This window comes from Mytilus trossulus, chromosome 9 (assembly GCF_036588685.1).
Source record: "Mytilus trossulus isolate FHL-02 chromosome 9, PNRI_Mtr1.1.1.hap1, whole genome shotgun sequence".
Taxonomy (NCBI): domain Eukaryota; kingdom Metazoa; phylum Mollusca; class Bivalvia; order Mytilida; family Mytilidae; genus Mytilus; species Mytilus trossulus.
In genome coordinates, this window is record NC_086381.1 from 77,095,189 (window position 1) to 77,167,277 (window position 72,089).

Genomic DNA, 72,089 nt, shown 5'->3' on the forward strand with positions numbered 1-72,089 from the left:
TATGCCTTTTAGGCCAGGACTAAGAAAAGGACATATTTTCAATCCATCATAACAGAAAAAAAAATCCTCTGCAACTCGTATATACTATAACTTTGTCTCAATAATTGCAGGCAAGATATAAATTGGCCTAACCTAAACCTAAAATTTTATAAGCATAATAGAGAATACAAATTTCCTTTCATTTTATTTTTGATACAATTTTCATGGTTGGAGCTGCAATTTTGGCAAATCTTTCTCTACTTCAATTTTTATATGCAACTACTCTAATGGTTAGTGACTGTTTCTTGTACTGAGATTTTATTTTACGTCCAGAGAATGCTAAGGAATGCCAGGAAATATTTCCTTGTTCAAAAATTGAGTGTTGTAAAATTTTTAACCCTTAGCAAACAGGAAGTGGATAGACAGCAGATGTAAAAATTGCTAAATCTCTACAACTCAAGTTGAGTCTCAATAATATCAATTAAGCTGCAAACCAAGGTTTAACTCATTCTATTAAAAAGATACAGAAGAGAAAGTTTGATGAAATGTACATGTAGTTGGTCTCATTGAGGTCTAAAAGGGATTGCCAATTTTTTGTAAGCGTGACACGTGAAAGTCATATTATTGTGTCGTGAAAACGGGAAATGAGGCCTTGTGGGACCCGGGAAATGACAAAACAAGAATGTGTCCATAATTTTCCATATTTAGTGGACCGTGAAATTGGGGTCAAAACTCTAATGTGGAATTAAAATTAGAAAGATCATATCATAGGGAACATGTGTATTGAAGTTTCAAGTTGATGTGACTTTAACTTCATCAAAAACCACCTTGACTAAAAACTTTAACCTGAACTTCTCACTATCATTTTCTATGTTCAGTGGACCATGAAATTGGGGTCAAGACTATAATTTGGCATTAAAATTATCATGGGGAACATGTGTAATAAGTTTCAAGTTGATTGGACTTCAACTTCATCAAAAACTAACTTGACCAAAAACTTTAACCTGAAGCGGGACGAACGAACGGATGAACAAACGGACGAACGAACAGACAAACGAACAAACCGAAGCACAGACTAGAAAACATAATGCCCCTCTACTATCGTAGGTGGGGCATAAACATGAGAATTGCTTACTTACATAGTGTAAGCGGGATACAGGAATCGGACAAAACCGTAAGCAGAATCCGGGATCGGACCCCCCCTCCAATGAGACCACCCATGTATAATGTCGGTGTTATTATCAGCAAACAATCACAGATCTCTTTCAGACAGACAGACAGACAGACAGAGGCTGAGTCAATTAAGCAGACAGACAGACTCTGAGTTAATTAAGCAGACAGTCACTTTAGAAATCTAGGTAACGAACCCAACAGACATTTAAGATGATTCAATTACTCTGAAGGCCGTTGAGTACTGATATAAATACATACTTCTGATTATGAAATAATATACAGTAGAATGTGCCTGAAGTTATTTATTAGAATACAGTAAACATGGTAAATACTATTATATTCTAACCTGAACCAAACGATCTACCTGACCATGGTCTTGTTGATCTGCCATAGAACCAGGATAAATTGGACGTGGCTGACATTGGTCTGCTGCTTAACCTATAAAAACAGGCATACAATTTAATTTGTTGATTGTTGCCTAAGTTGTGTTAATCTACTTTTGGGCTATTTAGTAGCGGCCAGTTTTAATTGATAGATGAAGCCAGATTCCCAAGAGAAATTACTGACCCGCGCTTATTTTATAGTCAATCATAATTGGAGTCTAGTATATATATAGTATGCTATTTAAAAGACTGAACATTATCAATTGAATTTATAATGAATAATAATAACATTAGATGTAGGTTTCATTATGATACATTATTCCAAAGTTGTCAACACGAGAAGGTTATTTAAATGAGGGCAAAGATTAATTAAAAAAAAACTTGATAATTTTTGTGCTTCATACAAAATGTACTTCTGTTAATGCTTTTACACTCAAATGAAATTACATAAGATTTGCACATGTTTTTTTTAACTATAAAATTATGTAATGAAATCATGAAAAGAAAAGTAGTGGTGCTAAGCAGGCAAACTATCAACTAGCACTACATGGATAAAATCAGAGAATTCAAAATATCTGACTAACCATTTTTCTGTTGTTAACTTAAACTAAACATATGACAATGTAGGTGGATGATATTAATTTTCCTGCCTAACCTTCTTCTATCCATATTGTAAAACCCGACACCTCAGAGTGCATGATTTTCTTGCAGCATTAAAGACCCGTTGTTGACCATGCTTGCATGGGCCGTTTTTGTTCCTTGTTCGGATTGTTCTCTATTTGACACATTAACAGTTTCATTTATCAATTATATTTGTCATTTTCTCCTTCCTACCCAACCTATCCATTTCAATATAATAGTCATTAGTAAGACTACATCACATCTAAAATGATAATTTGTCCCCATTATCAAATCCTTGCAAGCAAAATTCAAAAATTACTACGATTTTATATTCAATTCTGAATGACAGAAATCAACAAGTAGGTGAAATCAATGTTTATTCTATATTTGACCGGCCAACAACATAATCATGTCTGGTATTTTAACTGAAGCTTTAGTCTGAAAATAAAATATGGTGCAGCTTTCCGCATGTTATGGCAAAAAGGTCATTTTCAATTGTGAGTAATGTACCAATAAAATGGCAATAAATTCTTATAATAATTACCCTTTATTTTTAGCTGGAGCACTTGCTGGACGATTTTTAATGTGTTGCCTTCTGGCAGTTATTGCTTGCTGCTTTTATTGTCATTCTCTCCCTAGGAGTAGACGGGTCCCAGAGATTGGGGTCTGCAATAAACTTGGCATCTATTTTTGGTTTGTTACCAGAAGGTGGTTTGGGTGGATATGTTGCTGACATAGGTCGTCTCTTGCTTTATTTATATTCTGTCGCTGAAGATACACGCTGAGCATAAGGTGATCTTGGGACACTGAAACAATTTTTTATAAAAATAAGTGAATCTTTCAAGAATCAAATATAGTTGACATACTTCTCCAAAGCATCTTGGAAATGGATCTCATCACTAAAAACTAAGTGTGACCAATGAACCATGAAAATAAGGTCATAATAATCAAGGAATATATCTTACATGTAAATCCATTTTTAATTAATTCATATAAGTGGTTCTCTTTTTTATATCGATTATACCATTGGTTTTCCTGTTTGATTGGTTTAAAACAAGTCATTTTTGGTGCCCTTTATAGTTTATTGGTCTGTGTGAGCCAAGGATCCATATTGAAGGTCATACTTTGACCTTAGGGTTCTCGCTAAGGATTTTTGAAGGCGAGTCCAGGGACTCGTCATTTTTGGCCATGGTGAGTCCAACAGCAAGAAAAAATATATTTTATTGCATTATAATGTAATATTTAATCCTCCATGGCCTACATGGCCTAACAGAGCAATGAAATGACATTAAATTCAGATTACTTTTTAAGCTTTTGCTATAAAATGATGATATTTGTGTTTAACTGTGTTCAGTTTATACAAATTTTAGTCTTGATGCATCTGTGGACTCACCAGATTTTGATGAGTTCAGGACTCATGGACTCACCTTAGCGAGAACCCTATAATGGTTAACTTTCAAAAAATATGACTTGGACAGAGAATTGTCTCATTGGCACTCATATTGCATCTTCTTATATATCTAACTACATTTAAGAAGACTGAAGTCTACTGTGAGTTGTCAAAAAATAAGATCACCACAACGTTTTGGTGTGGTTCATGTTGCTTAATCTTTAGTTTTCTTTGTTGTGTCTTGTGTACTATTATTTGTCTGTTTATCCTCTTTTTTTTAGCCATGGCGTTGTCAATTTATTTTTGAATCTATGAGTTTGAATGTCCCTCTGATATCTTTCATCCCTCTTTTATTAACATGTCCTTTATGGTTTAGGTTTTTTCATAACTATCATTACTTAAAGTATTTTGTAATTTATTAGGTAGTATGTGTGTATTTTGCCATCTTGGATTGTAGAAAACATAGATCCTTATATTATAAGGTCCAAAATTTGATGTAGGAATGCAGATAACTATATAATACTAATGTGGAGCATACATTTCTTGAGAGGCTAACAACACTTTCTTTGTTTTACCCCCCCCCCCCCCTTTCCCCCTTGACTTACTCTTTCTTCTTTCTCATCTCTCCTTCAGTTTTCTTTGTTTTTACACCCCCATGACTTTCTCTTTCTTCTTCCTCATTTCTCCTTACTTTTTTTTTGTTTTTACAACCCCCCATGATTTACTCTTTCTTTTTCCTCATTTCTCCTTTAGTTTTCTTTGTTTTTACACCCCCCATGACTTTCTCTTTCTTCTTTCTCATTTCTCCTTTAGTTCTCTTTGTTTTTACAACCCCCATGACTTTCTATTTCTTCTTTCTCATCTCTCCTTTAGTTTTTCTTTGTGTTTACACCCCCCATGACTTTCTCTTTCTTCTTTCTCATCTCTCCTTTAGTTTTTCTTTGTTTTTACACCCCCCCCCCTGACTTTCTCTTTCTTCTTCCTCATTTCTCCTTTAGTTTTTCTTTGTTTTTAAAACCCCTCATAACTTACTCTTTCTTCTTCCTCATCTCTCCTTTAGTTTTTCTTTGTTTTTACAAACCCTCGGCCTCATAACTTACTTTTTTTTCTTTCTCATTTCTCCTTTAGTTTTTCTTTGTTTTTACAACCCCCCATGACATTCTCTTTCTTCTTCCTCATTTCTCCTTTAGTTTTTCTTTGTTTTTACAACCCCCCATGACTTTCTCTTTCTTCTTTCTCATCTCTCCTTTAGTTTTTCTTTGTTTTTACACCCCCCATGACTTTCTCTTTCTTCTTTCTCATCTCTCCTTTAGTTTTTCTTTGTTTTTACACCCCCCCCTGACTTTCTCTTTCTTCTTCCTCATTTCTCCTTTAGTTTTTCTTTGTTTTTAAAACCCCTCATAACTTACTCTTTCTTCTTCCTCATCTCTCCTTTAGTTTTTCTTTGTTTTTACAAACCCTCGGCCTCATAACTTACTCTTTTTTCTTTCTCATTTCTCCTTTAGTTTTTCTTTCTCATTTCTCCTTTAGTTTTTCTTTGTTTTTACAACCCCCCATGACTTTCTCTTTCTTCTTCCTCATTTCTCCTTTAGTTTTTCTTTGTTTTTACACCCCCCCCCCCCCTGACTTTCTCTTTCTTCTTCCTCATTTCTCCTTTAGTTTTTCTTTGTTTTTAAAACCCCTCATAACTTACTCTTTCTTCTTCCTCATCTCTCCTTTAGTTTTTCTTTGTTTTTTACAAACCCTCGGCCTCATAACTTACTCTTTTTTCTTTCTCATCTCTCCTTTAGTTTTTCTCAGTTCCTCAAGATACTGATCAATCAATAGATCTTCATAACTGACCATGTCTGTATTAGTTCTACTAAACTGGACTGATTGTTCCTTTGGTAAATGGATCTTAGGTGGGTCTTCTTTCTTCTTCGACATTCTGTAACAGAAAAAAACAAGTCTTTTAATAGAAAAATGTCATTGTATTTGCTAGATATAATTAAAAGAATTTCAAGATTCAATGTTTTGCAAAATTTTATGCATTAACCAAAAACAGCTAATAATTTGTTATCAAGTTTTGGTCAGTGTATTGCTACATTTTTTTTTCTTCATTTCTTCTAAATAAAGTGAGATTCTGTAGGTTTTTTTTTTGTGTCATGGTAAGCATATTGTTATAAATATTTTTGACATTGTTTCTAGTAAATAAAGTGTGATTCTGACAACGTTTTCTTTGGTGTTAAATAAATGGTAAGCATGGTTAGTGTATTGCTATACTGTAAAAAAAATTTCTCTTCATTGTTTCTAAATATAGTGAGATTCAATAGCAATTTGGATTCTGACAATGTTTTGCTTTTTTGGTTGAATAATTCAAGTTTTTGGATAGTGTATTGCTATACAAATATCTATTAATTCATCTAAAATTCAAATAAAAATTGGGTGCAAACATGTAGGGTGGGAACAAACTTTTGGGGGAAACATGTGAGGTGCGAAAGTGTATTCAGCGCGTATGGACCAGATACCGGTAATTGTAGGGCAAACAAACATATTCTTTTAAATGGCCTGAATGTTGTACAAAGTAAACTAAAATTAAAAACCAATTGTTCAAAGAACAATTGAAGGTCTTTCCACTAGTAAAGATCTATTTTATTATCAAAATATTAAAAATCAATCTAAAATGTCAGTTCCTATGACTTTATAATGTATAAATATGAATTTAAAGCAAAGGTCAAAATCTAGAACGTCCTATTAACCTTTGACCTTGACCTCAATTTCAAGGTCACCAACCAAGGACCTCAAATAAAAAGACCATCAAATATGTATGGTTAATGAGTTATATCACTTTAGGCATGATTTTAAATATAAGATGGGCGAAAACTCTCATTTATTGTTTACACACTCTTGCAACCAAAATTTATAAGTTACAACATGTCGCAACTCACAATTTAGTAAAAATAATTTGTCAATATCTTTCACGGTTGTTGAAAATAAGAGAAAATAAGCCAAAATCAAAATTTAGAATATGACCTTGACCTTTGACCTTGACCTTCTTTTCATTTTTTTGGACCAAGGAACTTAAATCCAAAGACCCTAGGCCTATATCACTGATGGTTTACCAGTTAGAAACGCATATCACTTATATCAAATGCATAAGGGGAAATAACTCTCATATGGAGTCTCGGATAGCTTCGGTTCAAAGGAATATCCTAATCCTGAAGAAGTAACGAGCAAATTGGTTAAATAAATTTGTCGTAATCTTTTATAGTTGCGAAGGAGTAGTGGCCACAAGAAAAACAGTGTTTGGGGAGATAACTCTTACAACGTAAAGTATTTTGTTACGCAGTTGTAAATTTTTAAAGCGTATAAACTATACGACATCATATTCCAAATATCTAAGCGACATCTTTTGAAACATCAATACTACGCAAGAACAAAATTTAGGCGGAAGAAAAAAAAAAAAAAAAATAATAATCAGAACAAATTCAATAGGTCTTTCCACGGAAAAGTGGAAAGACCTAATAATAATAATAATAATTAAAAACCAATTGTTCAAAGAACAATTGAAGGTCTTTCCACAAGTAAAGGTCTATTTTATTATCAAAATATTAAAAATCAATCTAAAATGTCAGTTCCTATGACTTTATAATGTATAAATATGAATTTAAAGCAAAGGTCAAAATCTAGAACGTCCTTTTAACCTTTGACCTTGACCTCAATTTCAAGGTCACCAACCAAGGACCTCAAATAAAAAGACCTTAGGTGTGTTATATGTATGGTGAATGAGTTATATCACTTTAGGCATGATTTTAAATATAAGATGGGCGAAAACTCTCATTAATTGTTTACGCACACTTCCAACCAAAATTTATAAGTTACAACATGTCGCAACTCACAAATGAGTAAAAATAATTTGTCAATATCTTTCACGGTTGTTGAAAATAAGAGAAAATAAGCTAAAATCAAAATTTAGAATATGACCTTGACCTTTGACCTTGACCTTATTTTCATTTTTTTGGACCAAGGACCTCAAATCTAAAGACCCTAGGCCTATATCACTGATGGTTTACCAGTAAGAAACACATATCACTTATATCAAATGCATAAGGGGAAATAACTCTCATATGGAGTCTCCGGATAGCTTCGGTCCGAAAGAATAATCTAATCCTGAAGATGTAACGAGCAATTTGGTAAAATAAATTTGTCGTAATCTTTTACGGTTGCGAAGGAGTAGTGGCCACAAGAATAACAGTGTTTGGGGAGATAACTCTTACAACGTAAAGTATTTTGTTACGCAGTTGTAAATTTTTAAAGCGTATAAACTATACGACATCATATTCCAAATATCTAAGCGACATCTTTTGAAATATCAATACTACGCAAGAAAAAAATTTAGGCGGAAGAAAAAAAAAAAAAAAAATAATAATAATAATAATAATAATAATAATCAGAACAAATTCAATAGGTCTTTCCACGGAAAGGTGGAAAGACATAATAATCAAAAAGAAGGTCAGGGCTCCTTCACATTTTAAGAAGAAAGCAGGTTTTCTGTCTCAGGAGAGGAAATTCATCAGAAGTCATATCAACCAAAAATTACAAAATATAAGTGCAATTAAAGAAACCTGTATTGGGTGAACTTGGCTTGAAATAAAACTCCTTAAGCAAATATTTCTCTAGTAAAGTGTCTCTATAAATTTGTAAGATTTGGAAATATTATTAAATCATAACGCGACATGGCGCTGATCAGCAGAACGAGCACCTGCTAGAATAGAGCAGTACACTTGTTCAATTTCGGATATTTTTTCTTACTTACTCGGACTGTAAATTTTATGGTACCATGTAACAAATAAATTATAAGATATGTCGCACTTCTAAGGACAAAACTTCTTAAAACGATATTGTTTTGGCTTTATTTACACTTGGCTGCCATCTTGAAATATTTAGATATCACCAAGGTGACTACGTCACTAGAGTTGGATTATCGCCCCTGATTTTCTAACTTTATAAGCGATTTTTATAAAAAAATAAATTTAGATGTATCGTAAGAAGTAGAAATGTCTGAAGTTTAATTGTTTTCATGATCTGATGGGATGACCCCAGGCTAGCTTGTCATGTTTGTCAGAATTTCGGGGTGACAAGACATATCTGCACCCAAGTCCGAAGACATTTCGCACCCATTTTGGACATTTCGGTATCCGCACAAGTCGGCACCAAGACAATCCGGCACCTCGTTTTTAAAAATAAATTTATTATCAAAAATGAAAGAATTGTTGCATAGATATTATAATTTGCATATAAAATATGCATTACAAAAAGATTAATCATCATTTAATTAAGCTCTTAATGATTATGTATGTATGAATAAACATAATTTAATAAATCATAATTGATTGTTAGATATGTTGTTGATCGTTGTTGTTTGAATAAACCGTGATTATTAAATTGAATCATAATTAATTGTAGTTATGCATTAATCAGTATTTTATGTTACATCTAATAATTCCTCAATACAGATCAAAAGTGTATAGCTTGTGTTTAATTGCAGCTTGTGTTTAATTGCAGCTTGTGTTTAATTGCAGCTTGTGTTTAATAGCAGCTTGTGTTTAATTGCAGCTTGTGTTTAATTGCAGCTTGTGTTCTCGTTTGATCCTTACATCTGTTAAGACAACACGTACAATATTTATATTCAATTCTTTATTTACTTTAAACAATACAGTTTATCAGTATAATATGCATAAATATACAGTTAACAAGTTGTATAGCGTTAACATACACATAAATAACAAACGTCAGAAATATCAGATACATATTATACAGTTTGTGAGTTTCATACTACATATAATAAACATATAGATCTTTTATATTATTCCTGCACTTAAATGCATAGAGTAAGTACTTTCCTAAATTACAGAGTTCCTTAGTGTTTTCAACAGAAAGCAATTGTACTAATTTATAAGTTGACGGTCTAGTCCAATAATATTTCTTGATAAACTTTTTACGTATATCATTATAATTTGAACATTGTAAAATAAAATGAAATTCATCCTCTACTACATTTTTATCACTTGAAAACAATATTTTAAACATAAACATAACAGCGTGTGCAAGCCATCATGAGTAACAGGGGCGTAGTAGGTATTCAGCCAACTGAATGCACCAATCGGCAGGGGGTCTTGGGGCCGCTCAAGGCCCCCAGTAGGTCCAGGACAAAGGCCTGGTAGGTGGTTCAGGGGGGGGCGAAGCCCCCCGACGGAAAACAGTTTTCAGCATCTCGCCATATCGTGTCAAAAGCCTTTCGAAATCGACGAATGCACAAAATAGTTTTTTCTTTTTTAACTTTAAAATTTCAAACAATGTATGAATCACAAATCAATTATCGGTGGTTGAATAACCCTTTCTAAAACCACATTGGTTTTCGTTTAAAATCATGAATTCTTCAGAGAAAAGATTTAGTCTCTCGCATAAAATTGCGGTAAAAAGTTTCCCCATACAACTTAAAATGGTAATTGGTCTAAAATTTTTGGGGTCCAACTTGCTACCTTTATTTTTATAAACAGGCTTGAATGGTTTAACACTAGTTATTTTGGGGCCCTTTATAGCTTGTTGTTCGGTGTGAGCCAAGGCTCCGTGTTGAAGGCCGTACTTTAACCTATAATGGTTTAATTTTTAAATTGTTATTTGGATGGAGAGTTGTCTCATTGGCACTCACACCACATCTTCCTATATCTATTTTGGTAGTTACTGGACTACTAAATTTAATTACTTCGTTTAACACACTATAATACACTATCTGGACCACTTGCTTTTCCATTTTTTAAGTTTTTTAAAATACAATTAATTTCAGAGCAAGTAATAGGCCTGTCTGTTTCAGGGTTATAAGAAATAGTATCTTTAATATTTTTCAGCTTTTGCTCAATTTTGGTTTGAAAATCATTATTTATTTTTGAAAACTTTCCTTGATTTTGGAAATGTTTAATTGTGCTCTCACTTTCCTTAAACATTTCTTTTAAATCATCATCTCCATTTATATTTTTGTTTTCTAGTGATTTTAGTATTTTCCAGTATTCGAATCTGAAAGTTTATCAAAGATTTTCTTTTTATATTCTATTTTTTTCTGTTTTATTAACTTTCTAAATGATTTGAGTAAACAAAAATATTTATGTTTCAGTGAACAGTTAAAGGGATTTTGTCTTTATTCTTTTCCGACTGAATTTATTGACTTTTTATATTCATATACTTCATTATCTGACCATTTTTGTTTCTTTTTTTTTGTTTCTTTTAGAGTTTGGTATACCTCTTACATGTCTTAATGTACAAGATTTTTCTGTTAAGTTGCATAAAATTAAATCAAGCTCACTAGCTGCCTGATCTATCCCATTTTGATTTTCACTATATTTCTTTGTTTCAAAGTTTATAATTTCATTTATAAAATTTTCAGAAGATATAGTTTGAATTAATATATTTTTGGAGTTATCGTTCCACTTATAAGATTTCATTAGTTTCCATTTGTCTTCTGGAAACAGATACTGTTTTTCACTTATATTACATTTAAGAAATATTTCAATTTGTGCATGATCTGAAAGGTAGTTGATTTCATTAGTTTTAAAGTATATTACTGAGGTCAGGAGACTCTTACTTACAATAGCATAATCTACTGTACTCAAGCCATTGGGCGTGAAACATGTAAAATATCCCAAAGAATCACCAATGTATCTGCCGTTAAGTATACGTGGTCTTGATGACAAGCATAATTCTAAAAGATTGTTACCCTGTGCATTTAGTATTTTATCTTGGTTATTTCTTTTTAAAAATTGATCCACATCATAATTTTGAGGTAATATATTTTGAGAATGTATATTAAATAGATCTGGGTCATCATTTTCTATAAAATCTGGATGACTGCTAGTGTGGGAGTTAAAATCTCCTATTAAGACAATTTGTCCTTTGTTTGAATATGTACTTATTTCTTTTTCTAACTGGTTATAGTCATTTTCATAATGACTGGAATTTACAGGGGGGATATAAACAGCACACAAGTATAAGTCATGTGTAAGACCAAGGAAATTTTTGTCTAATTTAAGCCATAGCCTGTTTTGTGAATTTGTACCTTCTTGAATATGGGAAATCCCTTTGGAGTATATTTTTTTTATAGTATACTAGTATCCCACCACTATGTCTTTTTGCTTTCTTCTTCTTTTTTCTTATTTTAGAAAAGGTATTAAAGCCAGGGATATTATATTCTTTACATTCTCCTTTCCAGGTTTCTAATAAGATATTTATGTCACTTTTTATACTGTTAAGAAAAAAATCATCATTTGATTTGTCACCAAGACCATGTATATTCCATGAAGATATAGTTAATAGTTGCTTAATTAATGAGTTCTGATTCATTATAAATCCAAAATTGAAATATATGGCTGAAAACCAGCTTTAAAGCATAGTGATATATCTATAACATTATTATAATCATGTGTAAGTCTACAATTATAAACACATAGTAGTATCATACATCTGTTTGAAAGTATGCATTAAAAATAAAAAGGCTTACTTATTCAAGCTAAGTACCATAAAAAGAGGGATAACTCTATCTAATTTTTTTATTTTTTTATTCCAGATCTTTGAGAGAGATAATACTGTTACAGAATAACCCTTTTCATTTCTTTTCCTTCAGGTTTTTTGTTGTATTTCAGAAAGAAAAAAAATTAAAATCTTTATTTCTAATTGTGTATAAAGCAATATCTTTACTGGTTGTTATTACATATTAGAAAAAAGATTTATGGATGCATGAATATAATATACAATGATGAAGAATATAACTAATATAATACAAATTTAGTACCACTTTACATGTTAAATGGGAGAAAACTATAAGATAAATATACAGAAAGTTTCTTGACAATAAAGTTTTACTATAGTATTTAATATACATGTACATGTACATTCTTATTATAATTGAAGTAAAATTTATATAGAGAAACATGAATCTTTGAGAAATAAAATGAAAATAGAAAACAATAATGCATTTTATAGATGATTTGATACCGGGAAATTTGTGGTCTTACTTTAATTTAAACCATGTGAGATATATCTAGTTTTATCTACAATAAAAAGAACCAGTTTTGCATTCTTTGTCTTTGGGCTAGGTGCGCTAGAAAGGTCTTTAAAGTGATCACGATTTACCGTATTTGATAGTTTAATTGAGGGAATTTCCATACAAAGACTTTAAGTTTACATAGACTGTTCCTGTTATTTGTACAGTAGAAGAGCTTTAACTAGTTCATTGCCTCGTTTTGACTTTTAAACTTCCTGGTCTTCCAGAATATGCTGTCAACCTAAAGTTTAAAAAGTCCGCTTTAAACCAACAAGAAATTAACAGGTCAGTTTTATTTCGCTCTGTTCTGTCACACTCTTGTGCAGAAATGACACTTATTGCCGCTCCGTTATTTTTATATCTTATTTACTTCTTTTTGAACGGGACATGCAGTTCACAGGGTTTAAGACCTTCCCGTTCACAGGCACTTGTTTCTATCCATTGGAAGACCCACTATCAACGTATATTTACGATACGTTGATAGTGGGTCTTCCAATGGATAGAAACAAGTGCCGGTGATGCAGTTATGAAGCCTGAAAGGTCGGTCGAAGTTTTATAAAAAATTATTTCCGGGTATCAATGCTTCTGTTCAAGATCATGGACAAAGGAGAAATCTAGTACTACTGATCGAGAGATTTTTTTAATTTCTTCAGTTTATCAAGGATTTCGTTGAGTTTTTCATGTAGAGGTTTATTTCCGAAACCAAACCACAAAGCAATTCATTTTATAGGCACTTCCCCGACTGGGGGTCCGCTAGACAGTCCGACGGTTCAATAGTCCGACGGTTCGATAATCCGACAGTTCGATATTCCGACTTTTCTATAGTCCGACGGTTCGATAGTCCGACATATCACACCGGATATGATTTAAATAGGTTACACTACAGACTACTTACACGAAAAGAAAAAGCAAATGGCGAAATCTAGAAGCACGGATGATGAGATTGAAAGAGGAATATAATAATGGAACGAGAAATTTAGACCAATACTGGAACGCAGTGTGCTATGGAGTGGTTCAGTTTTGACACGTTGTTGTATTTTCTTTAAACATTGTGTAATTTTAAAAGTGAACTTTTTGATAAAAATATTTAGTTATGAAAACTACTGAATTTTTGCTGACAATTTGTGATATTTTTCAAAGATACTAGTAAATAATTCCAAATTTGATTATAGTGTTTTGCCTGAAAATATTTGATTAATGAAATGCATCACCAACAAATGCAAAAAAAAAGCACAAACGGATTAGTAACACATTCTTCTTCTAATGCAAATACAAGAACTAAATGCCATTATCCCCCCCCCCAAAAAAAAATGCAAAGAACAAAAAAAATGTTTGCGATAATGCTATACCACTTACACCAGGAAACGGACTCATGGTACTGTAGGTTTTATTGTGTAATTTTTATCAAATTATTTGGCCTATATCAATTTGATGATTTTTGGTCGTTTTTAACTGATTTTTGGTCGTTTTCAACTGATTTTTATCGTGCTGTATACCACCACTGTCTAAGGGAATTTGGATCCAGAAAAATGTTTAACCCGGCTGTGGTTTTTGTTTGTTGCTGTATATTCACGCTTGTTTTTCTTTTATTGGTTTTCTCATCTGAATTGTTTTATACTGGTCATACTGGTAATTTAGGGGCCCTTTATGAAGCCCCCTATTGCTTTATAGTGTTATCCGATTCTCCAAGTTGAAGATCATACAGTAACCTAGCTATAATTGCTTACTTTAACGACATGTGGTCTTGGATGGAGAGTTGTGTCGTTGGCAATCACAAACACATGTATTGTCTTATTTTAATATGAATCGTAAACCTTGATAATTAGTAAGCAATATTAATGAATAACAACTGAGTAAGTAAGGAATCACAAGAATATACAAAGAAATTATGTTTTAGTCCGACAAAATGTGTAATTTAACTTGGGTGTCGTATCATACAGGTACCACTGTATCGAATATTACATACGCACCCATATCGTGTTTGCAGTAATAAATCACTTGGAGAGATGTCTTGAACATCTAAGAATAAACAATCATAAAAATGAAATAGCAATTAATAAAAGAGAGGCGAAGGATACCAGAGGGACATTCAAACTAATAAGTCAAAAAAAAAACTGACAACGCCATGGCTACAAAAAAAACCCAGACAAATAGACAAACAATAGTACACAAAGCACAACATAGAAAACTGAAAACTGAAGACTTGAGAAACACGAACGCCGCCAAAAACCGGAGTGATCTTATGTGCTCCGGAAGGGTAAGCACTTGCATATAAATCAATCAACTTTAACCAAATAGAATTATCATAATCAATACGTCTCGCACAGGTTTATACTGAAACATTTATAGCTTAGCTAAATGTGGATGGTACTAATAATATTGATTAATAAACAATGAATTTCCCTCAAATGTAGGAGCTTTTATAAGCTCCCGCAGGAAGCTATTTTGGTAGAACTGTCGATTTGTGCCATTGTGCTTATAGTAAGATGATTTCTTCAATTAGAAGTAGAAATCTAACTTCAGGTTTTGTGTTAAGACACAGAAGGCTTAATATAAGTTTGTTTGTTCGTCTCGTCACTGGATCCGTTCACAGCTGTCTTATCGGATTTTTTTTTTAACAATCAAAAGTTTCGTGGTTCAGAATGGGGCCCATTCAGAATTGATAGTAAAAAAGATCCGATTAAAAACGTCGAATGAAGACGATATATACCTACGAAGGTGTATTTAATAGGACTAGAGGATTCAGAACGTCGAATATACCTATAGCTGTAAATGTTTTTGAAATATAAAATGTACCCTGTGTTTAATAAGCATCTTTCTTTATTTAACGCTTCAACTAATTGGCGAATGTGGTGAAATTAAGCGACTTTCTCTTCCAAAACAAGTCGATCTTTATTGTATACGGTCTTTCTTAAGGGCTAAGAAGTCCATATCGGGATACACCAACGACCTGAAAGTGGAAATAAAATGACCTGGGCCCGTATATGTGTCGATATATTAAAACTAAAATAACTTTTTAATTCTTCAATGGATTTCCTAAAATTTTTAGTTTAATGATCAAGGGACCATTTTCAGGTCTGTAGTGTAACCTATTTATATCATATCCGGTGTGATATGTCGGACTATCGAACCGTCGGACTATAGAACCGTCGGACTATCTAACCGTCGGACCATCGAGCAGTCGGACCATCAAACCGTCGGACTATTGAGCTGTCGGACTATCACTACGAGGTGACTGCATGTTACAAACATATGTAATTGAACAATAATAACAAAGAAATGCAATCGTGAACCTTAATGCCTGTTTTGCATGAAAGATCATGTAAAAAAAGATGCTAGGTTTTACCTTATTTTTAGCTCACCTGGCCCAAAGGGCCAAGGAGTTTTCTCATCCCTTTGTGTCTGTCGTCGTCCGTTAACTTTTACAAAAATCTTCTCCTCTGAAACTACCAGGCCAAATCAGCTGAGGCCAAATGAAAACAAACTTGACCTAGCTAAACCATCCTTTGGGTATCTAGTTTTAAAAATGTATCTGATGATCCTGCCAATCAACCAAGATGGCCACCATGGCTACAAAAAGAACATGGGGTTTAAATGCAGTTTTTGGCTTATAACTCTGAAACTAACGCATTTAGAGCAAATCTGACGAGGGTTAAAAATGTTCATTTGGTAAAGATCTGTCTTCCCTTAAATTTTCAGTCTCATCAGACAACACGTTGTTGGGTTGCTGCCCCTAAATTGGTATTTTAGGGAAATTATGCAGTTTTTGGTTATTATCTTGAATATATAATAGAAAAGGATAAACTGTAAACAGAAAAATTGTTCAGCAAAGTTAATGATACAAATAAATCAGCATGAAAAAAATGGTCTATTGATCCTGTAAAGAGTAATTCACCTTTAAAGTCAACTTTTCACAATTTTTTCTCGTAATATTTTTTTATTGATTTTACAAAAATCTTCTCCTCTGAAACTACTGGGCCAAATTGGACTACACTTGGCCTAAATCATCCTTAGGGTGTGTAGTTTTAAAAAATGTATCCGATGACCCTGCCTATCAAGCAAGATGGACGCCATGGCTAAAAATAAAACATTGGGGTGAATGCAGTTTTTGGCTTATATCTCTAAAACTAAAGCATTGAAAGCAAATCTGACACATAATTACAAAAATCTTCTCCTCTGAATCTACCATGACTACTGAGACAAATTTACCCGAATTGACCACAATCATCATTAAGGTTATCTAGTTTAAAAATGTGTCAGATAACCTTGCCATTGCTAAAAATACAACATAAGGGTTAAAAGCAAGTTTTCTCTATTAATTTTTGAACCGTTAAAATAAATAGAGAAAATCTGAAAGGAAAAAATATGTTCAAAATAATGAGCTAAACCAATTGTCCATAAATACGTATGAACTGTTAGACAAATTCTTATAGCAGTTATTGCTCATAAAATGACAAAATTTACGATTACTTTTTTTCATTTTTACACGACTGCAAACATTTTATTGCGTTGTATAATATGCTATCATGTCGTCGTCTGCGTCGTCATCCGAAGACGCATTAAGTATCCGGACAATAACTTAAGTTTAATTGAAAGGATATCTCTATAAATTATTACCAGAAGGTTCAATATCACTGAAAGATGAGGTTGTGATTGATTTTGAGGGTTATTGTCCCAATGCAATATTTTACATGTTTTAAAAGAATGTCTGTTTACCATCTCCCCAGGTTAATTTAACCCTTTATAAACAGACCAGGAAGGCATGTTTGTTTTTTAACTGGATGTCAAGCATAGTATGGTCACATGAATGGTTTGACTGGTCTAGTCGAGGCCACTTATCAGTTGTTTTTGCTCAATTTGAGTGTACTTATTTAGATTATTTATCCTTTTGCTTTCAAGCACTTTTGAAAAATGGAAACACATTATTTTCAGGAAGAAAAGTTAATATTTCGTTATTAACTATTTCAAGAATCTTTTCTGAAACTGCTGGGCCAAATAGTTTAAAATTTTAACTGAATGTTCCTTAGAATATCTAGTTTATAAAATGAAATTGTATTCGAAGTTTTGATCCATCAACAAACATGGCCAACATGGCTAAAAATAGAACATAGGGTGGTTAAATGCAATATTTGGCTTATATCTAAAAAAATAAAGCATTTATATCTACCAACCCTGAAGTTTTCTGACGAACCGAACAGCCCATTAATGCATTATTGGGTTGCTGCCACTAAATTGGTAATTTTAAGGAAATTTTGCAGTATTTGGCTACAATCTTTAATAATATTGAATATAAATATAAACTGTAAACAGCAAAAAAGTTCATCAATGTAAGATCTAGAAAAAAGTAAATTTTATTAATCATGATTTTGATTGAATTAAGTGATTACGACTGCCGTTAATTTGGTTCACAGTCATTAGACATTTTCGGAACAACCATTTAAAGTTTAAACAAATTGATTTAATTTAAACAAGTCATTATGAGGATAACATAATAATTGTTCCATTGGATTGTAAATATCTATTCATCTCTTCTTTGTGTGAAATACAATCTTTATCCCCGTGATAATCTAAGTTATGGAAAATAACTTCATATTTATACTGCTTTACAAACAATTTAATGCTAGGTTTACCCCCTGTTTCGTGCCGAATACAAAATATTTCATTTTTAAGACACTATACGTACCGGCTATATTGTCTTGATACTGAAATCGACACAAAAGTAAAAAACAAAACAAAACGTAACAATGTTTTTGTTAAAAAGAAAAAGGGTTCGGAATTACCCTCTAGAGATACCATTGTTGGGTATATCCCTTTATAACGTAGTTATTCATCAGGTCCAGACGGTAAGACATTGGCATTTTGAAGAAATTGAAAGAGAAAATGAATCAAATTAATAACAGAGTGACATTTAATAAGCAAAGTATATTAATTGAAAATTTGAAGACAAAAAAGTTTAAATTTACAGAAGTTTGACAATTGTTACTACATGTTGTGACGTGACATTGTTGATGAAATAAAGTAGTTCTAGGAATTTGGCGTGGCTAATAGGTTAGTCGATGTCATTGACGTATATAAAGCTCACATTTATACGTATAGCTCTATCTGAATAACATATTAGCTGATTGCAGTATAATAATTTTATACGCACGTTTACGGGACGTATAATGGTATACCGCTGACCATCTGTCCGTCTGTCCGTCACTTTGTCGTCAACATGCAGGACATATACTCAAAAATGCTTAAACCAATATGCACGAAACTTTGTTGAATTGTTTATATCTACTGAAATGATCTTCACTTAGTTTTTTTTTATAAATTTTGCTTTACCGTTTCCAAATTTTGGAGTTTTATCCATTAGAAAAGGGGGGATTTTCCTGTTTTCAGACCATAACTCAAACACAGTTTCACCAATCTGCTAGAAACTTTGGTGAATTGACATATATTGGTTTTTCGCACTTTGACTTTATATAAGTGAATGGATATATCCATATGGTTCAATACCACAAAAGGAAGGTTCCGGGGATTGCTTGGGGGTTATGGTACCATCATTAAAGGAATAAGGGGCCAAAAATAAGTAATTTTGTAACTTCCAGACAATAACTTGTGTGTTGGTGTATGGATCATTGTACCTAAAGGTTCCATATCACAAAGAAAATGCTGGGATTGATTTTGGGGGCAATTGCCTCACAATTTTAGGAGTTACCTGGGGGCAAAAAAGGGGCAAAAACAAGTGTCTTTTCTAGTTTCATGACAATAACTTGTGTGAATGTGTATGGATCTTTCTAAAATTGTAATACAAGATTCCATATCACAAAGGGAAAGCTGGAATTGAGTTTGGGGATAATTGTCCAAAAGGTGTGGGAATAAGGGGCTACAATTAAGCATTTTTCTAGTTTCCAGACAATAACTTGTGTTCAAGTGTATGGACCTCTCTGAAATTGTACTGCAAGGTACCATACCACAAAGGGAAGGCTGGGATTGATTTTGAGAGAAATTACCTAAAAAAATTAGGAATTGGGGGAAACAAAGAGATTTTTATAAAATTGTACTACTAGGTTCCATATCACAAAGGGATAGCTGGGTTAGAGTTTGGGGGTAACTGCCCTAAACGTTTAGAAATTGATGGGGCCAAAAGTTGGTTCAAATTGGGGTCCAAAATTAAACTTTGTTTGGTTTCAACAAAAATTGAATATATGGGGTTCTTTGATATGCTCAATCTAACCGTGTATTTATATTTTTAACCGGATTTTTGTGACAAAAATGTCAGTTATTAAATTGGGAATGCTCGGCGGGCAGTCGGTTGGTCGGTCGGTCGGTCGGTCGGGCGGCAATCAAATGTTGTCCGTGCATTAACTCAAGAACCGTTCAACCAAAGCTTTCAAAATTTTAATATGTTGTTACTGACAACTAAATGAAGGTCAAGTTCAATAATGGCCATTTTGACTTTTACCGTTCGGGAGTTATGGTTCTTGAAAGATTAGAAAATGGAGTTTCCAGTCTTGTCCGTGCATTTACGCATGAACTGTTCTTCCAAAGCTTCCCAAATTTTAATATGTTGTTACTAGTGACAAAATAGAGGTCAAGAACAATAATGACGATTTTGACTTTTACCGTTCAGGAGTTATGGTTCTTGAAAGATTGAAAAATGGCGTTTCCAGTCGTGTCCGTGCATTTACACATGAACAGTTCTACCAAAGCTTCCCAAATTTTAATATGTGGTTACTGGTGACAAAATGGAGGTCAAGTTCAATAATGACGATTTTGACTTTTACCGTTCAGGAGTTATGGTTCTTGAAAGATTGGAAAATGGAGTTTCCAGTCTTGTCCGTGCATTTACGCATGAACTGTTCTTCCAAAGCTTCCCAAATTTTAATATGTTGTTACTAGTGACAAAATGGAGGTCAAGTTCAATAATGACGATTTTGACTTTTACCGTTCAGGAGTTATGGTTCTTGAAAGATTGAAAAATGGTGTTTCCAGTCGTGTCCGTGCATTTACGCATGAACCATTCTACCAAAGCTTCCCAAATTTTAATATGTTGTTACTAGTGACAAAATGGAGGTCAAGGTCAATAATGACGATTTTGACTTTTACCGTTCAGGAGTTATGGGTGCTTTAAACAGTATCGTATAAAAAACTAGGGGTTATTCCCGACTAAAAATAGACTTGAAGGGAAGTCCCTTTTTATCAACATAATTGGTAAAAAAGTATCATGTTTTTTATATTTGATTGTAAAAATAAGTGAATTAGCTTCAATTAAAACAGGTTGAATGATTAAAATAATTTATAAAAAATAGATTAAATACACATGTTTTAAGGGGAGACAAACTGTAAACATCCTGTTTTTTTGGCAGTGAAAAGTGCAAAACTTATTTGCACCCACTGTAGCTCTTTTCGGAGCAGGCGAACGTAGCCTGAAGCATACATTTTTAGAAAGACCGGGTAAAAACCTATGAAATTCATACAGTTTTGAATATGAAAAATGTGCATGTATCATGTCTGCATGGGTGTGCACATGGCATGATTTCATGTTTTTTATGCATAGATTAGGCAATATTTTTCCCATTTTCTCTGGATAAAACTTTTTGATACTATTAAAAGTACAATTTATTTTTATTTCATTATAAACTAGAGAAAATTCTGTTTCTAATGATAACTAGTTTTATACAAGTATCTTCATTAACATTAACACCACTAAGGGTCAATTATAGATGGTCCCTCAAAATATGACGTCATAGAAAAAAACTGTTGATTGCACCCTATGGTTCTTGAAAGATCGTAAAATGGTGTTTCCATTCACGTTGTTGCATTTACTCACAAACCATTCAATCTAAGCTTTTCAAATTTTAATATGTTGATACTGATGACAAAATAGAGGTCAAATTTGATATTGACGATTTTCACTTTCAACAATCATCAGTAATGGTTCTTGTGATATTGCCAGGACACGAATAAATGCTAATATATCCGGTTTGCTGTCGTTGTGACAGCCTCTTGTTCATTTTTAGACCCCGCTTTCAAATTGGTTCATATTGAGGTCAAAAGGGTCCAAAATTAAACTTTTCAAGATTTCATCAAAAATTTAATAATTGGGATTTTTGATATGCTGAATCTAACCATATGCATGTATTTGACCTTCTGCTGTTGTGTTTATTTATTTGGTCGGGTTTTTGTCTCTTTGACACATTCCCCATTTCTATTCTCAATTTTATTTATATTTTTTTTAATTTTTGGGCCCTGTTATCAAATTGGTCCACATTGAGGTTAAAAGGGTCCAAAATTAAATTTTGTTTGAGTTCATCAAAAATTGAATATTTGGGATTCTTTGATATGCTGAATCTAACCATGTATTAAGATTTTGGATTTTCGACCATAATATGTAAATTAAAAAAAAAGGGTCTTAGACCACATTCATTCTGTATCAGAAACCTATCCTGTGTCAAATATCTAATCACACTCGAAATTCAGAGCTGTATCAAGCTTGAATGTTGTGTCCCTTTTTGCCCCAACTTTTCATGATTCGACCTCTGTGGTCGTATCAAGCTGTGTCTGGAGCATTTTATTTTTTTATAAAAAGTTATAGATTTATTTTTCATATGTTTCATTTTTTATAAATCCACGCAATTGAGTAACTTTTCAACAGGTAAATTTCGCGCAAGTGTAATGCACAAAGGTGGATTTTTTTCGTGCAAATGAAGGACTAATTCTCGCAAGCGTAGCGAGCCGCAGATTAGAACCAATTATCAGCCTTTTCATTTCTATAAGTGTTAATAACATGACCCTGTAGGGTGTTCATTTTGCAATAGCATTGCAGAGCAATTTAAATTTACAATTTACTTAAACACTGCAATAAAATGTATTTTTTTCAAAGTTTTGATTATTTATTGAAACAATGCTTGAAAATTAACAAGCTATAAGATATCATAAGATATTGACGTCATCTATTGACGTGAGCTCCCTTTCATGTTTCATAAATTTTAGAGTTTCAATTTGCAAGAAACTTTGGTCAATTGTTTTTATCTATTGACATAAGCTACTAGATTTTACGGTTCCGAGAAATGGGGTTTTAATCACTAAAAAGGGGGATTTTCCAGTTTTCAGACAATAACTCAAAAATGCTTTCAGCAGTTCTCATGAAACTTTGGTGAATTGTTAATATCTATTGATGTAATCTCCCCTTCGATTTTTAGAAATTATGTTTCCGAGTTATGGTTTTATTCATTATAAATAAGGGGGATTTTCCAGTTTTTGAACAATACCTTTAATACCATTAAACTTTGGTGCCTGGTTTATATCAATTAAGATAACCTCCCTTTTGTTTTTCATGAATTTCTGATATGACATTGAGAAGTTATTTATCTTTGTTCTTCGAAAACATGACAGGCGTATCATGCGATCATGATGCAACTGTTTGTTTTAGGTGGAGGAAGCTAAAGTGCCCGCAGAAAACCTCCGACCTTCGATAGGAAAACTGACAATCCAAGTAAATTAAGATTGGAGTCGAGTGCACCTGCACGACGAGGTTTGAACTCACAACCTCGGTGTTTACCGGCTAGTGATTGTCAGTAGTAGAACTACTTAGACCACTTGGCCACCGAGGCCCATGCCTGAACAAAATGTACATCAAATAGAACTCAACAAATTGTTTACAAATGTATAACAATCGACAAGTAAAACAAAGTCAAATGAACTGAAAAGAAATAGAAATTCAAAAGTGAGGTTCAGAAAATGAAATTTAATTAATTATAGTGTTAGTTTGCAAAAGAAATAAAAAAGAAAAATATTTCAAGTAAAATGAAATCTAATAAGAATTGTAAAATTCATAAGTTAAAGTTAAAATTAAAAAGTAAATGCAATAGACCACTTTCACCGGAAAAGTTCGTCAATTTTTTTGTTCCTGTGTGATGTCATTTACCAGATAAAGACGATCGCTTGTATTCTAGTTCTATTAAAGTTCCTTTTGTGCCTTTGTGATGTCATTTACCAGATAAAGGGGATCGCTTGTATTCTAGTTCTATTACAGTTCGTTTTGTCCCTGTGTGATGTCATTTACCAGATAAAGGGGATCGCTTGTATTCTAGTTCTATTAAAGTTCGTTTTTTTCCTGTGTGATGTCATTTACCAGATAGCGGGGATTGCCTGTATTCTAGTTCTATTAAAGTTCGTTTTTTTCCTGTGTGATGTCATTTACCAGATAGAGGGGATTGCCTGTATTCTAGTTCTATTAAAGTTCGTTTTTTTCCTGTGTGATGTCATTTACCAGATAAAGGGGATCGCCTGTATTCTAGTTCTAGTAAAGTTCCTTTTGTTCCTGGGTGATGTCATTTACCAGATAAAGGAGATCGCTTGTATTCTAGTTCTATTAAAGTTCGTTTTGTCCCTGTGTGATGTCATTTACCAGATAAAGGGGATCGCTTGTATTCTAGTTCTATTAAAGTTCCTTTTGTGCCTTTGTGATGTCATTTATCAGATAAAGGGGATCTCTTGTATTCTAGTTCTATTAAAGTTCGTTTTGTCCCTGTGTGATGTCATTTACCAGATAAAGGGGATCGCCTGTATTCTAGTTCTATTAAAGTTCGTTTTGTTCCTGTGTGATGTCATTTACCAGATAAATGGGATCGCCTGTATTCTAGTTTTATTAAAGTTCGTTTGTGCCTGTGTGATGTCATTTACCAGATAAAGGGGATTGCCTGTATTCTAGTTCTATTAAAGTTCGTTTTTTTCCTGTGTGGTGTCAATTACCAGATAAAGGGGATCGCCTGTATTCTAGTTCTAGTAAAGTTCCTTTTGTTCCTGTGTGATGTCATTTACCAGATAAAGGGGATCGCTTGTATTCTAGTTCTATTAAAGTTCGTTTTGTCCCTGTGTGATGTCATTTACCAGATAAAGGGGATCGCTTGTATTCTAGTTCTATTAAAGTTCCTTTTGTGCCTTTGTGATGTCATTTACCAGATAAAGGAGATCGCCTGTATTCTAGTTCTATTAAAGTTCGTTTTGTCCCTGTGTGATGTCATTTACCAGATAAAGGGGATCGCCTGTATTCTAGTTCTATTAAAGTTCGTTTTGTGCCTTTGTGATGTCATTTACCAGATAGAGGGGATCGCCTGTATTCTAGTTCTATTAAAGTTCATGAAGCGACTGTAATCGTCATTATGCAGGATATGTTCCTTAAGTACCTAATTACAATTCCCATACATCAACAGTGCTGATTATTGTTTATAAGAATTTAATTTGCCGCGTAATAAGTGCAATATAGCATTATCATTGTTTAGGCCATGTGAGCTTTTCTTATCACTTGGCGTCCGTCGTCGTTGTCGTCTGTCGTTGTTAACAATTTTTCAAACATCTTCTCCTCTGAAACTACTGAATGGATTTGAATGAAACTTAGCATGATTGTTCCTTAGATTATCCTGCACAAAGTGTGTGCTTAGATTTTTGATCTGTCAAAAAACATGGCCGCCGTTACTTAAATGTGACCAGGTGGAATAAGGCTCAGATAAATTATGCAGAACGTTCATATATTTTAATAAATATAATATATAATAGAATCGAAGGCAACGACAGATCTGAAATATACAGATAATGACAAATAAATACAACTTTACATATAAATGCATATGAATATATCATGTTGTAGCAAATAATGTATATTATGTTTAATAACACAATTGCAAATAAATATTAATGCAAAACACAGTTAAATGACCACTCTGAATGTAAACAATTTGTTAATCAATGCTAATGAAAACTGTTCACTAAAGTAAGTTGACCATACTACTATATAAAACACTATATAACATTGAAAGTTAATTACAGGTAAAAAGAATATATAAAGTTTGAAATACAATTAGCAAAGTAAATGAAACTAAATAAAATATTTAAGTCAAAAACATTTAACCATAAACTAATTTGAAAAACCCTTAAATGTAAATACCTTGTAATGCTGGCTACGGCTCTTAATGTTGTTTCTGGTGTTTCTTATTCTGCATTGACAATATAGTAAAAAAGTACAATATATATAGTCAAAAGGTGAACTGTTTAACTAGATAGAACCAGATAAAACAACTATTAAGTAAGGTAGTTTGTCCAATAGCCAGTGGTGAGTAAATATCAAAGAGCCCAAATAGAGTATTTTGGATTCATTGAACCATATAATACAAAATATGTTCAATATAGTAAGATCATTACAATATAGGGTAAAATAGATATAATAGATATAATCTAAGTACAAAATTGGGAATAATATCAAATAGATAATATGTATATAAATGAACTTGTCCACATACTCCCCAGCTAAGTATTAATCGTCTCGATAATGCAAATATCTATATCCACATACTCCCTTTACTATCATAATAAGTATCACAAAAAATAAGTGACAAAAATAGGACAAAAAAAAATTAGAGACATAAATAAGACACACAAAAATAAGGCATAACTATGTACAACAAATGTCATCAATGAATTTACTTAGAAAAAATAGAATTTGGAAGTCTATTTGGATTTGTATGTTTCCCTGCAGTTGTTCTTGTTGTTCGTCTTGGTATAAACATATCATCTGAACTGTCGGATTCACCGCCGTTATCATCCACAGTTTGTTGCATATTACATTTAATGACATCACGACGGTTCAAAGTTCTAGAAACACCAGCGCCATCATTAGGTTCTACAGTGACGGTATTTTCTGACAAACGCACTACACGAAAAATAGTCGAGCTCCAAGTGTCTTGTATCTTGTTTCTTCCATGTACACCCCGGTTTCTAATATAAACTTTGTCATCGACACAAATTTCAGGATTGAAACGTTTCTCATCATGTTTAGTCTTGCGGTATTCAGCACGATCTTTTGTCTGCTCCCCAGCTTTTTCGTAAGCATATCGTAAACGATTCTGATGCGCAATAATCCATTCATCTAATGATTGATCAGTTTCATCAGTCTGATTTGTTCCAAGTAAAAAGTCAATTGGCAATTTAGGACTACGACCAAACAATAAATAATAAGGACTATAACCTGTTGTTGAGTTCTGTGACACATTGTACGAAAAGACTAATTCCGGTCAATACTTTGGCCAATGTTTCTTCCTATCTGGAGAAAGTGATTTCAGAAGATTGTGTAGTGTTCTATTAAAGCGTTCACATTGTGCGTTTCCTTCGGGATGATAAGGTGTAGTTCGAGATCTACTAATTTGGTACAGTTTACAAAGCTGACAGATAACATCAGATTCAAAGTTCCGACCTTGATCGGAGTGTAGACGTTCTGGTACTCCATAAACACTAAACCATTCAGTCAACAATACATTCGCAACAGTGTCTGCTTTCTGATCTTTCGTAGGTACTGCACGAGTAAACTTTGTAAAAATATCGGTCATAACTAATACATTTTCTTTTCCGTGTGCTGATTCAAGAACAGTAAAGTCAATTGCAAGTATTTGTAACGGTCTGTTAGCTATCAAATGGCCCATTGCTGGTCTTATGGCAGGTTGTGGCATCTTTGAAACAATGCAACGTTCACATGATTTACAATAATCCTTGATCTGTCTAAACATTCCCGGCCAATAACACCTGATTCTAATATTGCAGAATGTGCGCTCAATTCCTTGATGACCTAATTTATCATGACAGTTCTTCAATACTTTGTCCCGTAAAACGGCTGGTAAAATTAATTGCTTCAAGTGTCCCTCATTTGGATCAATGATTACCCTGTAAACTAAACCATCTTCTACTTCAATACGGTCCCACTGACGTAATAATGTTACTAACGGCCTTTCAAATTTCCGTTGCTCCGATCTCAATGGTTTACGTTTAGTGTTCCATATTTCAATAAATTTACCAATCACTGTATCTCGTTTCTGTAAATCTTTAATCTCCTGTCTATCTAAAGTAGGTAGTGTCACGAATGATTCCTCTGTATAAACTGATTTCTGTGGCACAGACTGTATATTTGCTGCTAAGTCATTTGGTACAACAGTTCCTGCAGCAAAAGTTTGAAATAAATTTTTAACATCCTCAGATTTCGAAAGTTCAATTTTATCATGCATACGGGATAGTGCGTCGGCATTGGTATTATGTTTAGCTTGTCTATATTTTACCTCAAAATTGAAAACGGCTAATTTCGACAACCATCTTTGTTCATGTGCACTTAGTTTCGATGTTTGTAAATAACACAATGGATTATTGTCTGTAAAAACTGTAAATTTGGATCCAAGTAAATAATCTCTAAACTTTTCTGTAATAGCCCAAGTTAAAGCTAGGAGTTCTAATTTTCTGGAACTATAGTTATCCATATTGCGCTCATTTGGCCTTAATGCACGACTAGCATACGCAACAACACGCAATTTTCCATCGACAAATTGTGACAAAACAGCACCTAATCCTTGCATACTTGCGTCAGTTTCCAAAATAAACGGTTCATCAAACTTCGCATAACTTAATATTGGAGCAGTAACTAAGTGTTCTTTCAGAGTATCAAAAGCAGTCTGACAATCAGTAGTCCAATCCTTACCAAATAATTTTCGTGGATGAGGTGTAAACTTTTGAGCTAATTTGTGTAAAGGTCCTGCAATTTTAATAAATCCCTGTGTAAATCGACGGTAATATCCTGCTAAACCCAAAAAAGACTTTAACTTCTTAACGGTTGTAGGTATTTCAAAATCTTGAACTGCACTGATTTTATCTGGATCTGTATGAATTCCTTCATCTGAAACGACGTGGCCCAAATAGCGAACTTCTCGTTTTAAAAAAATGACATTTGGAAGGCTTCAGTTTTAAACCATGTTCTCGTAATCTCTTGAAAACAACTTCTAAACGCTTCAAATGTTCTTCAATATTTGCAGAATACACAATAATGTCATCTAAAAAAACTAACAAAATGTTAAAAATTTCATCTCGAAAGCAATGTTGCATCAAACGTTGAAATGTTGCAGGTGCGTTGCATAATCCGAACGGCATTCGTAGATATTCGTAAAGTCCAAACGGTGTTGTAAAAGCAGTTTTCTCTATATCATCTTCATGCATCGCCACGACATTGTAACCACTAGTTAAATCCATTGTTGAAAACAATTTAGCTCCACTCAAAGCATCAAAGGATTCCTCAACACGAGGTAATGGGTAAGCATCTTTGTAAGACTTCTGGTTCATTTTTCTAAAGTCCACGCACATGCGCAGAGAATTGTCTTTCTTCCTCACTAGTACAATAGGTGAAGCGTACGGACTTGTGCTTTCACGAATAATCTTGTTTTCAACAAGCTTCTGTATATGTTGCTTGACCTCTTCATACTGATTAGGCGGAATTCGTCTATACGGTTGAACAATTGGTACATCATCTACTGTGCGAATTTTATGTTTTACTGTCTTTGTATATCCAACATCAGTATCACTTTTCGAAAAAATGTCACTATAGTTATAAAATAATGTTTTTATTTCATCTCTCTGCTTGCTTGTTGTTGACAAATGGCTAATATCTACAGGCATTTCAAAATCTTCAATCTTTGACAAATTCACATCAGTTTCTGCACAATAAGCAATATCATGAATATAAATTTCCTCTGTATGACCTGTTCGTATAAATTCAACATGTCCTTTATCATGGGCTTCTACATCACCTTTCAATAAAATACCAACTCTAGTTCTTGGAGCAAGCCATATATCATCATCTCCAATATTAGCAACTCTAAAAGTTAATCGTCCATTTCGAACAGTAACAAACGTATTTACAACAATAAAAGAAGAAGGCAAGTGTCCACTTGTGTGTAAAGGTTCAACCACAGCATCATACAATCTTGGTAAATTCGGCACAGTTCCATTTAAAATAATCACAGAATTCGCAGGAATACGAACTGGCGAACTAGAACAAAGTTTAATAAATCCAATAGTATTACAATGTTCGTTTTTGTCACAAGCTTTAAAAAGTTCTCTAAGTTTAAAATTTTCGGCTATTTCAGTAACTTGTTCTGAATACTGGTTCCCATAATCTTCTTGCAAAAGTTTTTTACATAAGCTAATAACATTCATTCCCAAAAGTCCAGGGACATTTTCTTTTCTCATACGGGTATAACTATCAATAGGATCCTTCACAATCAAAACACCTCTGTTTGGCAAACGTTGGCCCATAATATCAATATCAACTTCAACATATCCTATATACGGTATACAAGTTCCATTTGCACCTTTCAGATTAAACGTAATATCAGTTTGTAGATCAGTACACCTCTTCAGAAAACGGTTATAAAATGACTCTGTAACTGTTGTAACAGTTGACCCAGTATCTACTAGACAGTTAACTTTAAATCCCGCAACGTAAGCACTAACGATTGGACATTTACCCACTAAACGATCAGCTTGAATTGAGTCCATATGGTTATCATCTACAATGGGACTCTTCACAGTAGACTCTACCCGTTTCCCGACTTCTTGGAATTAACAACTGGACAATCTGCAATCTTGTGACCTGGCTCATTACATCCAAAACATAACAAAGTGCGTCGTTGTGACTCAAACCTATTGTATCTACTGTTATAATTAGTCGACTGTTGCTTTGTATTAACGATCTTTGTTAATGTTTCAATCTGTTCACTTTGTTTCTGTACAATACCCAATAATTGGTTGAATTTATCAGATTGTTCACTACTACTGTCAGTTTTATCCTTACTAGCGCAAACATCAGCTGTTGGTTCTTCCGGTACAGTATCGGTTGTTTCGCTTTTCATCTTTGTGTTGTATCTTTTATCTTTATATTCTTCCTCCTCAGACCACATAATAGCTTCTTCACGTAAATCCAAAAATGGTATATGAGATTGTGCACGAACTATTTGTTTCAGATGTTTTCTTAAGAAACTGTCTTGTACATTTTGTGAAAATTGGTCGCACAATGTTTTCTCTTTATTAGGCATCCAAGTAGAATCTTTATTTGTAATCTTACTCATTAAATCCATTAACACATACGAATATTCCCTGAGTGATTCATTTGGCTTTTGCACACGATCTAAAAAATTCTTCTGTAGTTTAGTAATGTTATCCTTTACACCAAATGCATCTTGTAAAATTTCTAAAATTTGATCTGGACTTTGTCGAACTAGATGAGAACGGTATTTCACTTCATCTTTAGCAGAACCTTCAAGTTGTAAATATATAAAATCCGCTCGTTCTTGACGGGACATCTCACGTGCATGTAAGACAGTATTTACATCTTCAATCCAATCTTCAACTTGAAAATTATATCCAGTAAACTTTGGAACTTTTCTGTCTTTCTGCACATATACAACATTCTTTTCGTTCGATGGTGTCTTTTTCACTTCATTTTCAACACTAGGTTTCCAAGATAGTTCTTTAATTCTATTCTGTAACTCAGTCACTTGCTTTTGTAAAGACTTACAAGTAGGATTACTTGCCATTATGAACTTTCAAAACTATTGAAAATTACCACAAAAATATATACAAAAATTGCAAAAATACACAATATATAACTCCACTCTATATTCACAAAAAATGAATCAATGCATAAATATAATCCAGTATGAATAATACACATAATCCAAAATGAATAAAACACATAATCCAGATTGAAAAAATAATAAACATATTTCATCATATGTCACCATGTATCACAATATCACATATATTCCAAATACAGAAAACAGTTACTTCATTGGTAAACGGTTTCGGCACTGTTATACATCTCCGTCAATGTTCGTCTTCAATCGTAAACTCCGACAATGTTCGGTTAAGTCCGTATATATTCCAATACCACAAATCATCTCCGTCACTGGTCGGCTCCTTCCGTGGATTTCCGGTCTGGTAGAAACTCCGTCAAAGTTTGTTCATCTCCGTGGATAGCCCGATGACACACACATCAGCTTCGTAAAATGTTCGGCTTCCTCCGTGGATACACCTCTCAGCCGTCAGATGGAATGCCAGCAGTCATTGCCTTCTGGTTTGTCGACGACGCCATTTGTGACCAGGTGGAATAAGGCTCAGATAAATTATGCAGAACGTTCATATATTTTAATAAATATAATATATAATAGAATCGAAGGCAACGACAGATCTGAAATATACAGATAATGACAAATAAATACAACTTTACATATAAATGCATATGAATATATCATGTTGTAGCAAATAATGTATATTATGTTTAATAACACAATTGCAAATAAATATTAATGCAAAACACAGTTAAATGACCACTCTGAATGTAAACAATTTGTTAATCAATGCTAATGAAAACTGTTCACTAAAGTAAGTTGACCATACTACTATATAAAACACTATATAACATTGAAAGTTAATTACAGGTAAAAAGAATATATAAAGTTTGAAATACAATTAGCAAAGTAAATGAAACTAAATAAAATATTTAAGTCAAAAACATTTAACCATAAACTAATTTGAAAAACCCTTAAATGTAAATACCTTGTAATGCTGGCTACGGCTCTTAATGTTGTTTCTGGTGTTTCTTATTCTGCATTGACAATATAGTAAAAAAGTACAATATATATAGTCAAAAGGTGAACTGTTTAACTAGATAGAACCAGATAAAACAACTATTAAGTAAGGTAGTTTGTCCAATAGCCAGTGGTGAGTAAATATCAAAGAGCCCAAATAGAGTATTTTGGATTCATTGAACCATATAATACAAAATATGTTCAATATAGTAAGATCATTACAATATAGGGTAAAATAGATATAATAGATATAATCTAAGTACAAAATTGGGAATAATATCAAATAGATAATATGTATATAAATGAACTTGTCCACATAAAATAGAACATAGGGGTCAAATGCAGTTTTTGGCTTATATCTCAAAAACGAAAGCATTTAGAGCTAATCTGACGGAATTAAAATGTTCATTAGGTCAAGATCTATCAGCCCTGAAATTTTCAGATGAATCAAACAAACCATTGTTGGGTTGCTGCCACTTAATTGGTAATTTTAAGGAAATTTTGCAGTTTTTGGTCATTATCTTGAATATTATTATAGATAAAGATAAACTGTAAACAGCAAAAATGATCAGCAAAGTAAGATCTACAAATAAGTCAATTTGACCAAAATTGTCAATTGACCTCTTAAGGGGTTATTGCCCTTTAAAGACTTTTTTCACAATTTGTTCATCATGTTGACTTACTATAAAAAATCTTCTCCTTTGAAACTGCTGTATCAATTTCAGCCAAACTTAGGCTAAATGAGTTTCAGAGGTATTACCTTAACCTTTTTCCCCTTAAATACATAGGCTATAATAAAACAAAACAATATATTCATATTGCCGATAACCCAGACAGCTAGAAATTTTCACGTGACTAAATTAGAAAATTCATACGCATCGTTAATACAAATGTTTCCCGCTATTCTTTGAAACGCGGGAAAATGTAAGTATTACCTTAACCTTTTTCCCCTTGAATACATAGGCTATAATAAAACAAAACAATATATTCATATTGCCGATAACCCAGACAGCTTGAAGGACACCGGATTTTAATTAGTTGAAAATACAATTCATAAGCATAAATACATAAATAAATCAATACAATTATAGATGATTACTGGATTCTGATATATGACATACATGAGGTATATTTAGTTAAATACCAAATAATAGTAAAGGCTCTTTCATCAACGATCCCGCCGGCCAGGAAAAAACCAACCAAAACGAGTTATCTCGGGTCAAACTACATTAAATACCAAATATGTAGTGGAAAAAAGTTGGAAACCTGCATCCAAACCCTGTGCTCGGAAGACCGTCTCCAGAGGTATACTTGGACAGTATATACAAAATTTGAGTTACAATTATTCGTTACAAAAAACACTAACCATGATCAGAAACATGAATTAAACTAAATTGTTACATATCTGAAATATGTAAAAATAAACTTGACACTACGACTGTTGGGTAGAAAGTGAATGCTTTCGAAATATTTTCCCGCACATGAAAATTTTCACGTGACTAAATTAGAAAATTCATACGCATCGTTAATACAAATGTTTCCCGCTAATCTTTGAAACGCGGGAAAATGTAATTTCAGAGTATCTAGTATAAATTTTATATTTCATTTCCTTGTATGTCAAGAAACATAGCTCCTATGGCTAAAATAGAACATAGGAGAAAATGATTTTTTTTTTGGCTTTTGAAGAGAATAGGACGATTTAAAGAACATTGAAATAAATTGAAAAGCCAAAATAATCATTGATGAGAGATTAAACAAAAAAAAATCAGGTGAGCGATTCAGGCTCTTGAGAGCCTTTTGTTTCCTGTGTGATGTCATTTACCAGATAAAGGGGATTGCCTGTATTCTAGTTCTATTAAAGTTAGTTTTGTTCCTGTGTGATGTCATTTACCAGATAAAGGTGATCGCCTGTATTCTAGTTCTATTAAAGTTCGTTTTGTGCCTTAGTCCTATAATATAAGACTCTGGAGGTTCATATCATTTACATTCAACGTTTTTTATCGGATATTTTTTTTTTACTATCAATGTTGTACCCCAGAGTCTTATAAAATTTGTCATTTTTTCTCGTAGCAAAAATTTAAATTAATAATTCACTGCCAAAACAAATAAAATGATTAGGAACAACCTAAATATGAATGAAAGTAACTTCTTACCGTATTAATTGTTAAAAATAATGTTCCTAATCCATCACTTTTATCCTGAGTTGACAAACAATTTTTTTCACGCCATTTTATTTCAAATATATGTGCCGATTCTTTATTTTAAGGATTTCGTGAACGAAACGAATTTGACGATAATATTTAGAACCAGTATAGAACAACGTACGAAAACACGACCAATTGTAATGGTGTCGTGCAATTATTGAGATAACCATAAAAAGTGCTGGGAGATTACGAATGGGGTTAACAGAATAGAGAACAATCGGCAAAAAAAACATACATTAAGAATAAAAAAATATGGCACGGTTCTATTTTTAACAGATTAGTAAAAAAATATGTTTAAACATTAATTATAGTTCTAACTTATTCATTAAGCGAGTCAGTTCGTACCCAATAACTGTCCAATTTTGCCGACTTTCAAATGCAAATTCGCGAGTTCACTGAATCACATAACGGGGGCGGGGGACAAACCAGTCGTCTTTCACAAAAAGTTCTCTACTCCAAGTTGTTTATTGAGCACCAACAGAAATTATGGGCGAGTTGTGAGAGCGGCGAGGTTATGAATGTCTTTGAAAATATGAGTTCATGTAACGGAGGCGTGCGAGCCAAATTCACAAAATAAATGTTCTCTAGTCAATAGAACGGGCGATGCGATGAATTTCTTTCAAAATACGAGTTCAAATGTTCATGAAATCTGCTAGCTGCTAACGGTATGAAGTTGCAATGTTCCATGAAAGTGCACCAATGTGAGAGCGAGCGTGGCAATACAGGATTTTCCAAGTACGGCTTCATAAAACAGAGGTGAGCTATTCACATTCACCAAATGTTCTTTAGTAAGTTGTTAAGCATCACAAGATATTAATTTCAATTTGTGAGAGCGGGCCATACATGTCCTTCAAAATATAAGTTTATACAACGGAGTGAGCAAGCCAGTTATCTTGTCCAAGCTGTTAAGAATGAACATAAATCAATTGCGAGTCGTGAGAGCGGGGGAGGCGATGATCCTTTAAAATACGAGTTCATACAACAGTGAGCGAGCCAATTATCATTCACCAAAAGTTCTCTTGTCCAAGTTGTTAAGCATCAGTAGAAGTTAATTTCTAGTTGTGAGGGCGGATGAGTAGATAAATATCTTTCAAAATACGAGTTCCAACAACGGGGGTGAGCGAGCCAATTCTCATTCACCAAACGTTTTCTTGTATATATCAATAGAAATAAATAACAGCTGGCGAGGCAATATTTGTATTGCAAAAATCGAGTTGTTACAAAGAATAATAGCAAGTTGTTAGAGAAGAAAGTTCTAGAAAGAATCAATCTATGTAGTATAACGTAATCAGAGATCAATATTTTAATTAGATTGAGAAAGAATGCAATTTAAATCTCTGGGTGTTTTTAGAAACTCGTCCACTACATTTGCTCCTTTCTCGACAAGTACAGTTTTTTAAACACTCTGAACAACATTTACAAGAAGGACACCGACAGTGCTGAAAATCGCATCCTTCGTCTTTCTTTGTATCTGATTTATCTTCTATGAAGTTGTCTACGGTCAACGCATTTACAATTTAACATCTGATACAAGTGCTAGTGCAGTTTATGATATCGCTTATATATTGCCGGTGGCTTTAAGCGACAAAGTAAAGCTATCATGATAAAATAAAACTGAATCCATCCCTAGCGCATCTGTCAGCTTATTGCCAATATAATAGGACAACACTGATTTTGGACATTTGAGACTTTTCATCCATGTATGTTGATCTCGCAATTTTACCTTTGTTTTGTTGTGTGATGTCTCATTGAAGGGCTTAAAGTATTATTATTGTTTGAATATGACAAGAAGAAAATAAGTTTTTTTGGAAATAGTACATGAAGTCGTTTAAAATTATAAATAAGAAAAAGAAAGGGAAAAGTGGCCGCCAGATTAACAGCACAAGAAACATGAAAGATATTGTAATGCATAAATTCAAATTTATAAAATTATTGGTTTGCGTAATTTGTGTAATATTCATATCATTTGAATCACTTTTTAACATGTTACACACTACTTATAGAATCACATTTTACAGTTTATTTATTTACATTTGACCCCAGACTGCTTATTACCGGTGAGCTATCTTGTATTATTTTAATTTTAGTTTCTTGTGTACAATTTGGAAATTAGTATGGCGTTCATTATCACTGAACTAGTATATATTTGTTTAGGGGCCAGCTGAAGGACGCCTCCGGGTGCGGGAATTTCTCGCTACATTGAAGACCTGTTGGTTTTTTTTATTTGGTCGGGTTGTTGTCTCTTTGACACATTCCCCATTTCCATTCTCAATTTTATTAAATGTATAACTAGATATACATATATATTGAATTAATATGTGAATCTTTTTACAAAGCTTAGGTAGCAAGTCGACCAAAGCTTTACTCTACAAGCATTATGCAATTAGCCCTAATCAAAATTGCAAGGAGATGTGGTATAGAAGCCGATGAGACAAAATAATGTTACATTAACAAGAGTTTAAAATGAAATTGATGTAAGCAGTTTATACCACATGGCCTTCCGCGAGAGGAAAAAAACCGCTGTCAATGCAAATCTCCAACATGAAAAAAAATCTGTAAAGTAAGTAAATCGAGAAAGCCGACTGCCTTATTCGTGTATGTAATAATAGTCACCATTTCCAGCTTTGACCATTATTTTCATTACACAGGTTTTTTTTCCTTCAATAACTCTTTGTAGAAATTATCACCGTGTAATTCCTGTTATCATCGGGACAAAGCATTCATTTATACAACCATCCTTTACCTTTTTATGAATACTAAATGGACGCCTCTTAAGGGTTTGGAAAGATTTGATGGTAAGCTTCCTTTTCTATTGATGACGAAATAAAAATTCAACATTCATAATCATCTTAAAGTCAAAACAAAATTCGTTTTCCAATGAATATTCTGGAATATGTACAACTGATTAACATTCGGAAAGACCTGCGGAACTTCTCGTACTTGATCCGCTTGACAATTTGAAATAAGGGGGGACAGTTTGAAAAGTGGTTAAAAAAAAGGATATAAATCCAACATATGATAAGGTAAGACATTTTATTTATTATTTGAGATGTTCACTTGAAAGGATAGTGACATAAGTAAACTTAAAACTTCCGTAAACATTGTCAAATTGTCGTTCAAAATTCCCACAAAAAATCGTTGGGAATCCACTACGAGAAAATGGATACTTGTTATAAGACTCTGGGGTTCAACATTGATAGTAAAAAAAAAATATCCGATAAAAAACGTTGAATGTAAATGATATGAACCTCCAGAGTCTTATATTATAGGACTAGCTTGTATTCTAGTTCTATTAAAGTTCGTTTTGTTCCTGTGTGATGTCATTTACCAGATAAAGGGGATTGCCTGTATTCTAGTTCTATTAAAGTTCGTATGTGCCTGTGTGATGTCATTTACCAGATAAAGGGGATCGCCTGTATTCTAGTTCTGTTAAAGTTCGTTTTTTTCCTGTGTGATGTCATTTACCAGATAAAGGGGATCGCTTGTAGTCTAGTTCTATTAAAGTTCGTTTTGTTCCTGTGTGATGTCATTTACCAGATAAAGGGGATCGCTTGTATTCTAGTTCTATTAAAGTTCTTTTTGTTCCTGTGTGATGTCATTTACCAGATAAAGGGGATCGCCTGTATTCTAGTTCTGTTAAAGTTCGTTTTTTTCCTGTGTGATGTCATTTACCAGATAAAGGGGATCGCTTGTATTCTAGTTCTATTAAAGTTCGTTTTGTTCCTGTGTGATGTCATTTACCAGATAAAGGGGATTGCCTGTATTCTAGTTCTATTAAAGTTTGTATGTGCCTGTGTGATGTCATTTACCAGATAAAGGGGATCGCCTGTATTCTAGTTCTGTTAAAGTTCGTTTTTTCCTGTGTGATGTCATTCACCAGATAAAGGGGATCGCTTGTATTCTAGTTCTATTAAAGTTCGTTTTGTTCCTGTGTGATGTCATTTACTAGATAGAGGGGATCGCCTGTATTCTAGTTCTATTAAAGTTTGTTTTGTTCCTGTGTGATGTCATTTACCAGATACAGGGGATCGCCTGTATTCTAGTTATATTAAAGTTCGTTTTGTCCCTGTGTGATGTCATTTACCAGATAAAGGGGATTGCCTGTATTCTAGTTCTATTAAAGTTCGTTTTGTGCCTGTGTGATGTCATTTACCAGATAAAGGGGTTGCCTGAATTCTAGTTATATTAAAGTTCGTTTTGTTCCTGTGTGATGTCATTTACCAGATAAAGGGGATCGCCTGTATTCTAGTTCTATTAAAGTTCGTTTTGTCCCTGTGTGATGTCATTTACCAGATCAAGGGGATCGCCTGTAATCTAGTTCTATTAAAGTTCGTTTTGTTCCTGTGTGATGTCATTTACCAGATAGAGGGGATCGCCTGTATTCTAGTTCTATTAAAGTTCGTTTTGTGCCTGTGTGATGTCATTTACCAGATAAAGGGGATCGCCTGTATTCTAGTTCTATTAAAGTTCGTTTTGTGCCTGTGTGATGTCATTTACCAGATAAAGGGGATCGCTTGTATTCTAGTTCTATTAAAGTTCGTTTTGTTCCTGTGTGATGTCATTTACCAGATAAAGGGGATTGCCTGTATTCTAGTTCTATTAAAGTTCGTATGTGCCTGTGTGATGTCATTTACCAGATAATGGGGATCGCCTGTATTCTAGTTCTGTTAAAGTTCGTTTTTTTCCTGTGTGATGTCATTCACCAGATAAAGGGGATCGCTTGTATTCTAGTTCTATTAAAGTTCGTTTTGTTCCTGTGTGATGTCATTTACTAGATAGAGGGGATCGCCTGTATTCTAGTTCTATTAAAGTTTGTTTTGTTCCTGTGTGATGTCATTTACCAGATACAGGGGATCGCCTGTATTCTAGTTATATTAAAGTTCGTTTTGTCCCTGTGTGATGTCATTTACCAGATAAAGGGGATTGCCTGTATTCTAGTTCTATTAAAGTTCGTTTTGTGCCTGTGTGATGTCATTTACCAGATAAAGGGGATTGCCTGTATTCTAGTTATATTAAAGTTCGTTTTGTTCCTGTGTGATGTCATTTACCAGATACAGGGGATCGCCTGTATTCTAGTTCTATTAAAGTTCGTTTTGTCCCTGTGTGATGTCATTTACCAGATCAAGGGGATCGCCTGTAATCTAGTTCTATTAAAGTTCGTTTTGTTCCTGTGTGATGTCATTTACCAGATAGAGGGGATCGCCTGTATTCTAGTTCTATTAAAGTTCGTTTTGTGCCTGTGTAATGTCATTTACCAGATAAAGGGGATCGCCTGTATTCTAGTTCTATTAAAGTTCGTTTTGTGCCTGTGTGATGTCATTTACCAGATAGAGGGGATCGCCTGTATTCTAGTTCTATTAAAGTTCGTATGTGCCTGTGTGATGTCATTTACCAGATAAAGGGGATCGCCTGTATTCTAGTTCTGTTAAAGTTCGTTTTTTTCCTGTGTGATGTCATTCACCAGATAAAGGGGATCGCTTGTATTCTAGTTCTATTAAAGTTCGTTTTGTTCCTGTGTGATGTCATTTACTAGATAGAGGGGATCGCCTGTATTCTAGTTCTATTAAAGTTTGTTTTGTTCCTGTGTGATGTCATTTACCAGATACAGGGGATCGCCTGTATTCTAGTTATATTAAAGTTCGTTTTGTCCCTGTGTGATGTCATTTACCAGATAAAGGGGATTGCCTGTATTCTAGTTCTATTAAAGTTCGTTTTGTGCCTGTGTGATGTCATTTACCAGATAAAGGGGATTGCCTGTATTCTAGTTATATTAAAGTTCGTTTTGTTCCTGTGTGATGTCATTTACCAGATAAAGGGGATCGCCTGTATTCTAGTTCTATTAAAGTTCGTTTTGTCCCTGTGTGATGTCATTTACCAGATCAAGGGGATCGCCTGTAATCTAGTTATATTAAAGTTCGTTTTGTTCCTGCGTGATGTCATTTACCAGATAGAGGGGATCGCCTGTATTCTAGTTCTATTAAAGTTCGTTTTGTGCCTGTGTGATGTCATTTACCAGATAAAGGGGATCGCCTGTATTCTAGTTCTATTAAAGTTCGTTTTGTGCCTGTGTGATGTCATTTACCAGATAAAGGGGATCGCTTGTATTCTAGTTCTATTAAAGTTCGTTTTGTGCCTGTGTGATGTCATTTACCAGATAAAGGGGATCGCTTGTATTCTAGTTCTATTAAAGTTCGTTTTGTGCCTGTGTGATGTCATTTACCAGATAAAGGGGATTACCTGTATTCTAGTTATATTAAAGTTCGTTTTGTTCCTGTGTGATGTCATTTACCAGATAAAGGGGATCGCCTGTATTCTAGATCTATTACAGTTCGTTTTTACCCTGTGTGATGTCATTTACCAGATAAAGGGGATGGCCTGTATTCTATTTCTATTAAAGTTCGTTTTTACCCTGTGTGATGTCATTTACCAGATAAAGGGGATCGCCTGTATTCTAGTTCTATTAAAGTTGTTTTGTGCCTGTGTGATGTCATTCACCAGATAAAGGTGATCGCCTGTATTCTAGTTCTGTTAAAGATCGTTTTGTTCCTGTGTGATGTCATTTACCAGATAGAGGGGATCGCCTGTATTCTAGTTCTGTTAATGTTCGTTTTGACCCTGTGTGATGTCATTTACCAGATAAAGGGGATTGCCTGTATTCTAGTTCTATTAAAGTTCATTTTGTTCCTGTGTGATGTCATTTACCAGATAAAGGGGATTGCCTGTATTCTAGTTCTTATAAAGTTCGTTTTTTGCCTGTGTGATGTCATTTACCAGATAAAGGGGATCGCCTGTATTCTAGTTCTATTAAAGTTCATTTTGTTCCTGTATGATGTCATTTACCAGATAAAGGGGATTGCCTGTAATCTAGTTCTATTAAAGTTCGTTTTGTGCCTGTTTGATGTCATTTACCAGATAAAGGGGATCGCCTGTATTCTAGTTCTATTAAAGTTCGTTTTGTGCCTGTGTGATGTCATTTACCAGATAAATGGGATTACCTGTATTCTAGTTATATTAAAGTTCGTTTTGTTCCTGTGTGATGTCATTTACCAGATAAAGGGGATCGCCTGTATTCTAGATCTATTACAGTTCGTTTTGACCCTGTGTGATGTCATTTACCAGATAAAGGGGATTGCCTGTATTCTATTTCTATTAAAGTTCGTTTTGTTCCTGTGTGATGTCATTTAGCAGATAAAGGGGATCGCCTGTATTCTAGTTCTATTAAAGTTGTTTTGTGCCTGTGTGATGTCATTTACCAGATAAAGGTGATCGCCTGTATTCTAGTTCTGTTAAAGTTCGTTTTGTTCCTGTGTGATGTCATTTACCAGATAGAGGGGATCGCCTGTATTCTAGTTCTGTTAATGTTCGTTTTTTTCCTGTGTGATGTCATTTACCAGATAAAGGGGATTGCCTGTATTCTAGTTCTTATAAAGTTCGTTTTTTGCCTGTGTGATGTCATTTACCAGATAAAGGGGATCGCCTGTATTCTAGTTCTATTAAAGTTCATTTTGTTCCTGTATGATGTCATTTACCAGATAAAGGGGATTGCCTGTAATCTAGTTCTATTAAAGTTCGTTTTGTGCCTGTTTGATGTCATTTACCAGATAAAGGGGATCGCCTGTATTCTAGTTCTATTAAAGTTCGTTTTGTGCCTGTGTGATGTCATTTACCAGATAAATGGGATTACCTGTATTCTAGTTATATTAAAGTTCGTTTTGTTCCTGTGTGATGTCATTTACCAGATAAAGGGGATCGCCTGTATTCTAGATCTATTACAGTTCGTTTTGACCCTGTGTGATGTCATTTACCAGATAAAGGGGATTGCCTGTATTCTATTTCTATTAAAGTTCGTTTTGTTCCTGTGTGATGTCATTTAGCAGATAAAGGGGATCGCCTGTATTCTAGTTCTATTAAAGTTGTTTTGTGCCTGTGTGATGTCATTTACCAGATAAAGGTGATCGCCTGTATTCTAGTTCTGTTAAAGTTCGTTTTGTTCCTGTGTGATGTCATTTACCAGATAGAGGGGATCGCCTGTATTCTAGTTCTGTTAATGTTCGTTTTTTTCCTGTGTGATGTCATTTACCAGATAAAGGGGATCGCCTGTATTCTAGCTCTATTAAAGTTCATTTTGTTCCTGTATGATGTCATTTACCAGATAAAGGGGATTGCCTGTAATCTAGTTCTATTAAAGTTCGTTTTGTGCCTGTGTGATGTCATTTACCAGATAAAGGGGATTGCCTGTATTCTAGTTCTATTAAAGTTCGTTTTGTCCCTGTGTGATGTCATTTACCAGATAAAGGGGATCGCTTGTATTCTAGTTCTATTAAAGTTCATTTTGTTCCTGTATGATGTCATTTACCAGATAAAGGGGATTGCCTGTAATCTAGTTCTATTAAAGTTCGTTTTGTGCCTGTGTGATGTCATTTACCAGATAAAGGGGATCGCCTGTATTCTAGTTCTATTAAAGTTCGTTTTGTTCCTGTGTGATGTCATTTACCAGATAAAGGGGATCGCTTGTATTCTAGTTCTATTAAAGTTCGTTTTGTTCCTGTGTGATGTCATTTACATGATAGAGGGGATCGCCTGTATTCTAGTTCTATTAAAGTTCGTTTTGTCCCTGTGTGATGTCATTTACCAGATAGAGGGGATCGCTTGTATTCTAGTTCTATTAAAGTTCGTTTTGTTCCTGTGTGATGTCATTTACAAGATAGAGGGGATCACCTGTATTCTAGTTCTATTAAAGTTCGTTTTGTTCCTGTGTGATGTCATTTACCAGATAAAGGGGATCGCCTGTATTCTAGTTCTATTAAAGTTCATTTTGTTCCTGTGTGATGTCATTTACCAGATAGAGGGGATCGCCTGTATTCTAGTTCTATTAAAGTTCGTTTTGTTCCTGTGTGATGTCATTTACCAGATGGAGGGGATCGCCTGTATTCTAGTTCTATTAAAGTTTGTTTTGTTCCTGTGTGATGTCATTTACCAGATAGAGGGGATCGCCTGTATTCTAGTTCTATTAAAGTTCATTTAGTTCCTGTGTGATGTCATTTACTAGATAGAGGGGATCGCCTGTATTCTAGTTCTATTAAAGTTCGTTTTGTGCCTGTGTGATGTCATTTACCAGATAGAGGGGATCGCATGTATTCTAGTTCTTATAAAGTTCGTTTTGTTCCTGTGTGATGTCATTTACCAGATAGAGGGGATTGCCTGTATTCTAGTTCTATTAAAGTTCGTTTTGTCCCTGTGTGATGTCATTTACCAGATAAAGGAGATCGCCTGTATTCTAGTTCTATTCTAGTTCGTTTTGTGCCTGTGTGATGTCATTTACCAGATAAAGGGGATCGCCTGTATTCTAGTTCTATTAAAGTTCGTTTTGTGGCTTTGTGATGTCATTTACCAGATAAAGGGGATCGCCTGTATTCTAGTTCTATTAAAGTTCGTTTTGTCCCTGTGTGATGTCATTTACCAGATAAAGGGGATCGCCTGTATTCTAGTTCTATTAAAGTTCGTTTTGTGCCTTTGTGATGTCATTTACCAGATAGAGGGGATCGCCTGTATTCTAGTTCTATTAAAGTTCATGAAGCGACTGTAATCGTCATTATGCAGGATATGTTCCTTAAGTACCTTATTACAATTCCCATACATCAACAGTGCTGATTATTGTTTATAAGAATTTAATTTGCCGCGTAATAAGTGCAATATAGCATTATCATTTTTTCAACCAATTGTTCAACATAGGAACAGAAGAAAAATAAAAAAAAATGATTCTCTAATAGTTGTGGCCTGTTATCTATCTAAGAGATATATCTTTATCACGCTGCTAGGAGTAAGATACGAAAACGTAATACAAAAACTGATTTCATTTGATTGGCTTATCCAGCATCATATGACGATATCTATTTTTTAACATGAATTAAATTTTTATGTTTATTTGCAGATTATTATTGACCTGTGGCAGCTGGTATTAACGCCTGGATGACACCCTTTGAAATAAGCTGAAGTTGCAATTGGAGTTATATGAAGGATAATTTGTAGTTGTTGGCAGTTTCAGAACTAGAACCAACAGACTTCTGTTTGGGACTTTGGGTACTTAATCATACTCGGTATATATATAGTTCTGATGTATAGGTGTGTCTCTTTTTGGACATTCACTAAATCAAGTCTTTTTATAAGTAATAAATAATATCTTATTAGCGTTGATGGCAAGAGCAAATAGATAAAAACATTTCAATGCAACAGCTAGACAGACATTATTTCCAGTGGTTTATCATGTGAAAGGGGAGATAATCAAGTTATAAAAAAGAAAATGTGGTATGATTGCCAATGAGACAACTGTCAACAAGAGACCAAAATGACACAGACATTAACAACTATAGGTCACTGTACGGCCTTCAACAATAAGCAAAGCACATACTGCATAGTCAGCTATAAAGGCCCTGATAAGACAATATAAAACAATTCAAACGAGAAAACTAATGGCCTTATTTATATAAAAAAAAATATGAAAAAAAAATATGTAACACTTTCTTCAATATACTGTGTTCACTATTTGTATGTCCATGTACCTTTGTGGTGGTCTAACATGGTAAAGGGGAGATAATAAAATCAACTGTCTTTAGTGAACGTATGTCTGTATGCCTTGTCAACCCTTTACTTCTTCGCAGATGATGAATACATTAACTTTTACACAGTGGAGGAAAAGTATGGCCTAAATCAAGGGTTAAATATTAGTCAAATAATTTAAACTAAATATATATATTTAAAATGTGTTCTTTTTTGCAGGATATAATGGAAGATTGGGATAAGGTAAGATTTTTTTTTTAAAGTTCAATGGTCAAGTGACCTATTTGTGTCTATAAACTGTACAGAAAGGTACATGTCTGAAGTTCATTGTATTCATAGAGGGAAAATAGAAGAAAATCAAGATGACAAGAGTTATACGAATGTTACTGGATACAATTGAAAGCAGCAAACCTGATACATTATACAGCATCCAAAGTTTTTTTTTATTCTTGAACTGGCTTCAGGTCAGTTGTTGTCACTGCATTTGAAAAGTAAACTGTAAATGTGAACATCATAAGTAGATTAACTAAAACTATAAAAAGTAGTTTGTTAATTTGTAAATTAAAATATGTTCATTGTTACACACATGTCACTATAATTACCAATATACTTACTTAAATTTGAATTATTACATGTATCATACATTATTATGTGCAGGAGAGAAATGCTTAAGCTTTGTTTTACTTACAGAGACTTTGTACAGCTGCTGAGGAGGGAAATATTAAAGATGTGGAATCATCTTTACAGAATGGAGCTAATTTGGAAAATACAAGTCTTGGTGTAAGTGAAGTTAAAATATTTGAAACATACAGGTATTTACTTATAACAGTACAAACAAGGTCAATGATATATATAAATCACCCTTGTTCATTGTTGTTTGTTCTGAGTGATTCGTTGTCCATCATATATAAATCACCCTTGTTTGTTCTGAGTGATTCGTTGTCCATCATATACTGAGCCAAAAAAGTTTAGCAACAAAAATGTGAAATTTTATTTTATTACAAAATCATAACAACATATAATTTTAATAATAAAAAAATGGAATTATGATATGTCCGAAGTAACGTAAATGTTGATCACTCACATTCATTAGGATTTTCTTTGTATGGAGCGGGGGAGGGTCAAAATGTGTAAATGAGTATAGTGTTTCTCAAAATCAATTTCTCAGCCATGCCCTAAGGGCACCAATGAAGGATTGGCAGGCACACCAGTAGCTTCCCTTAGTCAATGTACTACTTTTGAAGCTGGAAAAAACTTGTCACGTGTTGACGTAAAGCAAAGGAAGCACTCCTCCCTTGACGATAGTTTATTTTTGTCTACGAGATATCAACCTATCCTGAGCAGTTGTTATTTGTCGATATCTGTTTGTTAGTCTCTAAACTGTTGTCCTGTGCACATTAAATCGAGCCATGACGTCAGCAACCCTCATTGCGGCATCAACCATTCCAAGAACTTTCTGACTGTCATTTTCGGGGAGGCCTGGTTACACCCCATGCAATTTTTTCAAAGGTGTTTTTGTTTTTCTTACCAATGTTGTGTTTCTGAACGTTAATGAAAAAGAAATTTTTAACATCGTTTTAAAAGTACAGGTACAGAAGGTAAAACATCATTTACACGTGCAAAGCTGAAATGGCGCGAAATCAATCAGCAGGAAAAAAGTACGACTGTTTTAAATTACAGGTAAAACTAAGGATTATATCAATGATGTTTAAATAATTTTTTCCAAAAACAACAAAAAAAAATTATAAATAAAAAGTGTTGCTAAACTTTTTTGGCTCAGTATATATTAATCACCCTTGTTTTTTTCTGAGTGATTTGTTGTTAAACACTATGAATATTGGTTATTACATGTATATTTGTATTTTACATTAGAAGTAAGAAACATTGTTACACAACAACAGTACACTTAACTCCTTTTTTTAAACAAAATATTAGAAATTTATTAACAAAACATGGATGTAAGTCACACCTAACAACCACAGAAAATAGGGGATAAAATACCAGGGAGGCATTCAAATTACATAAGTAGAAGTAGAATAGCATGGCAGAAAAAAATATATTAAAAGACAAAATAACAGTTCCTAAAACACTTCACAGGGTACCAAGAACAGACATGAAATATGTCATTACACTTTTATGTTATTGGGTTACTGTCTCGAAACTTCAAAATAAGATACAGTAAAATCTCATTATCATGATTAAGTTGAAGTTGAAGGGACTGGACAAAAGTATTTGATTTATCTGACGTTAGAACAATCCAAGTTCGAATGTGTCATCATCAATTTAGAATGCATGAAATACTGTGTATGAGATTTGTGTAAATTAAATATTTTGAATAGTGTGCCTTTTTTTTACATGACAATTTGTTATTATGTATTTAAGCTCCATCTTCTTTTTTTATCCTTCATGATAATTGAACACACAAGTACAGATACAAAACATTCACAAACAAAATCCATAAACAAACATTTGACAAAGGGCAGTCACTATAAATTATGGAATCACTTTTATTAAAAACAAAATCCCAAAAGATCACTGATGAGGGTTGTCTGCTTTGCATTCAATAATTGTAAATTTGTCATAATTGTGTTAAACCCTATAATTATTGCAATTAAGGTGGTATACATAACAATACAGGGAGACAACTCTATAAAAATCAGCTGAACGTTTTAATCACGTTCTATTGTTAAGGAATATTAAGTTTCTCAATGATCAAAATTAGTGTTTGTCAAACTGCTATATATCCAATGATTTTTCTGAAAAAGTGTGTAGTACAAGTTTTAAGCTCACCTGACCTGAAAGGTCAAGTGAGCTTGGCGTCCGACGGACGTCCGTCGTCCGTTGTCTGTAAATTTTTACAAAAATCTTCTCCTCTGAAACTACTGGGCCAAATTTAACCAAACTTGGCCGCAATCATCATTGGGGTATCTAGTATTAAAAATGTGTGTCCGGCGACACGGCCAACCAACCAAGATTGCCGACATGGCTAAAAATAGAACATAGGGGTAAAATGTAAATTTTGGCTTATATCTCTGAAACCAAAGCATTTAGAGCAAATCTGACATGGGGTTACATTGTATATCAGGTCAAGATCTATCTGGCCTGAAACTTTCAGTCGAAATACAAACCGTTGTTGGGTTGCTGCCCCATAATTAGTAATTTTATGGAAATTTTGCAGTTTTTGGTTATTATCTTGAATATTGTTATAGATAGAGATAAACTGTAAACAGCAATAATGTTCAGCAAAGTAAAATCTACAAATAAACCAACATGACCAAAATTGTCAATTGACCCCTTAAGGAGTTATTGCCTTTTATAGTAATCTTTTAACAATTTTCATAAATTTTTGAAAAATATTTTCCAGTGTAATTACTGGGCCAAGTTCATTATAGATAGAGATATTTGTAGCAACAAAAATGTTCAGTAAAGTAAGATCTACAAACACATCACAATCACCAAAACACATTTTTGTCATGAATTTATCTGTGTACATTGTATAATATGCACCAAGGTGAGCGACACAGGCTATTGAGAGCCTCTAGTAATATTTTTGTCAAAGGGTCAAGGTAAATATTTTGTCAAAATTTGATGAAAATTAAACGAGCCAAATTAATTTAAGTCACGGTGGTTGGTAGCACCTTAATGAATGTTAGTTCTAACCACTCATCTGATCATGCTCTATTCATTTAAATTTGTTTTGTTTTAATATCAGGTCAGATATGTTAAAGTTCCGCATGGACGATCAAATTGGGTGTTAATTACTGGTCATCAGAAACATGTCATTTCAAATGTTATACAAACAAGTATGTGTGACACCTGATAATAAAACAATCTTGTAGAGAACATGACATGTGACACCTGATCATATAACATACATTTACCACTCCTCTACTGAACATGACATTTGACACCTGATCATACATCATTCATTGACCACTCCTGTACTGAACATGACATGTGACACCTGATCATACACCATTCATTCACAACTCCTGTACTGAACATGACATGTGACACCTGATCATACATCATTCATTGATCACTCCTGTACTGAACATGACATGTGACACCTGATCATACAACATTCATTTACCACTCCTATACTGAACATGACATGCGACACCTGATCATACAACATTCATTGACCACTTATGAACTGAACATGACATGTGACACCTGATCATACAATATTCATTTACCACTCCTGTAGTGAACATGACATGTGACACCTGATCATACAACATTCATTTACCACTCCTGTAGTGAACATGACATGTGACATCTGATCATACAACATGCATTGACCACTTCAGCTATGAACATGACATGTCACATCTGATCTTACAACATACAATAACCACTCCTGTACTGAACAACATTCATTCACCACTCCTGTACTGAACATGATATGTGACACCTGATCATACATCATTCATTTACCACTCCTATACTGAACATGACATGTGACACCTGATCATATAACATACATTTACCACTCATCTACTGAACATGACATTTGACACCTGATCATACAACATTCATCCACCACTCCTGTACTTAACACGACATGTGACACCTGATCACACAACATTCATTGACCACTTATGTACTGAACATGATATGTGACACCGGATCACACAACATTCATTGACCACTGATGTACTGAACATGACATGTGACACCTGATCATGCAACATTCATTTACCACTTCTGCACTGAACATGACATGTCACATCTGATCATACCATTTACATTAACCACTCCTGTACTGAACAACATATATTTACCACTCCTATACTAAGCATGACATTGGTAACCTGGTTACATGTGACATAGTAATGACATACTAAAACCAACATGTGACATTACAAGAACCACACTCTTATACTCAACATGTGACATGGCAATGACACTCTTATACTCAATACCAACATGTGACATATCAATGACACTCTTATACTCAGCACCAACATGTGACATGGCAATGACATACTTATACTGTGTACCAACATGTGACATAACCATGACACTCTTATACTCAATACCAACATGTGACATAGCAATGACACTCTTATACTCAGCACCAACATGTGACATGGCAATGACATACTTATACTGTGTACCAACATGTGACATAACCATGACACTCTTATACTCAATACCAACATGTGACATAGCAATGCCACTCTTATACTCAATACCAACATGTGACATAGCAATGCCACTCTTATACTCAACACCAACATGTGACATAGCAATGACATACTTATACTCAACACCAATATGTGACATAGCAATAACACTCTTATACTCAGCACCAACATGTGACATAGCAATGACATACTTATACTGTGTACCAACATGTGACATGGCAATGCCACTCTTATACTCAGCACCAACATGTGACATAGCAATGCCACTCTTATACTCAGCACCGACATGTGACATAGCCATGACACACTTATACTCAGCACCAACATGTGACATAGCAATGGCACTCTTATACTCAACACCAACATGTCACATAGCAATGATACTTATACTCAACACAATCATATATCCTACCTTGACACTCTTAAACTCAACACCAATATGTGATATAGCAATGACACTCTTATACTCTACACCATCATGTAACCATACCACTCTTATATTCAACAGAAACATGTGGCATAGCACATTGTAGCAATACCACTCTTTACTCAGCTCCAACATGTGACATATCAATAACACTCTTATACTCAACACCAATATGTGACTTACCAATCGAAACGTATACTCAACCCCAATATGTGACATAGCAATGACACTCTACCACTCAACACCAACAAGTGGCATAGCAATGACACTCTTATACTACTCACAAACATGTGACATATCACATTTATAGGCACCACAAACAAAAAGTAAAAACACGGCTTATTGAAGTTCTTCATTTATATTCCACACAAACATTTTACATGGAAATACCACTGAATTCTTTTTAAGCTTTTATTCTGAATCAACACAAAATACTGTTTATCGACAGGTGTCATGGACATTACATACTTGTTATAATTATATAAAGTGGGGTCTTATTTTTCCTGTCTCATTAATCTGACTTAGAAAAAATAACTCGTTTTTATTTTTCTTGATTTTTTTTTTTTAATTTTGCTTAGTCGTCATTGTTAATCATAGATAGATATAATCACCTTACTCTGACAAAACACATCTTTATACAGAATCTACACAAAATCATGTTGTTAATCAGACAGATTTAATGGACAACAAATATTTGTTAGAATTATATAAAGTGGGGTCTCATTTTATTCGTAACACAGAACTGAATCAGAAAGTAAAGGTTTTATTTTGTTTCCTGACAAAAAATTATTTTATAAATATCTGATTTTAATGGAAAGTTGATGAGAACAAGTTGTGTTTTAAAACATCTTTAGTCAGATAATGTTAATTCTACAGATCTAATGTAAAACATCTTTTAAAAATAACAAATACTTGACAGAATTATATAAAGTGGGGTCTTATTTTTCATGTCTCTTCGTACTGAATCAGAAAATATAACTCGTTTTAATGTTTCTTGAAAAAAGTTTTTTTTTTAACCTGACAGTTCTGATGGAAGTTCTGACATCTCACAATAAAACATGTTGTTTATTTGTTGTTTATGTAGAATATAAATACAAGTGTGACTGGTCATTTTATTCAGTTTTGACCACTGATTCATGTGATATATATTTTGTTTATATTTATTACACAACATTGTCCAGTTTATGACACAAGTTTTGATGTCTGTTATATGTTGATATTACAGTGGGGAATGACACCATTAATGTTGGCCGCTCGGAGAGGACACCTGGAGGTAGTGACGTACCTGGTCAGTCACGGCAGTCAGTTAGAGGCCACAGACAGGGCGGTAATGATAGATATAATCACCTTACTCTGACCAAACATCACTTTATACAGAATCTACACAAAATCATGTTGTTAATCAGACAGGTTTAATTGACAACAAATATTTGTTAGAATTATATAAAGTGGGGTCTCATTTTATTCGTAACACAGAACTGAATCAGATAGTAAAGTTTTTATTTTGTTTCTTGACAAAAAAATATTTTGTAAACATCTGATTTTAATGAGAAGTTGATGAGAATAAGTTGTGTTAACATCTTTAGTCAGATAATGTTAATTCTACAGATCTAATGTAAAACATCTTTTAAAAATAACAAATACTTGACAGAATTATATAAAGTGGGGTCTTATTTTTCTTGTCTCTTCGTACTGAATCAGAAAATATAACTTGTTTTAATGTTACTTGATTTTTTTTTTTTTTTTAACTTTGATCATTCTACTTAATCATTGTTAATTAGACAGATTTAATGGACAACAAATATTTGACAGAATTATATAAAGTGGGATCCCATTTTAATTGTCTTGTCCAGCTGAGTCCATTGATATAAATATTGTTTATGTTTCTAGAAAAAAAGATTTTTTTTTTAACCTGACAGTTCTGATGGAAGTTCTGACATCTCACAATAAAACATGTTGTTTATTTGTTGTTTATGTAGAATATAAATACAAGTGTGACTGGTCATTTTATTCAGTTTTGACCACTGATTCATGTGATATATATTTTGTTTATATTTATTACACAACATTGTCCAGTTTATGACACAAGTGTTGATGTCTGTTATATGTTGATATTACAGTATGGAAGGACACCATTAATGTTGGCGGCTGATAGAGGACACCTGGAGGTAGTGACGCACCTCATCACTCACGGCAGTCAGTTAGAGGCCACAGACGAGGTAATGATAGATATAATAACCTTACTCTGACCAAACACAACTTTATACAGAATCTACACAAAATCATGTTGTTAATCAGACAGGTTTAATGGACAACAAATATTTGTTAGAATTATATAAAGTGGGGTCTCATGTTATTCGTAACACAGAACAGAATCAGATAGTATAGGTTTTATTTTGTTTCCAAACGATAAATCATTTTGTAAACATCTGATTTTAATTAGAAGTTGATGAGAAAAAGTTGTGTTAACATCTTTAGTCAGATAATGTTAATTCTACAGATCTAATGTAAAACATCTTTTAAAAATAACAAATACTTAACAGAATTATATAAAGTGGGGTCTTATTTTTCTTGTCTCTTTGTACTGAATCAGAAAATATAACTTGTTTTTATGTTTCTTGAAAAAAAAAATTTTTTTTAACTTTGGTCATTCTTCTTAACATGCTTAATCATTGTTAATCAGACAGATTTAATGGACAACAAATATTTGACAGAATTATATAAAGTGGGGTCTCATTTTAATTGTCTTGTCCAGCTGAGTCCATTGATATAAATATTGTTTATGTTTCTTGAAAAAAGTTATTATTTTTAACCTGACATTTCTGATGGAAGTTCTGACATCTCACAATAAAACATGTTGTTTATTTGTTGTTTATGTAGAATATAAATACAAGAGTGACTGGTCATTTTATTCAGTTTTGACCACTGATTCATGTGATATATATTTTGTTTATATTTATTACACAACATTGTCCAGTTTATGACACAAGTTTTGATGTCTGTTATATGTTGATATTACAGTTGGGAAAGACACCATTAATGTTGGCCGCTGTGGGAGGACACCTGGAGGTAGTGACGTACCTCGTCACTCACGGCAGTCAGTTAGAGGCCACACCCACCAGGGTAATGATAGATATAATCACCTTACTCTGACCAAACATCACTTTATACAGAATCTACACAAAATCATGTTGTTAATCAGACAGTTTTAATGGACAACAAATATTTGTTAGAATTATACAAAGTGGGGTCTCATTTTATTCGTAACACAGAACTGAATCAGAAAGTAAAGGTTTTATTTTGTTTCCTGACGAAAAATTGTTTTGTAAACATTTGATTTTAATGAGATTTTTATTCGTTTTGTAGAACTGAATCAGAAAATATATGTTTAGTTTATATATCTTTATCTACCATTTATCAGTTTATACACAAGTATAATTGGATATTATCTTACCCAATGTTATATTTCTTACATTTTGATAAATTGTTTGACTCCTCTCTTGATTTATTATCACACACCATTAACATGTTTATATTTTTTTATTGTTATAGTATGGATACAGAGCTTTACATTATGCTGCTGTGAATGGAGATATTGATATGACAAAATTTTTAATAGATCAAGGATGCAGTCCTTGGAAGAAAACAAAACAGGTAACATTCATTCTTAGCTCACCTTTCCTAAAAGGAAATGTGATCTTTTGCCATTGGTTGGCGTCCGTCGTCATCGTCCGTCCATAGTCGTCGTCGTAAACTATTTCAAAGATCTTCTCCTCTGAAACTACTGAACCAATTACAACCAAACTTTAGCTGAATGATCCTTAGGGTATCTAGAATAAAGATTGTGTTTTATTTTCCATTTTGTGAAAAAACATGGCCGCCATGGCTAAAAATAGAACATGGGGGTAAAATGCAGTTTTTGTCGAGCCTTTGACTTTTGTCGAAAAAGCGAGACATAGCGATCCTACATTCCGTCGGCGTCGTCGTCGGCGGCGTCCACAAATATTCACTCTGTGGTTAAAGTTTTTGAAATTTTAATAACTTTCTCAAACTATACTGGATTTCTACCAAACTTGGACAGAAGCTTGTTTATGATCATTAGATAGTATCTAGAATTAAATTTTGTAAAAATAAAATTCTATTTTTTCCGTATTTTACTTATAAATGGACTTAGTTTTTCTGCTGGAAAAGATTACATTCACTCTATGGTTAAAGTTTTTCAAATTTAAATAACTTTCTTACACTATACTGGATTTCTACCAAACTTAGACAGAAGCTTGTTTATGATCATTAGATAGTATCTAGAACTTAGAAGTAAATTTGATAAAAATAAAATTCCATTTTTTCCGTATTTTACTTATAAATGGACTTAGTTTTTCTGCCGGAAAAGATTACATTCACTCTATGGTTAAAGTTTTTCAAATTTAAATAACTTTCTTACACTATACTGGATTTCTACCAAACTTGGACAGAAGCTTGTTTATGATCATTAGATAGTATCTAGAACTTAGAAGTAAATTTGATAAAAATAAAATTCCATTTTTTCCGTATTTTACTTATAAATGGACTTAGTTTTTCTGCCGGGAAAGATTACATTCACTTTATGGTTAAAGTTTTTCAAATTTAAATAACTTTCTTAAACTATCCTGGGTTTGTACCAAACTTGGACAGAAGCTTGTTTATGATCATAAGATAGTATCCAGAAGTAAATCTTGAAAAAAAATAAATCCATTTTTTCTGTATTTTACTTTTAAATGGACTTAGATTTTCTAACAGGAAACTACACATTTTTAAAGTTTTTAAAATATTATGAACTTTCTTATTCAATTTGGATTTGTACTAAACTTAGACATAAGCTTGTTTATGATAAAAAGCTAGTACCTAGAAGGAAATTTTGTTAAAACTTTGTACCTGTGTATCTGTATTTTACTTATAAATAGACTTAGTTTTTCCCAGTTAACATTACATACAATCTGCAGTTAAAGTTTTCAAAACATTTAAATTTATTAGATTCATAAACTATCCTGGACTTTACCAAACTTGGATGGAAGTTTCTTATAATCAAAAGATAGTATCAAGAGGAATATTTTCATTGATTTTTTTCCTCTTTTTTGTTGAGCCTGCAATCATGGCAATTAACAGCCAAAGTAGGCGAGACACTGGGTTCCGCGGAACCCTTAAGAATTGTTGGCTTATATCTCAAAAACGAAAGCATTTAGAGCAAATCTGACCTGGTTAAAAATGTTCATTAGGTCAAGATCTATCAGCCTTGAAATTTTCAGATGAATCAAACAACCCATTGTTGGGTTGCTGCCACTTAATTGGTAATTTTAAGGAAATTTTGCAGTTTTTGGTCATTATCTTGAATATTATTATAGATAAAGATAACCTGTAAACAGCAAAAATGATCAGCAAAGTAAGATCTACAAATAAATCAATATGATAAAAATTGTCAATTGACCCCTTAAGGGGTTATTGTCCTTTAATGACAATTTTTCACAATTTGTTCATCATATTTGCTAACTTTAAAAAATCTTCTCCTCTAAAACTACTCAACCAAATTCAACCAAACTTCAACTGAATGATCAGTAGGGTGTATAAAATAAAGTTTGTGTTTTATTTTCTATTTCGTCAAAAAACATGGCCGTCATGGCTAAAAATAGAACACAGGGTAAAATGCAGTTTTTGGCTTATATCTCAAAAACTCCAGCATTTAGAGAAAATAAGACAAGAAGTTAAAGTATTTATTAGGTCAAGGTCTACCTGTCCTGAAATTTTCAGCCGAATTGGGTAACTGGTTTTTCAGGTATAAAGCCCCTGAATTGATAATTTTAAAGAAATTTTGCAGTTTTTGGTTATTATCTTGAATATTATTATAGATACAGATAAACTGTTAATAGCAAAAATGTTAAGCAAAGTAAGATCTACAAATAAGTCAAATTTGACCAAAATTGTCAATTGACCCCTTAAGGAGTTATTGCCCTTTAAAGACTTTTTTTACAATTTGTTCATCATGTTGACTTACTTTAAAAAATCTTCTCCTTTGAAACTGCTGTATCAATTTTAGCCAAACTTAGGCTAAATGAGTTTCAGAGTATCTAGTATAAATTTAATATTTTATTTCCTTGTATGTCAAGAAACATAGCTCCTATGGCTAAAATAGAACATAGGAGAAAATGATTTTTGGGATACGATTGCTGTCAAGCAATCTGTAGACTTTTACCATTGACCCTATGACACACTCCCTCACGTCATTCGTTTTATTCTAAACATTCGGCAACATCTCAGATTCTTATGATTGTCTTGCTTTAAAAGGTAAAAACAAGCAAAACAATTGAACATAAACAACTTTCCTGTAATGTTTTACTCATAATCTTCATGTATGATATTTTCCTTGACTTATATGCGTGTTTTTAACAATACGGAAAATCAGAATTAAACAGTATTTATATTTAGTGTTTTTATAAATTTAGAAACACGTCAGAGGGAATTCCCAAATTTTGATAACTTGCGAGAGTTCTCTGAAAGCCGATCGATAATTCTATTTCTGTCACAAGAACTGAAGTGGAGTATTTCTATATTTTACCGTTATGAAACTGATATTTGATACTGTACTCTCATAAAGAAATGGAGAACCATTCATCATATCATTTAATAAACGTTCTTGTTCCAAATCGCAAGTCGCGGTTTGTTTATGTATTAATGTCCATGCGTGGTCTCACTAATTAGAGACAAAAAGAATTGTAGGGACAAAAAGCGCCAAGAAGCGACAAGAAGAATATATTAGCAACAAGAAACTATTTAGCGACAAGAAAACATTTTTTTATTTATATTACTTATTCGAAATAAATATTAAAAAAATATGCAAAAGAAAACAATTTCAACGACAGGAAAGTTAATTTTGATAGGGGGGAAATGAAACTTGTAAATCTAATTCAGTTGCTACATTTATTTACATGATATTTTATAAGGTATCACAGGAAGTATATTTTGTCTTTTTATTTGTTTTTAAAACCATTTTTGTACAATATATAATAAACTTGCAAAATGCATTATTTGTGCATAATTGTCCAGAAAATTCATACACAAATTGTGAAATACAAATTAAGAACTGAAATCAAACAAGAGGAAAACATAATTAAAATGTGAATATTTTTCATCATTTTATTTAGTGTATTGTCTCATTTAACGATATTTATCATGTTTATGCATATAGATTGAAGATTAAAGGAAACTGATGACAATCTTGAGTTTTCAACAGGTGTTCACTATTCGGTACAATAATCTTATATTCTGGTACGTGTAATTGATGAAGGTGTTAATGGATGTTATTGTTGCAATAAAACAAAGGACACGCACCTAGTTAATCTCATTTGTTGCTCTTAATTGTGTATTACCTTAGAGTGAAGCCACAGCTAATGTTGGTCCTATCAGGAAAAATAAATTGTACAGTTAGGAAGGAAATAATATTTCATGTTTTTGTTTTATTAAATCCTTCAAAAGGAAGGTGACAAATCTGTGTTTTTATTTTCATTTTATAGCGTTTACATTTCCTTTGCTCTTACACATGTTTAATTTCTACATCTATCAATATGATAATAAAAAGTACACAATCTCTTCATCGATTTTTTTTTTATTTCTTCATCTTTCAATATAATCCTAAAAAATATTTTAATGTATGTGATAACAAAATGTATTCTTGTTGCTAAATAGCTTCTTGTTGCTTTTTGTCACTTATTATTTTTCTTCTTGTCGCTTCTTGACGCTTTTTGTCGCTAATTAGTGAGACCCCACATGCGTGTAGTTTTCCTGATTTCAAGGGGTATCAGATTGAGTGATTCCCCGCTTCATTGATTAATTTGAAACTCATGGGATTCTTTCTATGTCTGTCTGCATATGGAGGGCTATTGTTGTTGCATAATTTTAAATCACATGCATAATTTAAATTAAAATAAATGTTTCATCGTAAAAATTACCTATAACACCCCTTCAGCAGAAATGGAATCTTCCATGTTATCGTTTCGAGTTGTCTCCCTTTTCGAAGTATTCGTCAAGAAGAATTAACTCGTTAATGCCGGTAAACGTCGTATTATATTAAGAACGATCTCAATGTAAACAGAGGAGTGTGTACGGAAAGGAGTCATGCCCTCTGACCCAAAGGAACTTCAATAATTAAAGAGTAAGAAATGGGGTTCCTCCTAAACTGGTCCGCCGTTCTATATATAGCTTCGCACCGAAGGTCAGTGTAGCGATAAGTGAACACAATATGATAGGGGTCCAGTTTAGGGTTCCTCCTAGAATTACGGTGATAAGATACGGAAGCAAGTTAACTCGTACCACGGCATTGGAACCAAAAAAGTTAACTTGTACTACTGGGAAGTCGTAACATTCAGAAAAATATATAAAAAATATGATGTTTTATGGGTTTCTGTTTGTAAACTTAATAGAAATAAAGTTGAATTACTTGAATTTTACACAGGAGTTAAATGAAAACTTAGACAAAAATAAAGAATGTTTTAAAGCATTAATGTTTTAACTGATCTTTCAAACTAGAACATAGGCCGATCCACCCCCCCCCCCCCCTTTTCTTGTGGAAAAAATTTGGTTGATAATTAAGGGAATCATTGAAGCATGACTGGAGCGGGCCCCCTCTTAGGTCAGTCAGCGGGCTCCCCCTTAGGAAAAGTTCTGGATCCGCCACTGTAGAACTTAATCCAGAGGAAAGTTAAAACATTGCTTTAACTGTACCTTATTAAAATTGAACATGTTGAATATGTATATATCCAATTTAAGTTATTTAAAGCTGTAATCCATGATCACAAATTGAATGCTATGTTTACAATTGTTGAAAGCCATGTGCTTTTTTTGCGGGGAAAATGCGGACCCCCTTAACAGGAATCAGTTAAATTTCATTGTTACATTTATTTATAGACAGTAAAAATAATTTTGGCAATCATTTTGACTTAACTGCTAAGATTTTATTATTCATGAAAAATTTTCTTCGGGTGAACTGTATATACCTTAATTATCTACATCTGCCACAGTATTTTCTATCCAATATACAAGGAACATAAGCTACAAATTGGTCATTGTACTATCAAATTATATACATTTTACAGACTTAAGAGGTATTGGGTGAAAGTAACGTATATCATGTATATTCATCATTTAACACCATTTGAATGCATTTAAATAAGTTGGTACGAGTTAGCAATGGTTCGAGTTTTTTTTTTTTTTAATGGTACGAGTTTACAATGGTACAGGATAACAATAATTCGATAAAACACAATAAGTACATGGCTCATACACTTGTAACGGGGATTGGCTATTCTTTAAGTTGAGTGACTATTCAGATTGTTACATTTTGCATGTGCAGTTGAATTAGTTTAGAGAATAATACTATCCAGCTGTACCAGGGTTACCGGCCAAAAATGCTTGAGACTCGCGCATGTTCATGCTTTTTTTGCAACAGTATTCTTGGATCTATTTCTTTACTTTTTGATCTTTTGAATTTTGGCCAAATCTCATGCATTTGTTTAATGAAAATTTGGCAGAACTGCTATACTTGTGTCAATGAAAACTATGGCAATCGTATCCCTCAGAGCATTCTGCTCTTTGATTTTTTTTGCTTTTGAAGAAAATAGGACGATTCAAAGAACATTTAAATAAATTGAAAAGCCAAAATAATCATTGATGAGAGATTTTACCCAAAAAATTAAGGTGAGCGATTCAGGCTCTTGAGAGCCTCTTGTTATTCTTATTCACTATCTTTATTAACGAAAAATGTATAAAATTTAAATTCATATATAGAACAAAAATTCACTTGATATTATGTGAACCAAGTATTTAACATGGTACATTCTCTTGATTTACAAACATTAATCAAACCAACCCACAAACCACACTTCAAATGATGTCAACACACTGATCACCAATCAAATATTAACACACGGACAAATAATCAAATGTCAACACACTGATCACCAATCAAAGTATTTAACATGGTGCAGTCACTTGATTAACAATTATTAACATGTATGACTATTTTTTTTCCCTGTCTATTTGAAATAACATAAAAAATGTGGTGCACACTGTTGAATAACCTGCTATGCGCGTTATTCAGTGTGCACCAAATTTTTTATGTTATTTCTTCATAGACAGAAAATATATCAGTCATTTCTTGAAAAACCTGATATACCATAATTCAAACAATGTCAACAAAGGGATAACCAATCAAAGCATGTCAATACAATGATCACCAAGCATTCACTACAAACATACCTTCCACCAATCATACATTACAAACACACCTTCCACCAATCATACACTATAAACACACATTCCACCAATCATACATTACAAACACACCTCCCACCAATCATACACTACAAATACACCTTCCACTAATCATATATTGCAAACATACCTTCCACCAATCATACACTACCAACATACCTTCCAACAATCATACACTACCAACATACCTTCCACCAATCATACCCTACCAACAAACCTTCCACAAGTCATACATTACCAACACACCTTCCCCGGAATTACAAACATACCTTCCACCAATCATACACTACCAACATACTTTCCAACATTCATACACTACCAACATACCTTCCACAATTCACACACTACCAACATACTTTCCATCAATCATACACTACCAACATACTTTTCACCAATCATACACTACCAACATAACTTCCATCAATCATACATTACCAACATACCTTCCACCAATCATACACTACCTACATACCTTCCTGCAAATCATTCACTACAAACATACCTTCCATCAATCATACACTACCAACATACCTTCCACCAATCATACACTACAAACACACCTTCTACCTATCATACACTACCAAAATACCTTCCACCATTTATACACTGCCAACACACCTTCCATTAATCATACACTACCAACGCCACCGTCTACCAATCATACAATACTGACACACCTTCCACCAATCATACACTACCAACATACCTTCCACCAATCATACACTGCCAACACACCTTCCACCAATCATACACTACCAACATACCTGCCACCAATCATACACTGCCAACACACCTTCCACCAATCATACACTACCAACTTCCACCAATCATACACTACAGATACACCTTCCACTAATCATACACTACCAACACAACAACAATATAATCATACTTCAACTAACACACATAACATCAACATGCCGTAAATCAATATCACAATGAAGAACACAACTAAAATCTAATCATACTCCACCATAACACCGTTCACCAATCATACACTGTCAACACACCTTAAACCAATCATATAATGTAATCATACTTTACCCACACACCTACCATCTTATCTTACTTTACCCACACAACTACCATCTTATCATACTTTACCCAAACACTTACCATCTTATCTTACTTTACCAACACACCTACCATCTTATCTTACTTTACCCACACAACTACCATCTTATCACACTTTACCCACACATCTACCATCTTATCATACATTACCCACACTCCTACTATCTTATCATACTTTACCCACACACCTACCATCTTATCTTACTTTACCCACAAAACTACCATCTTATCTTACTTTACCCACACAACTACCATCTTATCACACTTTACCCACACATCTACCATCTTATCATACATTACCCACACTCCTACTATCTTATCATACTTTACCCACACACCTACCAAATTATCATACTTTACCCACAAAACTACCATCTTATCATACTTTACCCACAAAACTACCATCTTATCATACTTTACCCACACACCTACCATCTTATCATACTTTACCAACACACCTACCATCTTATCATACTTTACCAACACACCTACCATCTCATCATACTTTACCCACACAACTACCATCTTATCATACTTTACCCAAACACTTACCATCTTATCTTACTTTACCAACACACCTACCATCTCATCATACTTTACCAAGACACCTACCATCTCATCATACTTTACCCACGCACCTACCATCTTATCATACTTTACCCAAGCACTTACCATTTTATCATACTTTACCCACACAACTACCATCTTATCATACTTTACCCACACATCTACTATCTTATCATAATTTACCCACACATCTACTATCTTATCATAATTTACCCACACACCTACCATCTATCATACTTTACCCACACATCTTCTATCTTATCATAATTTACCCAGACATCTGCTATCTTATCATAATTTACCCACACACCTACCATCTTATCTTACTTTACCCACACAACTACCATCTCATCATACTTTACCCACACATCTACTATCTTATCATAATTTACCCATACACCTACCATCTTATCATACTTTACCCACACATCTACTATCTTATCATAATTTACCCACACACCTTCCATCTTATCATACTTTACCCACACAACTACCATCTTATCTTACTTTACCAACACACATATCATCTTATCATACTTTACCCACACAACTACCATCTTATCCTTCTTTACCCTCACAACTACTATCTTATCATACTTAGCCCACATACCTACCATCTTATCATACTTTACCCACACACCTACCATCTTAACTTACTTCACCCACATACCTACCATCTTATCATAGTTTACCTTCACACTTAACAGCTTATCATACTTTACCTACACAACTACCATCTTATCTTACTTTACCCGCACAACTACCATCTTATCTTACTTTATTCGCACAACTACCAGCTTATACTTTACAAAAACAACTACCATCTTATCATACTTTACCCACATACCTATTATCTTATCATACTTCACCCACACACTTACCATCTTATCATACTTTACCCACACACCTACCATCTTATACTTTACCCACACAGCAATCATCTTATCAAACATTACCCATACACTTAACAGCTTATCATATTTTCCCCACACAACTACCATCTTATCATACTTTACCCACACAACAACCAGCTTATCATAATCCACAAACACATCATACATACACTGCCAACACAACTACCATTTAACCACACTCCACCAACACATCATACACGACCAACACAACGACAATCTCATCAAACATCTTGCTTCAATTATACACTGCTGACACCACTACCATCTAATCATACTCTAGCAATATACCTTACACTAGCAACACCACTACCATCTAATCATACTCCAGCAACACACCTTACACTACCAACACAACTACCATATAATCATACTCCAGCAACACACCTTACACGATCAACACAACTACCATCTAATCATACTCCAGCAACACACCTTACACTACCAACACAACTTCCATCTAATCATACTCCAGCAACACACCTTACACTACCAACACAACTACCATATAATCATACTCCAGCAACACACCTTACACGATCAACACAACTACCATCTAATCATACTCCAGCAACACACCTTACACTACCAACACAACTACCATATAATCATACTCCAGCAACACACCTTACACGATCAACACAACTACCATCTAATCATACTCCAGCAACACACCTTACACTACCAACACAACTACCATCTAATCATACTCCAGCAACACACCTTACACTACCAACACAACTTCCATCTAATCATACTCCAGCAACACACCTTACACGATCAACACAACTACCATCTAATCATACTCCAGCAACACACCTATCACTACCAACACAACTACCATATAATCATACTCCAGCAACACACCTTACACGATCAACACAACTACCATCTAATCATACTCCAGCAACACACCTTACACTACCAACACAACTACCATCTAATCATACTCCAGCAACACACCTTACACTACCAACACAACTACCATCTAATCATACTCCAGCAACACACCTTACACTACCAACACAACTACCATCTAATCATACTCCAGCAACACACCTTACACTACCAACACAACTACCATCTAATCATACTCCAGCAACACGTCTTACACGATCAACACAACTTCCATCTAATCATACTCCAGCAACACACCTTACACTACCAACACAACTTCCATCTAATCATACTCCAGCAACACACCTTACACGATCAACACAACTTCCATCTAATCATACTCCAGCAACACACCTTACACTACCAACACAACTACCATCTAATCATACTCCAGCAACACACCTTACACTACCAACACAACTTCCATCTAATCATACTCCAGCAACACACCTTACACTACCAACACAACTACCATATAATCATACTCCAGCAACACACCTTACACGATCAACACAACTACCATCTAATCATACTCCAGCAACACACCTTACACTACCAACACAACTTCCAACTCATCATACTCCAGCAACACACCTTACACTACCAACACAACTTCCATCTAATCATACTCCAGCAACACACCTTACACTACCAACACAGCTACCATATAATCATACTCCAGCAACACACCTTACACTACTAACACCACTACCATCTAATCACATTCCAGCAACACACCTTACACTAGCAACACCACTACCATCTAATCATACTCCAGCAACACACTTTACACTACCAACACAACTACCATCTAATCATACTCCAGCAATACACCTTACACTACCAACACAACAACAATATAATCACACTACAGCAACACACCTTACACTTCCAACACACCAACTATCTTATCACACTACAGCAACACACCTTACACTTCCAACACAACTACCATCTAATCATACTCCAGCAACACACCTTACACTTCCAACACAACAACTATCTTATCACACTCTAACAACACATCTTAAACCAATCATTCCCTACCAACACCACTACCATCTTAGCAAACTCCAGCAACACATCTTACACTTCCAACACAACAACCATCTTATCATATATACTTTACCAACACACTTGACAACAAACATACACTAACGAATCAATGTTACCTATAGATATGAAGAGCACACACAAGAATAATGTTACTCCACAGTCACATATTTGTCCTTTTATGCAGGTGTCATTGTGCTTGTGAATAGAGTACAAACAAGAATAATGATACTCCACAGTCACATATTTAGCCATTTATGTAGGTGTCATTGTACTTGTGAATAGAGTACAAACAAGAATAATGTTACTCCTCAGTCACATATGCCAGCCTTTTATGTAGGTGTCATTGTGCTTGTGAATAGAGTACAAACAAGAATAATGTTACTCCACAGTCACATATGTCAACCTTTTATGTAGGTGTCATTGTGCTTGTGAATAGAGTACAAACAAGAATAATGTTACTCCACAGTCACATATGCCAGCCTTTTATGTAGGTGTCATTGTGCTTGTGAATAGAGTACAAACAAGAATAATGTTACTCCACAGTCACATATGCCAGTCTTTTATGTAGGTGTCATTGTGCTTGTGAATAGAGTACAAACAAGAATAATGTTACTCCACAGTCACATATGCCAGCCTTTTATGTAGGTCTCATTGTGCTTGTGAATAGAGTACAAACAATAATAATGTTACTCCACAGTCACATATTAAGCCTTTGATGCAGTTGTCATTGTGGTTGTGAATAGAGTACAAACAAGATAATGATACTCCACAGTCACATATTGAGCCTTTGATGCAGTTGTCATTGTGCTTGTGAATAGAGTACAAACAAGAATAATGTTACTCCACAGTCACATATGCAGCCTTTTATGCAGGTGTCATTGTGCTTGTGAATAGGGTACAAACAAGAATAATGTTACTCCACAGTCACATATTTAGCCTTTGATGCAGGTGTCATTGTGCTTGTGAATAGAGTACAAACAAGAAAAATGATACTCCACAGTAACATATTTCAACCTTTTACTCATGTATCAAAGTGGTAAAATTTATTCAACAATTACCTATTATTTTTCATTTTACATTGGATAGGTAAAATTATTGCAACAATTACCTATTATTTATCATTTTACATTGTATAGGTAAAATTTATTCAACAATTACCTCTTATTTATCATTTTACATTGTATAGGTAAAATTTATTCAACAATTACCTATTTATTGTTTTACAGTTTATGAAATAAAAGAAGATGTATATGTGTATGATTGATGAAAGATTATTTGATGGTATTTCAGGGTCAGACTCCTTATGATATAGTAACAATAAAAAACTATGACTCTGGTGAAAATAAAAGGAAGAAGAAAGAAGTGACGGACTTCCTTAAGGTAGATATTTTGTCTTAATAAAAAAGAGATATTCACAAATATGTCACAGATTGTTAGAGTCACAACAGACTAGGTACAAAGAAGTTTCAATAAAACATTTGCCTTTAGTTGTCTATGTGGTATTTGTTGTCATTTAACAATGTAAGCTGACAATTCCAAGCTTGTTGCCTAATTTAGATGTTGGCATATGTGAAAGAAAAATGTTTGAAAACTGTGTACTCATCTGTTTGTATATCTTTTTATGGCCCCGCAACAAAGTTGTCCGGGCCCTATAGTTTTACCCTTGTCCGTCATTCCGTCATTCTGTCATTCCGTCATTCTGTCATTCCGTCATTCTGTCATTCCGTCATTCCGTCATTCCGCAACAAACCATTATACAGACTTTTTTTATAAACGCCTTTAGATATTGGGCTAATTTTTGGTATGTGAGTTAACCATGATAAGGTACAGATCAAGATTAAGTTCAGTTCCGCTCCGCTGATTTTTGCCGGACTTTGATAAATTGTTGAAGATCACAGTTATAATGACTTTTTTTCTAAACGCCTTTAGATATTGGGCTGATTTTTGGTATGTGAGTTAAACATGATGAGTTACAGATCAAGTTTAAGTTTAGTTCTGCTCTGTTGATTATTGCTGAAATTAAGGGCTTTGGACTTTGATAAATTGTTGAAAATCACAGTTATATGGACTTTTTTCTAAACGCCTTCAGATATTGGGCTGATTTTTTGTATGTGAGTTAACCATGATGAGTTACAGATCAAGTTTAAGTTTCGTTCTGCTTCGCTAATTTTTTTCCGAAATTAAGGCTTTGGACTATGATGAATTGTTGAAAATCACAGTTATACGGACTTTTATTCTAAAAGCCTTCAGATATTGGGCTGATTTTTGGTATGTAAGTTAACCATAATGAGTCACAGATCAAGATAAAGTTTCTTTGACGCTCTGCTAATTTTTGCTGAAATTACGGGCTTTGGACTCTGAGAAATTGTTGAAAATCACTGTTATATGGACTATTTTTTTCTAAACGCCTTTAGATATTGGGCTAATTTTTGGTATGTGAGTTAACCATGATGAGTTACAGATCAAGTTTAAGTTTAATTCCGCTCCCCTAATTTTTGCCAAAATTACGGGCTTTGGACTTTGATAAATTGTTGAAAATCACAGTTCTACAGACTTTTATTGTTAACACCTTCAGATATTTGGCTGATTTTTGGTAATTAAGTTAACCACAATGAGTTACAGATCAAGTTTGAGATTCTTTCCGCTCTGCTAATTTTTGGCGAAATTATGGGCTTCGGACTTTGATAAATTGTTGAAAATCACAGTTATATGGACTATTTTTCTAAATGCCTTTAGATATTGGGCTGATTTTTGGTATGTGAGTTAACCATGATGAGTTACAGATCAAGTTTAAGTTTAGTTCAGCCGCTAATTTTTGCCAAAACTACGGGGTTTTGACTTTGATAAATTGTTGAAAATCACATTTATACGGACTTTTATTCTAAACGCCTTCTGATATTGGGCTGATTTTTGGTATGTAAGTTAACCAAAATGAGTTACAGATCAAGTTTAAGTCTAGTTCTGCTCATCTAATTTTTGCCGAAATTACTGTGTTTGTACATTGATAAATTGTTGAAAATCAGTTATATGGACTTTTTTCTAAATGCCTTTAGATATTAGGCTAATTTTTGGTATGTAAGTTAACCATGATGAGTTACAGATCAAGTTTAAGTTTAGTTCCGCTGATTTTTGCTGGACTTTGATAAATTGATGAAAATCACAGTTATACGGACTATTTTTAGCTCACCTGGCCCGAAGGGCCAAGTGAGCTTATGCCATCACTTGGCGTCCGTCGTCTGTCGTCGTAAACTATTTCAAGAATCTTCTCCTCTGAAACTACTAGGCCAAATACTTCCAAACTTTAACTGAATGTTCCTTAGGGTATCTAGTTTATAAATTGTATCCAAGTTTTAATCTATCAACAAACATGGTCGCCATTGCTAAAAATAGAACATAGGGGTCAAATGCAGTTTTTAGCTCACCTGGCACGAAAGGCAAAGTGAGCTTTTCCCATAACTTGGCGTCCTTCGTTCGTCGTCCTGCTCCCTTTGTCGTCCTGCGTCCGTCGTCGTCCTGCGTCGCTAACTTTTACAAAAATATTCTCCTCAGAAACTACTGGGCCAAATTAAACCAAACTTGACCACAATCATCATTGGAATATCTAGTTTAAAAAATGTGTGGCATGACCCGCCAAACCAACCAAGATGGCCGCCATGGCTAAAAATAGAACATAGGGGTAAAATGCAGTTTTTGGCTTATAACTCAAAAACCAAAGCATTTAGAGCAAATCTGACAGGTCAAGATCTATCTGCCCTGAATTTTTAAGATGAATCGGACAACCCGTTGTTGGGGTAAATTTAGGGAAATTTTGCTGTTTTTGGTTATTATCTTGAATATTATTATAGATAGAGATAAACTGTAAACAGCAATAATGTTCAGCAAAGTAAAATTTACAAATAAGTGAATAAGACCAAAATGGTCAATTGACCCCCTTTAGGATTTATTGCCCTTTAAAGTCAATTTTTAACCATTTTTTGTAAATTTTATATATCTTTTACAAAAATCTTCTCCTCTGAATCGACTGGGCCAAATTAATCCAAACTTGACCACAATCATCATTGGGGTATCTAGTTTAAAAAATGTGTGGCGTGACCCGCCAAACTAAACAAGATGGCTGCCATGGCTAAAAATAGAACATAGCGGTAAAATGCAGTTTTTGGCTTATAACTCAAAAACCAAAGCATTTAGAGCAAATCTGACATGGGGGTAAAATTGTTTATCAGGTCAAGATCTATCTGCTCTAAAATTTTCAGATGAATCGGACAACCCATTGTTAGGTTGCTGTTCCTGAATTGGTAATTTTAAGGAAATTTTGCTGTTTTTGGTTATTATCTTGAATATTATTATAGATAGAGACAAACTGTAGACAGCAATAATGTTCAGCAAAGTAAGATTTACAAATAAGTCAACATGACCAAAATGGTCAGTTGACCCCTTTAGGAGTTATTGCCCTTTAAAGTCAATTTTTAACCATTTTTCGTAAATTTTATATATCTTTTACAAAAATCTTCTCCTCTGAAACTGCTGGGCCAAATTAATCCAAACTTGGCCACAATCATCTTTGTGGTATCTTGTTTAAAAAAATGTGTGGCGTGACCTGACAAACCAGCAAAGATGGCCGCCATGGCTAAAAATAGAACATAGGGGTAAAACACAGTTTTTGGCTTACACATGTTACTCAAAAACCAATGCATTTAGAGCAAATCTGACAGGAATAAAATGTTCATCAGGTCAAGTTCTATCTGCCCTGAAATTTTCAGATGAATCAGAAAACCCGTTTTTGGGTTGCTGTTCCTGAATTGGTAATTTTAAGGAAATTTTGCTGTTTTTGGTTATTATCTTGAATATTATTATAGATAGAGATAAACTGTAGACAGCAATAATGTTCAGCAAAGTAAGATTTACAAAAAAGTCAACATGACCAAAATGGTCAGTTGACCCCTTTATGAGTTATTGCCCTTTAAAGTCAATGTTTAACCATTTTTCGTAAATTTTAAATATCTTTTACAAAAATCTTCTCCTCTGAAACTGCTGGGCCAAATTAATCCAAACTTGGCCACAATCATCTCTAAGGTATCTAGTTTAAAAAATGTGTGGCGTGACCCGCCAAACTAAACAAGATGGCCGTCATGGCTAAAAATAGAACATAGGGGTAAAATGCAGTTTTTGGCTTATAACTCAAAAACCAAAGCAATAGAACAAATCTGACATGGGGCTTAAAATTGTTTATCAAGTCAAGATTTATCTGCCTTGAAATTTTCAGATGAATCAGAGAACCCGTTGTTGAGTTGCTGTTCCTGAATTGGTAATTTTAAGGAAATTTTGCTGTTTTTGGTTATTATCTTGAATATTATTATAGATAGAGATAAACTGTAAACAGCAATAATGTTAAGCAAAGTAAGATTTACAAATGAGTCAACATGACCAAAATGGTCAATTGACCCCCTAAGGAGTTATTGTCCTTTATAGTCAATTTTAAACAATTTTCATAAAATTTGTAAATTTTTACTACTGGTAACATTTTCCACAGAAACTACTGGGCCAAGTTCATTATAGATAGTGATAATTGTAAGCAGCAAGAATGTTCAGTAGAGTAAGATGTACAAACATATCACCATCACCAAAACACAATTTTGTCATGAATCCATATGCTTCCTTTGTTTAATATTCACATAGACCAAGGTGAGCGACACAGGCTCTTTAGAGCCTCTAGTTGGCTTATATCTCAAAAACGAAAGCATTTAGAGCAAATCTGACATGGGGTAAAAATGTTCATTAGGTCAAGATCTATCAGCCCTGAAATTTTCAGGTGAATCAAACAACCCATTATTGGGTTGCTGCCACTTAATTGGTAATTTTAAGGAAATTTTGCAGTTTATGGTCATTATCTTGAATATTATTATAGATAAAGATAAACTGTAAACAGCAAAAATGATCAGCAAAGTAAGATCTACAAATAATTTATTATGACAAAAATGGTCAATTGACCCCTTAAGGGGTTATTGTCCTTTAATGGCAATTTTTCACAATTTGTTCACCATATTTGCTAACTTTAAAAAATCTTCTCCTCTAAAACTACTCAACCAAATTCAACCAAACTTCAACTAAATAATCAGTAGGGTGTATAAAATAAAGTTTGTGCTTTATTTTTTATTTCGTCAAAAAACATGGCCGTCATGGCAAAAATAAGAACACAGGGTAAAATGCAGTTTTTGGCTTATATCTCAAAAACTCCAGCATTTAGAGCAAATAAGACAAGAAGTTAAAGTATTTATTAGGTCAAGGTCTACCTGTCCTGAAATTTTCAGCCGAATTGGGTTACTGGTTTTTCAGGAATAATGCACCTGAATTGATGATTTTAAAGAAATTGTGCAGTTTTTTGTTATTATCTTGAATATTATTATAGATACAGATAAACTGTTAATAGCAAAAATGTTAGCAAAGTAAGATCTACAAATAAGTCAATTTGACAAAAATTGTCAATTGAACCCTAAAGGAGTTATTGCAGTTTAAAGACTTTTATCACAATTTGTTCATCATATTGACTTACTTTAAAAAATCTTCTCCGTTGAAACTACTGTATCAATTTCGGCCAAACTTAGGCTAAATGAGTTTCAGAGTATCTAGTATAAATTTTATATTTTATTTCCTTGTATGTCAACAATGGTCAAGAAACATAGCTCCTATGGCTAAAATAGAACATAGGAGAAAATGATTTTTTTTTTTGCTTTTGAAGAAAATAGGAGGATTCAAAGAACATTTAAATAAATTGAAAAGCCGAAATAATCATTGATGAGAGATTTAACCAAAAAATTTAAGGTGAGCGATTCAGGCTCTTGAGAGCCTCTTGTTTGTAAACACCTTTAGATATTGGGCTGATTTTTGG

At 33.6% G+C, this 72,089-nt stretch overlaps 2 long non-coding RNA genes across 2 annotated transcripts; one reads left to right on the top strand and one right to left on the bottom strand.

Moving 5' to 3' along the window:
- Positions 1–2,765: 2,765 nt before the first annotated feature.
- On the bottom strand, positions 2,766–8,509 carry LOC134684207 (uncharacterized). The gene is made up of 3 exons (XR_010101201.1): positions 8,342–8,509; positions 5,309–5,473; positions 2,766–2,962 (listed from the first exon to the last, which is right to left on the bottom strand). It is a non-coding gene; the product is annotated as an uncharacterized LOC134684207 (long non-coding RNA).
- Positions 8,510–12,811: 4,302 nt separating this feature from the next.
- LOC134683432 (uncharacterized) lies at positions 12,812–45,603 on the top strand. The gene is made up of 4 exons (XR_010101023.1): positions 12,812–12,904; positions 44,197–44,362; positions 45,042–45,065; positions 45,513–45,603. It is a non-coding gene; the product is annotated as an uncharacterized LOC134683432 (long non-coding RNA).
- Positions 45,604–72,089: the final 26,486 nt, after the last annotated feature.